This window comes from Pocillopora damicornis, chromosome 2 (assembly GCF_964200805.1).
Source record: "Pocillopora damicornis chromosome 2, jaPocDami1.2, whole genome shotgun sequence".
Lineage (NCBI taxonomy): Eukaryota > Metazoa > Cnidaria > Anthozoa > Scleractinia > Pocilloporidae > Pocillopora > Pocillopora damicornis.
In genome coordinates this window covers 21,048,495-21,118,396 of record NC_142671.1, presented here as the reverse complement: position 1 = coordinate 21,118,396, position 69,902 = coordinate 21,048,495, and the positions used below count along the sequence as shown (strand labels likewise).

The following is a 69,902-nucleotide window of genomic DNA, read 5'->3' as shown; positions in this document are numbered from 1 at the left end:
TCTGAGTAACATATCGTTTTGATTGTTCCAAGATTACCTTTTATACTCTGATTGAGAATATCATGAGAGCATTCGTTTACCTTGTAACATTAAGAACAACAAGTTAAAAAAACTTAAAATGTTATTATTTAGGTTGAATGTACATTGTAATTATGATAAATTGTTTTGTTTTAAAATAATTTTTAGTCGGTGTCAAGGCAAAGAGGAAGCTGTACACCTGCAGGTAATTGCTTCGTTAAAACGAAAGAAAAACCAATTTAGTGGTCTTAACACGTATTACTTGCCCTTATTGAAAATGTAATAAAAGCGTTTTTTTTTTTTTTTTTTTTTTTTACTGGCCTCTTTGAGTTTTGGGAGAACACAGGAAAACTTTGTAAATTACGAAGCGAGGGCGAGTGACTTACAAAGTTAGCGAGTCACAAAAAAAAAAACTAATTCTGCGAGTGACTTGTCAGTCTGGTAAACAAATAACGAGAAGCGTATTCTTTTTTAAACAAAAAAACAAAGGGTTATCTCTCAAATAAACAATAGGCTCATAGCGCGTATGATATTTCGGTTCTAAATTTTTAAGAATTTTTTTTCCAAAAAAATCACTTAGCATGGACTAAACATGTAACAAAGACTCTATCATTGTTCTACGGCAGTTTATTCCCATCTCTACTGAAATAAAAGTTGAAAACCCACAAGAAATATGACTAACTTGAGGTGTTTATTTTTATTAGTTACTTGGTGCGGTCTATACTTCAAAGCGTTTTTAAAGAAGGAACTATATCTGTAGTGCAGCCTAGGCTCTGATTCACAGAAGTTTTTAAAACGTGACCTGGTGGACTTTGTTGTGAATCCAGTGTGTTAAACAAAGACCTCAAAATACCGGGTCGGTGGCGAGCCTGCAGCATTCACGAGGAAGAGACATATGGATGAATAGGCGAACTTGGAGAAACTCAATAGAAGTCGTTTTCGACGGGTTCAAACTAGATAGATGATCTCACTGGGCACTGTCGGTAACGACACAGACACCTGCCTGATCTCGAACTCAGGTGTGGGAGAGAAGATCATGTGCCTCCAACCAGAAACTATCTCAAATTGCCAGCTTATGTGTACGAACACAAACAAGCACAGTTTTTGGGAAGTCGTTTTAATAGAGTACCACAACTGAGCGCGGCGATCAGCTTATGTGTATGACGGGATGATTACTTTTACTCTCTTTCGTGGATAATTCATATCTGTCTTTGTCTCCCTTTGCATCGGCTCATCTTTGTCTATTGAACTAAAATACATTTTCATCTTTTATTCGTAGTTGCTTTGACCAATAAATAACTAGTGATCCCAGTTAACTTTAGTATCTTTAATATCTATAAAATCAATAATCAAAATTACAGTAGGAGAGCATTTTATCGCGCAAACATTTTGCACCAGCCTGAATCGAAAAATTGAATGAAGTCTTCATTAAGAATATTAAACAACTAAAATAACAAAATGAGCACGACAATTTAATGTGTAATGAAAGTAAATGTACATGTATTCTGTCAGTATATTATAAACAAGAGATTTTAAACTGAGCTCAGTTTATATTCTCTTGATTCTGTTAGTTTGATGATTGCCCTTTCCAGACCATTACAAATACTTTTTACTATGAGATGAATTAAAGGCAGTAGCTGGTTTGTCGATAAAATCATTTGGTCTTACTTGATAGTTTCTCTTTCTCCATTCTTAATTGGGAGGGTGGTAGTTTATGGTTAATTGAACCAGGGAGTTAAATTTCGTGACAATGTGTCGATAAGTGCGCGGCTTCTACACAAGCACAGTAGCTACTGACACGAGCATGTAAGTCTCGGCCGCAAGCAAGACGTCAGATGTCCTCCATAATAGCCGTAAAGTAAAGGATCTAATCCAGAATTGAGGAAAATTAAAAGCTGAGACATTTTCCATGCAAAGTCAGGCGACGCTAAGCTAAAGTATATAAGTGTTCGAATAACCATAAACGGAGACCAGCAGATTACAAACGCTATCGTTAGCGCGGAAAGTGTCTTTGCAATCTTCCGCTGCCTTTGCTTTGAGTGCGTAATGAAGGCCGTGGTTGGAATGGACGCTACTCGTAGGGTTCGAAAAATGCAGCTTTGTGTATAAATCATATACACCAGTGGAGCTACAAAGAAAATTGTTGTATGTACACTGTAGAAGATTTGTGGGAAAAAATTCTTCCTCTTTCTAGCAAGGCACATAACACTATTTTGTTGCGTTTCCACCCGGTAAATGAACAACAAAGGCAAACAAATGAGTAGGCTGCAACTCCAAATTATGATAAGTTTAAAGTACTGTTTCTCTGGCCATCTTTTTACTAGAGCGTTGATTGGATTCGAAGTAACCTTCAGTCTTTCGTAGCTTATAGTCAAAAGCGTGATGATTGTACTTGTGTAACTTGCTTCAATTAAGAATCCTTGTAGTTTGCAAGTGATGTTACCACCAACCCATTGCCACAGAAATGCGATACTGTTGAATATGGTTAAGATTGTGAAGCAGAGATCGGCAGAAGCTAGATTTGCCAATAGCCACATAAAAGGGGAGTGTCTTTGTTTCAAAGTCTTGTAGCAGGTTACCAGGACCCAGATGTTTCCAACTGTTGATAAAATAAAAACAAAACTGTAGAAACCACTGAACAGAACCACAAGGATTGAAGAAAAAGAATCACTCCTCTCCATGTATGGTAGTTTGGTCGGCTGATTTCGGTGAAACCGTAGGTTTCATGTAACGTTTAAGGACAAATCTCACTTTGTGGTCTATATAAATTTTGTTCGAATATTCGAGGATCAAAGAGATAATTCAACCTTGTTTTACTTGGAGTTCTGTGTCCTGTTTTCAGTGTATTCAAAAGCAACCTGAGGCGATGAGACTTTCCTATTTATCCTGATCAATCAGCTTGATAAAAATTAAAAGCCCTCGATCATTTTCCAATAAAGTTGTTTTTTTGAGCAAATAACTACTTTAGAGCTGACGTTTTGAGAGGCTTTTCGTGCTGCGGTTTTAAAATTAAATTGACAGTCCCTCTCGAATTTGCATTTTTATTAATATACCGTGCCAAACTGAAAATAAGTGACATTATTGTTCACTTAGAAACATATCCCGTACTGGTCCCGCTGGCGACTAAGCTTCCGTTGAATGTGGCTTTAGGGAGAACCCTTTTAGAGATTGTTTCAAACAGAGTAATCTCTCACTGACGCGATTTTAGAACATCCATGCGTCTATAATTGACGCTTTGAAAACTATGTCAGAGTGGGTTGCCCTTTGTTAATTTAAATGATAAGGTTTTGCTTCCACCAGGGCATAAAATTCAACACCATATTGGATCAGATAATCACAAAATAATTACTTCGATTGAACGTGCTGAAACTCTTTTGATTCCACGGGAATAATTTTGTTTTTTTCTCATATTTCATCAAATCTTTACCTCCTATGACGAGGAACAAATTACCCAAATTACCCATTATTTCAGTGGGCGATAGCCTTTTTATCCTTAAAATTGATTTTCATAAACCCCTTTTTCATGAAATATGCAAGAACGATACTAAGTCTACTGCAATTTTTTTTCTAAAAGATCAATGAACGTTTCAAGAGGTATGGTAAATCACTGTTTTCTTATTTCCCTTTCGTGCATGATCAATCTAATCAAGTTTGGGCGGTATTCGGAGGAAACTCTGATGTTTCTTTCGAGATAATTAATAGGTGTACTGCAGAAATAACAAAATAATAGTAATGTTTATCCCAGCAATTCTCTAGTACATCACCTGCCACAAGATTCAACGGAAGATTTCATTCAAATCACGAAAAAATCATCAAGTAAATAACTTTGCTTAAATATCATGGATAGATAGCAGTCAATATCGAAACCTAATTAATTTCGCTTACATAGTTTATTCTACTAATTTTCCTTTAACGTGCAACAATTAAAAGGTGATTTTGTTGAACTTTCGCCGTTACTTAATAACTTCCGAAATGAAATGCTCAATATTCAAACGAGCTATGTACTTATTGATTCAATCGGCGAGCCGGAAGGGAAAATATTTGGCTCGAGGCCATGACATACGGACTGAGCGCAGCGAGAAGTATTATTTTCCTGTTCAATCCAGCCAAATTCGGTAATTAAGCAGTTTATCACATCACCAAATTATGTTTCAACTTTGATAGGACGCAAAAGAGGGGCACACGCAGGACAATCACAAAAAAGATTCTACAAGAAAAACTCTTCCCTAATTTTTTTCGAGGCAGGATGACTCCGAGAAACTTGTTTTCGTAGTTTCTGTTTTCCTTTGGTTTCAAATCCACAATTATAATACACGTTTTCACAAAAAAATTGAAAAATAAAGACAGCTATACGAGTGCAGAGCCAGATGGCTTTTTCCAGAACGACTCAGGTTACACCCCACGCATATAAGCCCTTATTCTGGTTTTCATGCCGGCACTGGGTAAGCGGGGCGCGGGGCCGGACAGGTATTTATTACCTCATTATTTACCGTTTGTGAGGTAGCGGGAAGTTCATGGAATTTCTAAATCAGCTGAGGTAGATCTTCTTCTTACATAGTGGGTGAAATTAACTCCGCCAACTCACTCGTTTTCATGGATTGATAAACACCGCCTTCAAACACAACTCTCTTGTGCAACAAGAAACGGTGCGGTTGACTTATACTGTAAAAGCCCCCCCCCTAACAGGAACAGTGTATTGTCTGTAAGGGTTTGTACATACACTAGCTAACAGCCTCAAACTGCGCCGCCTAATTCCTCGAGATGTTATGAATGAAATTGGTTCCGAGAAATTGTAATATCTTTTGCTTCTATGTTCACGATTTAAGCCTTGCAACTAACTTATTCAGGCTCTCTCTCATTACTGAGTAAGTGTGTTTTAATTCTTCCTTTTCGTGAAAGATTATTGAAACTGTTCGTGTCGTTAAATTCTCTTTATTATTCAATGTTCTAACACTTGACATAAGCTAATAATCCCTTGATTAAAGGCGTCAGTTATTTTAAATTTATAAGAGAAAATCGGTGAGTATTCTTTGAATTTTACTCTCTGGCTCTGTATTCATAAATGGGAGTGATATACTTACTATGAAGTTCAATAACCCACTGACCCCCAGAAATGTTTAAAACGTAACCACTCCTTGAAATGTCAATACGTTATCCAGCTTGCAGGTGTTGAGAATATTCGAAATTATCAGGTCTTGCGCATAATTTTCGTAACTAATTTACAAGGAAATGTGTCGTAGCTAAGAGGGAGAATTAACAATCAGATCTTGGAGGTTTAAGGGTCAATGGAGTCATTTTGGGCTCTTGAACACTCTGAAAGTTAAAATCTCACCATGAACTGGGTTTTCAGTCAAATACTTTATCGTGAAAATTACGAAAAAATAAATCTTAACTTAACCTTAAGATTTTAATTATGCCTTGCAACGGGTTAAGCGGTGTCAAGCCATTACCACTCTATTGAAATTGCTCAATCATTCTCATTTGACAGTTTCCTTCCTTTGAGAAGCTCTCGATTTGGATAATAGTTTAAGCCAATAAGTTTAAAGTTTTGATATTGTTGTGATAATTGTGCACCTTCCAATTTTAAGTAACTAATTACGTAAAAGTCTCGCTTGTAAGGAAGACTTCAGATGCCCTCCATAATAACCGCACAATAAAGGATCTAATATTATTGAGGAAGATTAAAAGCTGAGACATTTTCCAAGCGTAGCCAGACGATGTTAAGCTAAAGTACATTTGTGTTCGTATGACCATAAAAGGAGACCAATAGAGTACAAACGCTATCGTCAGAGTAAAGAGTGGCATGTCTTTGCAATCTTCCGTTGCCTTTGCATTGAGTGCAAAATAAAGGCAATGTTAAGAATGGGCGCTACCCGCAGGACACGAAAAATGTGGCTATGTGTGCAAATCATGCACAGCAGTAGAGCCACAAAGAATATTGTTGCTTGTACACTACAGAAGATTTGTGGGAAAACAGGAAAAAAAACACTTCATGTATTTCCTTAGCCATTAGATATTAGCCTTTTCGTTAAGTGTCATTTTAAGAGCGGCTTCCTCAAGATGTCACTCATCATATGGTTCCTCCTTCCTACAAGTTAAGCCTTACCATCAAAGTTACTAAAAATAAATGACGTTACTTTTCTCAAAATGCAACAAAGCAAAAAATTAAACACTTTATGTACTTCCTTGTTCATTGAATGATGGCTTTCCCATTAAGTATAATTTTAGAACTGATATCCTAGTGATGTGACAAGTCATATAGTTCCCCTTATACTATACTTGACTAAAGATAAATCAAGTTTTTGTTTAACGAGCAAATACGCAGAGGCCATACTGTTTCCCATAGATTTGAGAATTTCCTTTCCATCGAGTGTCATTCAAACGAGTGGCCTCTTGATGAGGTCCTCAAACGTGAGCAACATAAATGTTTTGTTCAACATCTTCAAGAACACTTGTACATTTAGATTTTGCAATATACCGACAATTAACAATTAGAAATAATGAGTTTTAGTAGGTACCACGCAGATAAATGATGCTTTTGCGCCCGCTGAATGGCTAATTCGGAGATGATTAGAAAGTAGTTTTTACCCCCGGGTAGCCAAAGAGACAATGATTCGAACCCGTGGTCGAAGGTGAAGAATTAGAAGACCAGGCGTCGACACAGGAAAACAGAAGAGTTTAATGTTTACACTTTACATTGACAAAAAGTCAAAAATTCTGGTGCGCCCTTTTTCTGGTAATGTTCCCGTTGATTACACAATGATCCCTAGTTACGCACTAAAGGGCGTATATAAATGTGTCTGAATCCTCTCGGGATTAGTCCCAGTCCTCGCATAAATAAATTGTTAATTGGGCAAATCAGACAAATTCGAGTCAAGAGTTGCATTTCCAACCATTTTTCACTGCATTGATACAAACAGCTATTTTTTTTTTTTGGCGGCCTAGTAAATATAAGCCACTTTCCCCGACGCTGAGGTGAATAATTTCAAATATTTGGAACTCAAATACTAATTTGACACCAAATTTAACACGTGGATGGTTTTATTTTTCATGAGTAAACGTCTTCAAATGGGTAAACTATCTGTCGTCAGGTTCACCAATGAACTTTTTCCTCATCGAGAGTAACCAGAATTTTTCTTAATTTGTAAAAGAAAGGATTTAAAGCAAAATTGTCCTTTTACTTTCTTTAGGGATATTCGAAGCTCAGAAAGTTAAAATCTTGCTTAAAACTGGCTTTTGATTGAATTTTTTCAAATACATGGAAAAATCTATAAACTAAGTCATGAGATCGTGAATGGTGGTAATGATGTCTTGAAAAACCATTGGAAATCCCAAAGAGAAAAGAGATACACTTTGTTATTATATGAGCCTTTTTCCTTTCTTTTATTTCTTGGGGGAAAATTTAGCCTTGATTCAAAAGCGATAATCGATGAAATTTCCCATGTCAGTCAAATGCTTGCCGTCCTCCGAACGTGTTTCAATGGGGGTCCACTTTCCTCCTAATCAATTATGTGTTTTCGTAAGGTTTGCTCCTGAGCTTTAAGAAAATCTACAGTGTTCTAAATGACCTCCCGAAAGCGTAAGGGCATAAGGCTGGTTTTCACTTACGAAGAAGTCGGAGTCGTAATCAGATGTACTAAGTGATACGATCTGATGGAAATCAAACCTGACGGTATCGAAAGAAAACTACTGATGCCACTTACCACTCCATCAGATATACAATCCAGTGAAAACTAGATGGTCATAGTCACAAGTGTAAGCCCAAGAATAAATTGATCAAAATATCTCAATGATTGATTCGTTCTTCCACTCCTGACTGCGACTCTAACAGTCTAGTTTTTACTGGATCATAAAAGTCGCAGTCTTCAGCGAAATCGGAAAAAAATGAGAATGATTCTTCTGATTCCGATTCTGTTTCGTTAAGCTTATGACTCCACTTACGCACCTGGTCGGATGCGCACTCTTACGACTCTGACTCCGTTGCGGGTGAAAAACTGCAGCCTTAGGATGGTGCACTCGGGTGACGTTTTTGGGGATATATTTCTGAACAATTCATTATATAATAACCTAGAGAAAAGTTCGATTTGTCTGAAATTGCTTTGTTTTTGTTTTACTTAAAAATTAAATTCTCGTCTTTGTTGGTTTAAGATACTCGCACCGCATTCAAAGCGAACATTTTCAAAACGGAAACCAATAGCAAATCGATTAAACACGTTTTCCATCGCTTAAATTAGCCAGTTTGATGTTATTACTTTCAATTCCGTTTGGCAGGTGTCAAAGTTATGTATATGTCGATGTTATCGTATCGAAAAGAAAATTGCGGCCGGGCAAAAAGACTCTCCTTATTATCCTGACCAATTACCTTAGTAAAATTTCCATTCGACTCAATTGCTGTTGTACAGTTTAACTGATCAGGGGTTTTTTTCGGAATAAACATTTTGATTATACTATACCCAACTGATCTGTATGGCTGACATATGCTATACAAATCCTTTCATTGAATGGCGTTTCCACTGAGTGTCACTTCATTTGGCCCCTTTTTATGTAGTGCATTAACTAGATGGTTTTTTGTGCTTTGAAGAGACTTTAGCATGTAGACGTTAAATTTTCTGTCTGAAGTGATCAGATAATCGTGAAATAGCGACTGCCACCGACCGTGCTGGAATATCTTTTATTATAAATACATATTTATATCTGTATTTTATTATTTTTTTTTTTTTTGATGAAATTTTTCACCTCGTGAGAGGGCAGACAAGCTGCCCATGTCATCTTCTATTTTAGACTGTGAAAGACTTAATGAAATATCCCGGCAGACAGAGGATTCAATTCATGTGAATGTCTGTCTCTCTCTCTCTTTTTAGTTTTTTTTTTTTTTTCTGGTTGGTTTGCCTCGTAAACATTTTTTCCACCTTTCCTAGTTTTATTCCACTTAAAGTTATTCTCCATGACGTCGACGCTAAAATATGTTCAGAATATCGCGACGTACCAGTTCTAAAACCACCCAAACCTGTCTCCAGCTGAGTGCGCTTATTTGAAAAGGAAAAAACTAGACAACAAGGAAACTGACCGGTTAGTTCAATACTGTGCCAGCTGAAAAAGAATCATTCACATACTCGCATCAGTTATGCTGGCTTCGCATCTAAGTTGAAACATGCACATTGCGGTGATGAAACACACGCATCAAAGGAGACTTATTATTTAGGTTCTATTAATTTGTTTAATCAGCTGATTCTGCAGTGGAAATAATGCTAATCGTTATTTTGTGACGATGACTTCAATTCTATCGATCGCAGTTTAAGAATGGTGCTGTAAAGTTACTGTAAGAGTCACCCTTCAAAAAAAGAAGGCGAGAATTTTCATTTATAGTTCAAAATTGTATATCAGTTGTGAAAAGGGCTTGGCAAATGATTGAAGAGTCATAGAGACTGTGGTGTTTTCTCGAGGTTTACTGATACTTATTAGCCCAAAAATCCAGGAAACAGTGAAGACAAGATCAAGATGGCGGTTTTACATTCTAAAAACTTCAACCTCGTGTAAAATCAAAATTGATTGTTCATACTAAGACTTGATTTAGATACTACGCGGTCTGTGATTGCTCCTTCCCAAAATTTATTAAAGAACAAGCCTAATACTTACGTCATCTAAAAATGGTTATCTCTCTTTGGTTCAAAATGCTGTACAATTTCAAAAATGGTCGTGATATTATTCAGGATCGCCCATGTAAAGGTGCCGATAATGTAGGTAAGCCTGCAGCCATTTTTGAGCTAAAAAAAGGCGGTTATAAGGCCAGAACTTAAACAATGTATCTGAAGAAGTTTAAATACTTTTGGTAACTTTCATTGTAACTTTGTGATCAATGTCTAAAATGCTCGTTTCCTAAGGTTACTCCTGAAATATTTTGGAGGCCCGCAAATAACCTCTCTACAAAATTAGCTAAAAAACATGTCTTTTAAATAGTTTCCGTGATTCCTGTTTCCATAGATTTATGTAGTAACAAATCGTAGAAAACGCCAAAACTTGGAAAGAACACAGATGATGCACACGCCTGCGGCTCATGTGCCACTGCTTGGTTTAATTCGGCGTAGGACTGACTTCTATTCATATAATTCTATTACCAGACCTGGCCGTGGGTAACAGTTTTTCTCATTGTTAGTTGCCATTTGGCTTTGAGTGGACCGACTGAGTTCTTCCAGAGCACGGGTTTGACATTTGGCACATGGAATAAAACGTTTTAAAATTGCTTTGAAGTTCTCACGTTCCCCATAGATACCGTAAAGAATTGGATCTAACATCGTGTTCAAGAAAATTAAAAGCTGGGATGCTCTCCAGATATAACCTTCATCTGCGAGATGAATGTAAATGAGCCCTCGAACACAGATGAAGGGCGACCAGCAGGCAGCAAATGCCATTGTTAGAACAAGTAGTGGCTTCGCCGCCTTGAGATGCCGTTTAGAGCGCACTGTTGTAAAACTGTTTTGCTTTGAGAACACCTTGGTGCTCGAGCGTAAAGATATGAAGATTTTTCTTTGGACATAAATCATGTAGACTAGAGGGACGAAGAAAAAGAAAATCGTATGAATGCCATAATAGACTTGTCTTCCCAAATCTCCTAATTTGTTGTTGGTGCAGGAAACCTTCCCGTTGGCATCGGTTTGGGTTTGGTAGGCATAAAGTAATGGCGAGGCTATAACCACACTCATGCTCCAGGTGGCGATAAGCTTTCCATAAATACGCGCTGGAGTAATCGTTATTGTATGAAGTGGCTCGACCACTGCCTTGAGTCGTTCAAAGCTTATAGTAGACAGAGTTGTTATGGATACTGTGTAGCAAGCCTCGATGAAAAAACTTTGCAGTTTGCAAGAGATCTGACCTCCAACCCATGTGCGTGATAAATAACTAACGAGGTCCAGTATAGACAGGAACACAAACGTCAGGTCAGCAACAGCTAAATTAGCGATAAACCATTTTAATGAACCCACCTTTCTTTTTATTGATCGGTAACAAACTGAGAGGACAATAAAATTTCCCAAAACTGACAGCAAGAAAACTATAGAGTAAAAGGTTACACCGAATGGAACAAGTATTGCATGTAACTCTCCACTTGTCATTATTCGTGTTAATTCGTGTCGTGCTCACAATAGCGTACGCTTCAACCAACCACTGTTGACTCGCTTTGTCAGCTCTTATCGCTTGACTATTTAAATGCATATACCCAATGTTCCATTCTTCTCAATCATACTTCGAGGTGAACCTGGCAATGAAACGACGATGATTAAAGCAGATTCTTTCCAAGACATCATTTTTTTAAAGTGCCATAATTGACATATAAATTCTGACGCAGCAGGCACCTTTTTGTTGTGATTAATATCATTATTCTTAAAATATAAAAAGTAAAAACCCCTTTAATCTCCCATAGGAAAGACCCCCTTAACCTTTTTAGGGAAGAAGAAGGGAGGAACAAAAAGCAATTTCTGAATTTGTAGATTTTGATAACAACTTGTAATGAAATAAATTTGAATAATTGATCAAGTACAACAAAATCTACAATTCAAGCAAAGAAATGATCCTCCGGAGGTGTAATCCATTTTTAACAACTGCAGAAAGGAAACCTGAAGCAGCTTAGGCCCCTTTCGAAGCCTGATTTTTTTCTTTTCTGCGATTGCTGAAAGTCGCAGTTTATCTGTCTGGATCCTTTCTTTACGCGATTTGTAAATTTTGTTGTTCTAGATATACAAACATTGAGCCTTATTGCTTACAAAATGAATAGTGCCTTCTTCTGTCTTCTGTCGCATACGCAAACTTCATATGCATGGAATCATGGAAAGAAATTTGATAATGTGAAACCTCTTCCAGTTTGCAATCACAATCGTCCTTAATGTTTTTGCTCTCGCTGCCATGACTCATTAACACTGTTCAATGAAACGAGTCGCATGCACACGCGCTTATTTAACAATGACTCAGGATGAGGGAAGCTGAATTTTGGTAATAGGAGAACTTACCTTTGGCTTCGGGGTGAAAACATGATCCTTGGTTCTCAAATTTTTCTTTATAATTTAGCTTTATCCAGGAAAAATCTCTAGCCGGAGGGATTCGTCATTTCGAAATGCAGTTTCTTTAATTGTTTCCGTCTCTTTATTTACTTCTAGTTTACGAACATTTATTTTAAGGGACATTTCTTGGCAGCATTTCATTGTGAGTCAAGTTAACTGAAAACATTTTTGAATTCGGTCCATGACAATGTCATTCAGTTTCTTTAATTGTTTCCCTCTTTTTATTTACTTTTGATTTACGAACGTTTATTTAAGGGACATTTCTTGACAGCATTTCATTGTGAGCCAATGAAAACATTTTTTAATTTGGTCCATTACAATGTCTATCTCCAATGCAAATTAGACAGGCGCCTGACTTTTAATCGTTTCCCATGGTGGAAATACTTCCTTTGATTTGCTCTATCTTAAGGCCAACCTAAGAGGGTACAATCCTAGGGTTTAGGGTAACACATAAGAACCTCCCATGATCCATAATCTAATTTATCAGCAGTAAGAAGTTGAAAATTGCTATTGAGACGCCACGAATTTGCTTTACTTGACATTTTGTGTCAAGCTGGGCTTCCAGCGTAAATAGATCCGGTTCAACTTGTGAACAGTGAGGAAGTTTACCGCTTGAAACTGGTACTATTCACCAGTTATAAACAAGACTGGACAGGTGTCCTATCACTTGAGAGGTCGATAATTTTCGATGATTGTCCCAACCTCTCGAGTCATTACATTAGGCTATGAAAACACGGAAAAAACATACTTTGCTTCGACAAAGAACGTCTCAAAAGGAAGCGCGAACTTAAAACGTCACAATCTAGTTGACGTACTCTTTCAGTTCTATGTACACCCAACGACCACGGAGAGAGCAGTTAGTAAATGGGACATTCTAGAATTAGTGACTACTATCTTTACATAAATACAGGATTTCTCTAAACATAAATGAATTGGACTCCATTCAGTCCCATCACCATAACAAATAAAGATAAGATGATTTAACTCAAAATGTGTCATTCAGAAGTGGAAATGCGAATCTTACATTCAACCTGAAGGAGACCAGCAAAAGTGACCGAAACGTCGTTAAGAGACTATATTTCTAGCCCCCCCAAAAAAATGGAAGAACAAAGAAAAATGCTTAAAAGAAAGAAATTAGGAATCATGGTAGCAAGTTATGTTGAGATAAACAAATCAAGGAAGACTTTCGCGCACTTTCCTAATTTAATGGCTCTAGCTTTTGTCGATTCCAGAGAAACATACAATGACAGCGACAAGTTCCAGCTCAATTTTGCAGTCCAATAATCGAACTATAAAACTACATAAAATTCAATTTATAATTTGCTATGTAAATAAGGAGCTTCTGGAAATTTTCTAGAGAGCTTAGATATTCTGATATAATACTCTGGAACTTTCTAGAACATTCTAGTAATTGATGCAAGAATGATTTAATGTTACAAAAAGTGTTTATTTTTAAGCTTCTGGAACCTTCTAGAGTGCTTTATATACTAACATAAGCAGTTGGTGACTCAGTAATTTTAGTAGTTCTGGCCGGCAAACCGACTGTTTAAAAAGGCTTTATAGCGCTTTTATGGTTTATTGTAAAAGCTTTCCCACAATATAGAGTTTCGATGACGTTCAAAGATATCGAGATGTTCAGGAGGGCATGGGCCAGGTTAAATATATTGTAAATGGTGTGGTTAGTTAGGAGACGCTCCTTTGTAATTTATATAAAGTATGGTTAAAAAAATTATTTGGTTCTTTAAAATAGTTCAACTAGGGTTTTTTTTTGTTGTTAAAGCTATAACAAAACAAATTCAGTCTATGACATTAAAGACCGGTCGAACCAGGAGAACGTCAAAAAATTAACAGATAATGAACTCCTCGATCACACGTCGGTTTTCCTTTAGGAATCAGGAGTCTTTTCCTCAATGAGTAAATTACTCATGATGTATCTAAGCTGCTATTTAATCGTTAAGGCGAATAAAAACAGACTATAGAATGATTCAAAGAGAATTTCGTACTGTGTTTCGTCGATCAGTATTGTCATACGGCTTCCTTGACGCTAGATCATAATATCTGTGGTGCCTCTAGAATTGACAACAGGCCCAACCTTTGCTCTAAAACTAATCATTTCACCAAGAAAGTTTTTTCTCTCTGCTGGCAGGTGGCATCTAATCTCTCGTTCGTTTCAGTTTCATAATTAATGCGCGTTATTTTCCGCACACCTGAAGATGAAAATATGAGGATTTCTGGTGCGAAAACCAAAAAAAAAATACTCTAACTTTACACTTGACGTCGTAAGGATGCAAATTCTATATCCTATTGAAGTTTCTATCGTTAAAATGTTAATTGGTGACGGTACGAGTACAATTCCTTGTCGATTTGAATGAGAATGATGAAAAAGAAGTCATTCATTTCTCATACTTAACGATAATAACACGCCTACATACAAACAAAGATTAAAAAATTTTAACATAACATTGTGTACAGAGATATGTGAATGTCAATCCAGAACTTAAAATCTCGGAAGGAACTTTTTAGAATTCCCGAAATTCATTTAAATTCGACAGTACCATCTATCACTCAAGTAATAATTCATTTTCGCAAAATATATGCGACAATTATCCAATATTTTTGTACATGAAAATTAATCTATTTGAAACAAGGGACACCCATAGAGTCAGCCCGTAATTATCAATGACTAGTTGAAAGTGCCATAATGAGTGCTAAGTCGTTCGCCATTTGTAAACAAATTTATAACCCAAATTCAGCTCATTCAGAGTTTGTGTCCATCTACGGTTTACAGTGCGGCTTCTCAGTCTCGAAACTCCTTCAGAGAACATCATGTCTGACATTGACAAATTCCCCGTAGGTTTAGTGATAGCATTTGTCATCTTTTACTTCGTTGTGTATGTTTTGTCAGTGGTTGGTAACTGTTGGGTTATGGTGACCTGCTACAAAACCCTCAAGAGAAAAGGGTCTTCTTTGATGTGGTTCGTCCTCAACTTAGCAACAGCAGATCTCATTTTCACGTTCCTTACAATCTTCAACGGCATTGGATTTTTGTATCGTTGGGTCGGAGGGGAAATTGTTTGCAAGTTTCACGGGTTTCTGGTCGAGACATGCTACAGTGTTTCCATTAGCACTCTTGTGGTGATCAGTTACGAGAGACTGACAGCCATTACTGACCCCTTAAATGCAAGAGCAAGAAATTTCACGAACAGAGGCTATCGCAGGCTTTTGATAATTTGGGGGGTTTGCCTGATTGGATGTGTTCCCTTAGCAATCCTTTATCAGATGGTTCGCGAAGAAAACGGAGAACTCGTTTGCAATAATACGACGTGGGGAGACGTAGGTCGACAGATTTTCTACAGCCTGCATGCTTTCTTTTTCTTTATCTTCCCACTGTCCTATATGATATTTTCGCAAAGTAAAATATTTCTTGCGCTTCGCTCAAGAAGAACAGTCCCTTCACAACGAGATGCGGAGAGATCTAACAGACGACACCAGAAAATTGCCAAGATACTTTTTGCTCTTACGGTTGCCTTTGCGATTTGTTGGTCTCCATTTATGATCACCCGAACTTTGATGTATTTTCACATCGCCGAGCCAGGTGCATTATGGAGGATGTCCCAACTGCTCATCTGTCTCAACGCTGTGTTGGATCCCATAATGTATGGTATTTATGGTGGAAATCTCAAAGCAACTTTGCGACAGAAGTGTTGCTTCAGATCTCCTCGTAATAGACTTGAAAGATCAGTTAGCCTAGAAATGTCCCAGACTGCAGTAACATGTGCAGTGCAACCAAATGCAGTGAAAAAGTTATCTTGTGAGGTCGAAGAAATGAACACAGGTTGATACTGAATTTGCCTTTCCGGCATCAATTAACAAACTCCCACTAAAAGCAACAAAAACTCCGCGAGAAAAATACCCTCGAATCGCCTCTCCAGCTTGATCATGTTAATAGCTTTTCAGAATAAGATTATAATTTTTTATACTCTTTCAAATTTTTTTCCTTTTTTTTTCATTTCGAGCAGTTTCTTCTTCTTTCCTTTTTTTTCATTTGTAACCTTTTTTCTTTCATAATGATCACGTCATTAATAATGTTTCGTTCCTAAGGGAAATCGGAAGCAATTTCACATAACCTACTTAAACTGTGCGGAACGGTGTAAAAAGTTGCTGATTTTATATTTGTTCTGATGTCGCCATCGGTGCAATTCTTTAAGTTGACAATTCTAAATCCACTGTGCGAGGGCTTTTTGTCGCAAGTCCCAGAGGGATACCTTCAAACTGATCGTTGCAACGTAAGAAACGAACGTGTTACAATCTTTAAATGGAGTACTGTCGTTAGAAAGAACAATTTCGTGCCATTCTTGGAGAATCCGCCGATTAATTGTAAATGCAATTTGGCACAGTTGTTTCAGAACGACGGCAAATCCTATCATTAGTCCATGATGATGGGTGGTGAGGGAGAGTATCTCTTAACCCCTTACACGCTAGCATAAGTATCCATGTTCTCCACACTGCTCTATTTACATTCCTTTCAATATGACAAGGAGAATTTATTGAAATATTTTTATTTTTAATTACGGTTTGTACTTGCATTATACACCACAAGAGCTCAAAAACTGAACTATATCAAATACCTCTGTATATCTCCGGTTACATGATATGAAATGTTGCTGGACTGGCAATAACCGCGTATTTTTTGTTTATATATATCGTGCAACAAACATACTCTATTCCTCCTTGTTGTTGATTCTTACTTCCGCCTGCATAATTGAATAATAATAAAAGTTACTTGCTCGAGGTACATGCGCGTCTGGGACCAAAACAAAATGCGAAAGCTTGAAGCTGGTTTACATTTCTATCTGGCCTTCTCAATGCTGAAACCGGCATAACTATTGGTAAGTTGTTCTCCGTTTTAATAGGTAAGCTTACGTTAGTTATCTGAAGACTATATTCTGTTGCTTTATCACGCTAACCCGTTCGAATCGTAAAAGCAAGAAGATGCAACTTTCCGAATGAAATTAGTAGAATTTATGTGCTCTGAGTTTGATCGCCTGTCTAGCCAAGTAATGTTATCAATGAAATAATCGCAAAAATATATTATGAGGGGCTTAGTTTTACTGTGAAACTGAGTTCGGTAGATTTAATCCATCGAGAAGACATTATTGTCGTCATGAACATTGAGATTTACATACTGTAAAAAGTCAACGCGAATGCATATTTTAAAATTAAATTTTAGCGTGATTTTGTCACGCTCAGTCATTATTACTTAGCGCCCTCGCCTTGGAAACACGTTGTCTTGCATGAAGTTGATGACGTTACCTGCAGGACGATATCGACCCACCACAAATGTAAGTCTACCATCACCTGTTTTCGCTCGACCCATTCCTAACTCTTTACTGTCTTTCCACACTACTTGAGTAAAGTGTCCAGTTCCTCCCTGCCATCCACCACGGCGGAAATCATAATCCTTGTACTCGTCGTACCTATTAGAGGAGTTAATTGAATTTACTATCTGACGTCATTTCCATTGGTCCTTTCGATAAAGTTTTGTGAAGTCAAACCGTCTTGAAAACAGTAATATAATATATCAGAAAAAGGAATATATAATGTAATTTTTTTGACGATAAAGCAGATTCGTGCAAAAAAGTCTGGATGTCGTAAAACGCTTGCGAGCTTTCACAAAGCAAAGCCAAGCGAAATTATGCAATCTTTAATTACTTTCGACACTTAGTCGAAACGTTTTACAGATGTGAGGTTTGTCATTTTTTTTTTTTAAATGATACAGTTTAATTGTCGAGGCAATCAATTGATAAGCCAGGAAATGTGTTTCTTGTAAAATAAAATTCGTTGATGAATGATCTTTTTATTTTTATTTTCAACACCCTCAATGGCCCTTCTGGAATAATTGTTATTAATATCAAAGCCAATATCCTCAGTTAAAAGTCATTGCAATTTTTGTCAGTTGAGCAAAATTCGTCCTTTCCCATAAAGCTTGTATTTAATTTCCCTTCTTCTTTGTTTGCCGTCGCTAGTTTGAAATGATATTTGCTCTTTTCCAAAGTTTTTACTCACCACATAGTGGTAGCTTCTTCTCCTGCAGAATCAAACTTTCCCGTAAACATTGCTAGGTTCTCTCCAGCATTCTTTCTCTCGCTCTTACTCGAATGCTGCAATGTACGTGCACGTGCCAACTTCTCGGCCCAAGCCTGTGCTTCCCTAGCGAGGTCATCCGCCCACTTCATGCCCGGCACACCATGCATAGCTCGGTATTTGTTATGACTGTCTATGGACTGTTTTGCAAAGGATCCTGAAGGAGATGATGTAGCTGAAGCGGAAGGAGTAGGTCTCTCGGCTAAAAGAAATAAAGCTAGCTGAATTTACTATGCGATATGTATTGGTTAGCCAATGTATTGAACAAGTACATGTTGCACCAACTTGTTGCTCGATTGATACTTCCAGATCAATTTTGGAATCGCGCATGATAGTGCGTTCTTCGCGTTTCAGGAGGGCGTCAAAATAAATTCCAACCCTTAGTTGAGCAAGCATGATAGCTATTTTTGTCAGGTGCATGAACTCAATTATTACGCCATAGGGTCTAATGTTCCATTTACTATTTGGAACAACGAATTACAAGATCGCCTACAAACGTACTTGTTAGCACAGAATTCTTTCCCTGTCTTATGCACATACGGGGTGTCGCAAAACAAAAAGGATGACACAATTTTAATCAATATTTTTCGTCGATTTTGAACTTGTTCCGCGAAAAAAAAGATTTATACTAGAAAACGTACTCAAGTTGGTGAGTTCTACGAGGTCCCTGCTGATGGTTAGCAAGCTTTAAAAAAATTGGACATTGCAAATTTCAACCTGAAATAACGGTTAAAAAAATAGATTAAGGAATTACCTGGTTTTGTTTCCTTCGGTTTTTGACTGCTCCATGAAGGTGAATAAGACGTTGGCTGAGCTAAATGAACAATTGAACAATTTAACAATTAATAATTTCCGTAACTTGAACTGATAAACGAAAATTGTGAAACCAGGGGTACATGGTACAGAATTATCAACCTGACTGTGTGTATGGCAGATGTTATCCGACTACTTTATCAAAAGGTGCTTTGGGACTTCTTCTTGTCACTCAAAGTAATCAATAATTGCAAAAACGTATTTCTGTCAAAGCTATTTCTCCACTCATCCTTTCCAGTAACTGCTATTCCTTCCTCATAGATTGACTTGTAGAAATTTTTTTTTCTTCTTCTTTTTTCAAGACATTATACCCTTCAGTCATGCAAAAATGTTTATTTTCTCTCCCGCGTGTCCTTCCTATCCTTGAAAGGGTCTGTTTTTGTGAAGAGTACAACCATTTGAGATGTGTGAATTAAAACGTAAACAAGTGCGACATTAGTTAAACGAAAATATTCACCATTTGGTCAAGAAGCAGTCACTAAGCCTAACACATGTTTTTTTAAGGAGTCGGTATCATTTCAATCGATGGTACTTTGATATAATGATATAATTTTCAGGCTCTCGATACAGGCAAAAAGGGTCACAGGTTATCCGTTTAAACTCTGCATAGTCCTTTTTTTTACGTTCTTAAAACCTAGCCTTGTTACTCAGTGTAGATTCGAGATAACCCTGTTTGATTTTAACGAGGCCTTAAAATAGGAGCATATTTGTTTACCTCTGCACGAGGAATTTTTCCCTTACGCACTCGGTTTGGAATTGGTCTATATGAATTTGGAGCGAGGCCCCTAGCTCTTTCATAGATTTAACTATGCGGGGCCTCTCAGATCTACAAGTTTGTAGGCTGCAAACTAGTAGATCTGTTTCCTCAGTAATTTCTTCTCTTAATCTTCTTTGAAAACTTCTAATGAGACATCTATGAAATTACCGTTTCGCTCCCATCTCTCCTTTCTATATTTGAAAGGATCTGTAGAGAAAAATAAGTCTGAGTTGATCATAGTAGAAATGAGAAAGAGGGCAATCTGATGACATAGGTAACAAAAAACAAGAGGGCACAAAAAATACTAGCTATAGGCATTCGAAAATCGCACGCAATTTGTGCCCCAGGATAGTTGACTTGGGTGAAATGATATACTAACGATATAATAAAAAGGGATTAAGATAAAAAAAAGACTCAAAGAATCTTACCGTCGTCAAATGCTCTTCTCATATCTCTTGGAAATCTATCAAATGGGTCTGTAAAGAAATAGTCGTAAGGACGTGATTTTTTTTTTTGGGGGGGGGGAGGGAACTTGAGAACAGAACATAAACAATTTAGATAACTAAATAATAGATAAGCACTTGATTTAAAATAATTAAATGTCAGCGCAGATGCTCGATCACATGCAGAAATTTTGTTTCATAGTTATCAGTGGCGGATCCAGACCTTGAGCTAAATGGCGGGCGCCGCCCCAGGCCCCTCCCCTAGATCTGCCACTGGTTGTCTCCCTGCTATATTACTAAATTTCCTGTCCTCAATTCAAACACATGGCGCCGTGGATCAACTTTTTTTTATCTAAATGGGCAGAAACTTGTGCATATTTTTTCACTTTTTTTAGTGATCAACTGACCTCCCCTTCCTCCATCTGTTATGATTGTCTTTGTTACTGTGGTTTTGACCCCGTCTCGATCATAAGTAACCTGAAAATAAAAGGCCAGACTGCTATATTCAAAGAGCACTGAAATATTTAAGGCTTGGAATTCACAGAAACCCCCCCCCCCCCTCCACCTCAACCTTTTTTTCTTTAGTTCAAAGAACATTGAAATTGCTGGGTGAAAAAGCCATGGTTTGAAATTCCCACTAAAGCCTACTCCCTTTCCCACCCCTGTCTTTGTTTTGTTTTTGTTTTTGTTTTAAATGCACCTTGGTCACTTGACCTTAAGCAAGACGATGCCTAATTGAATTTCGTACTCAATTGGAAATCGTTCATCGAGCAAATGTGGTGAAAACTTAATTGCCCTTCCTCCCTCTTGCTAACTTTCTTGATATCATCGTCATCAGGTTTTTTACACTCTCATTTGTTACGCAGACAGACGCTGAGCGAGTTAAATCTTTAACTCTATCCTCCTCTTGCTTCTTTGTGTATTGTAGTGAGCCTTATTCTGTTTTCTTTCCTCTTGTTGAAGTTATCGATGCTTTTGTTTGCATACTTTAACAACTTATTAACCAGGGAGGTCAAGTCTCTTACTCCCTTATCATTTTCACATAACTTACATCCTACTTTAAATTTCACCCCTTAAATCCAATATTCTTTCCAGTACTCCCTCAACCATTTTTAACTTCGTTATTTATCCCTAATTCATCCCCTTATCCCTTACTGTTTCAGTTTTTTCTTGCCGAGAGGGAGATCTTCTCGAGTCATCAAAATCTCGTCTTGGTTCCAGCCGTGTAGAATAATCTCTCGAATCCCTCTCCCTAGAACTGCTATTGACTACGCTGCCCAGCTGCATAGAACAAAGATAACTAAATTAACTCAATATTATTTATGCTGCATTGCTTGAGACATTTATGCGTTTATAAAAAAATAACGCTAATGCTCTTGACTCAAAGGAAGAACGAAAAATATTTTTACATTTAAGTGACATTACCTTTGGCTTAACATTGTTTTGAAAGTGATTAATGACATTTCCTGGTGGTCGATATCGAGCCACGACAATAATTTTCCCGTTGCTACCCTTGGCCTTGCCTACTCCCAGTTCTGTTGACTCCTGCCACACAATCTGTGTGAAGTGGCCCGTGCCACTTTTGAATCCTGGGCTTCTAAAATCATAGCTGTTAAAGAAAGACGAGATATTCATGGCTTAGAAATAAATTGATTGCAGTGACTTGTGATCAAAAGTAGCCAAGTTCAATTTAATTAATACAAAGCCGTATCTTAGATAGCGGTTAGGATTCCAACACGAAAGATTTCGGCGAGTCACGACCTCAGTTAGATTATAATATCATTATACGTTTTTAGTGTGTCATTGTCCCCGAAACGATCATCATACACGTAACAGTCAACGAGCTTAGCCCCCCTCCTTTCCCATGATCCTTGTGAGGTCTTAATTACTAATATTCTAATCGCATTATGTTAATCGCATTTAAGAACAACTTGAATTAATGTCGAACGGAAATATTAATTAATATGTCCTTACTTGTCGACTTCTGCGTACCACCGATCCACGATTTCTCCTCCGGTGACATCACTCTTGCCGGATACGGAATACAAGTTCTCTCCATCATCAGTATCTTCGTGTCTTAGCCTCCCGTCTTTAGCCAACTCTTTAGCCCACTTTTCCGCGTCCTTTTCTAGAGATCTTGACCACTTCAGCGGAGGAGCCTGATGGAGAGACCGGTATCTGTTGTGAGCTTCAAGCGCTTCTTTACCAAATTTGTCAGGCATCTTTTACCCTGTACCGTCAGGATGTAAACATTCTAGCTTAGGCAATAGTTATGAAATATAAGACATATAAATAATATTGAAATGTAAACACCCTACCCCCCGTTGGGCAGGTCTCTGCTGAGGAATATTTACTAGGATATCGCGATAGCATCAAGCTGGGTCACCTGTCGCTGGATCACCGCACTTTGATTTACTTTGGAAGAATTTAAAATTTTCATTGCCCAGCGTAGCAGCAGAATTTTGTAAGTATTCAATTTTTGTTTTGCATGCATGGATAGTAATTACTTCCACGTTTACGGGGGGCTCTTAGAGAGATTGGCCATGGAAGGGAGAGTGAGGGGTTCTTTTGTCAAAGTTTTGGTTTCTTTAAACGTGCTTATTCTTAAGATAAGGTAATTCAAGAATGATAATATTTTTGGTGAAGTTGATGAATTTATTTAAAATAGCACTTAGTTAACAGTTTGTGAGTTGAGTCGTCAGATTGCTGCAAGCTATGACAATAACTTGGGAGCAATTAGTCATTTTTTTTAGGTATCATCATGTAGTGACCAGCATTTAACTTCTCCTCACAGTAATACTGCTGAATAATTCGTTACGATTATGAGAATAAGGGACACGATCGCCAACCTTAGAAGCTTTTATTGTTTAACAAATTCTCCTCTTGAAAAGAATTGTACGGAGGACGATATGGAGAGTTTGAGTACCGAGGTTACGGCGTGACAGGTTAAAGTGAGCAACGTGTGGTGATCTTTTTGTTTGAGTACCGAGGTTACGGCCTGACAGGTTAAAGCGAGCAACGTGTGGTGATCTTTTTTTCAATTTGAAGCAAGAGTATGGCTTTTCTTATCAAAATAGTAGTGTGAATAAGTTTTATCCTCATAGTGTCGCTCAAAGAAAAATTCCAGTCTAATGCTAAAAGCACGAGGGCTTCAAAGTATAGTAAAAATATCGTGAAGATTTTGATGTTCAACCAAAATGGTTGCAAGAAGGACGACTCTTGCTTTGAAGCATCGGGAGTTTTGTGCTTCAATAATCTTTTTTCTATTGGTTCCTGAATCAATTAGCTTTGTGCTTTTCAAGTATTCGACTTCTCGATTAAAACATAACTACTTAAAACTTATATTGGTCCGCATGATTTTCACTATCTTTTGATCTTCTCAGTGCAGTTCTTGTTGAAAGGTATTTTAAAAACAATACCTCTAACCACAATTAAGGTAAACCAAACTACTTATTTACTTACTTGATGGCCTCTGACGGCGTCCACTCTCAGTAGGGAAAATGGTCTATTAATTGAAAAATCAATTGGTCAACTTCATTCGAGCTAATTACTGATTCTTCAAAACTAATGAATACCACTCTCAATTCAAGATGTGTCTCACAGCTTCGGTCGTGATCAGCGTAAATTATGTTTCTTTGTATCATGTAAATGTCACGAGACGTAATAAGGATGGAGCGGGTCGAAACGAAACATTTAATCTCCTCTTTTGTTAATCCTTATCAGTAATTACGCAGAAAAATCGGGTGTCGTATATTAGTATATTTACATCATTCGAGAATACTAAAGATTTCCTTCCTGCATAACGAGTCAGCGTTGTTATCACGTTTCGCTGTCTTGTTCATACCCTTGTGATGAGGTGAATTTTTTCAAGTGAGCTTATCTTACCAACGTGATTTCCGCAATGTCAGATTTGGAAAAGCTTGTAATATGTCTTAGACGCCCAATACTAAGTAAACATAAAATGCATTTTGTATAGAGCGTCTGATAACGCGTCCTGCACATATGAAACTTTCAGGTTTTTTAATATCTCAAATTAAATTTACTGAAGAAGAAAAAGTTTTAACGTCTTTGTTTTCACATCAAAATCTATTAATGAGCCTTCATTTAACTAATATTGGTCAAATGCTTATATTTTAGTTCTTTACCTTTTCTTTGGCTATTGTCCGTTTGGTTTCCAAACTTTCTATCGCTTCTTTCTGTCAAACTGAGCCCTATTAGTGCGACCTTCTAAGTAACAATGGAATGAAATGGCGCGCTGTTAAGTGCTCGCCTCTAGCCTCGTCATTCCATTTACCTAACGTGAATGCAAATCAACAATACATAACAAAGTGCCAATCACGTACCAAGACTGCTCAAGCGAAAAGTATAAATGCGTGATAATAGACTTACAGCGAGAACGAGCTGCGCTAATAGAGATTTTTTTCAAAGGAGATGTGACACAGCTGTGTCGATGTTTCTTGTGTCTTAATAAGTTTTAAAGTCACGCAAAGTAGTTTGCGAATTACTGAGTTGCCTGGGCGAGCTGTTCTGTTTGTTTTCCGCATTCAAGGTTAAATATATTAGCATCAGGCTAGGGTTAATTACCGTCAAGTAACTTCGTATTAGTTTTAGAACTCAACGAATGAAAAATTTAATACAAAGAGTTTGAACGGAAACTAAAACGTGACCTCACAAATACGTTTTTCTGTCCTTTCACTTATAATTAAGTTGTAAAGGAATCCACGTTTATCCGGAATTCTTTTGAAACACTAGAGGATCTTGTAAATAACTGACGTCAGCCCATTGACTTCTTTATTCAGTTCGGCTTCAATGGAAGAAAAACAACCCTCTTAGAAACGCATAAACACTTTCAATGTTTTTGTCTGTGGATGCGTGGGCCTCATTGTGATTTTTATTTTTCTTTCTCCTTTCTACAATAACATATTGTTGGTTGGCTTTTTGTCGAGGCCGCAAGCGTTGATGAGCTTAAGTTAATTTAGCAGAAAGCACTTATTGATAAATTCGCGCCCCATGTATGTCAATAGAAAACATTTAAAGATATTTTTAACCGCCGAAGTCAATACCGTCAATCGTCGTCAAAACTTTACCTACAGTAAGTTGTGTAATTGATTTCTCCGTCCAGTTTCATTAAATATACGGGGGAAAGGCGACGAAATTAGACAAATATATCAGCATAGGAGTGCAACATTGATATAACGCCACATTCTCTTGACCAATTCAAAAGGAAATACAAAATAGATCCAAGTGAGAATTGCTATTTAGAGCTTGGGAATTATATGGACGGCTAAGAGATTGGACCTCTTCAATTGAGGTAACTTCAGGACACACTTACTTATTTTGATGTATCTACCTTATCCATCAAACGGGTCATTAGAGTCAATGCAGTCCTTTCTACGCAAAGCAAGCCAAGATTACAGAGATTAGAGCAGGGTACTGAAGCACTTATAAAACAAGGCTTAATAAAAAGCCGCTTCTTTTCTTGTTTAATCCTTCAATCCCTTAGAGTGACTCGCATCTAAATTTCACCTTACAGTATCCCAGGTCGTGAGAACAGAGAGAAAGATCGCCATCTAAGGAAGCTCTTGACTGTTAAACAAATTCTCTCAGTCACTTTCATAGGAAATGCATAGAACAGTGAGGAGAAAATGCATGATGATATTAGGGTGTAAGAGGGTCTCATTTCAACTTGTAAAGCTTAATAGGAGGGTGAAGATGGTTGTTCTCAAAAATTCTCGTCGGCTGTATTTAAAAAAATAGCACTCTGTTTCGAAAAATTCACACAAATGATGATGTTCAAACTCGTACAAATTTCAGTCTGCAGTTTATTTTCTCCTTCACTCCAGTACAAAAGTAAACTAACTCCCTGAGTATTTTATTGATTAAATCTGTCATTATTTCAAAAGTTATCCTATAGGTATAACTTATGGCTAATGCCATAACACAGCCACAAAGATTTTAAATGAATTTTTGGTCCTTAATGAAATCCGGTAAAGCTCATGTTCTTCCCAAGAAAGTGTATTTGCCCTTAATTCATTTCCTCGCATTTTCACCCCTTTTGGCATTATTACTGATTAAAACATATAACATATATAACTTCATATTATCGTTTATATGAATGAGCCATGATAAACTGATTGAGCTTAAGGGTAGAAAATCTATTTTTTAAGAGTTATACCTCCATTATTCGAGGATTTTTCATTTTATTATTATGGAAAGACTATACCTTTTCAGATTAATTTAAATTGTGGCCACTATTATGTTCTTAATTCCCACATTACAATGATTAAGTAAAAACCCATTTCTTGTTAAAATGATAGCTTCATAATATCATTTTAATTATCCCAATATCTATTATCAACATACAGAGAATAAACACCAAGTTGGTGGTTTTGTCTAAAATTTATCTTTCTATTTATCCTTTATAGCTACTCTTGCTCCTCTTTGCTTGATCGTTTTGTTGTTTTTTTTTTATTACTTTTACCCCGATGATCGGCAATGATGATCTACAAATGCTATGCACTTTAAAATTAAATTTTCCTCTTCTCATCCCTTAAAAACATTTTCTTGGAAATGATTGAGCAAATTTCCTGCAGGATTGTACCTTGCCACCACGTACGTAAGCTTCCCGTCAGCGGTCTGGGCCCTACCCATTCCCAACTCATTACTCTTCTTCCACACCACTTGCGTGAAATGCCCAGTGTTGCCTTGGAAACCAGGTTTATCGAATCTGTAGTCTTTGACTTCACTGTACCACATATTTGTCGCTTCATCAGCAGCTGTTTCAAACCTGCCAGAGAACATGGCGATGTTCTCACCATATCCTTTACGTTCCTTTTGCGTAGCGTGCTGCAGTTTACGTGCACGTGCCAATTTCTCGGCCCAGGCCTGTGCTTCCTTTGCAATCTCGTCCGACCATGTCAGTGGTGACACTTTATGCTTGGTGCGGTATTTGTTGTGAGCATCAAGGGCCTGTTTTGCAAAACCCGTTTGTGACACAGAGCTGGGGGCTTTCGGTCCTCCTTAAAGAAAGAAGATAAGACTAAGACGTGCTCTCAATTTATAAACATACAAACCGAGTTTTCATGGCAAAGATTGGAATGAACAAAATTAAGTAGAGTGTCTTTATGGCTAACGGTTTAAATTTTGGCTATTTTCCCTCTTTTCTGTTACATTTAAACGAAAAACCTTTTCAATTTTTTCGCCTAACGGCCAAATTTTTTGCTTTTTTACGGCCAATGGTTTACCTCACTGAGACCCTCTAAGTAAGACTCTCATTCCGCACCACAGAGGATTATGGTTTACCCAAGGAGTGATTCATCTGTACAATTTTTCTCAAAAATAAACACCTTTGGTGAGTCCACGGTTTAAGCCGGATACACTACTCCTTTTCATCAGAAGTGAATAATTTTTTATTGAGATATGTTTCCTTGAGTAAATTGGGTAAAAAAACTAGTTACACTCAGCATAAAGGAAAATGATATCGGAATAATTTACACTGTACAGATTTGCGTCAGAAATAACACAATTAAATGTCTTTACCTGCAGTTGAACAACTCTTAGAAGGCTTTGGATCTTGAGTAGGCGGAGAATCTACATGAAAACGCAAAGATATGTATTCATTTGCAACCGCACTCCAAGCTCAACTTAGGGTAATAGAACAATTAGTGGGTGATTGGATGAGTGAGTCAGTAAGCGAGTGAGCGAGTGATTGGATGAGAGAGTGAATAAGGAAGTAGGTGTGCGAGTGAATGGGGTAGGTGAGTGAGTGAGTGAGTGAGTGAGTGAGTGGGTGGGGTGGGTGAGTGAGTGAGTGAATGAATGAGTGAGCAAGGGAGTGAGTGAACTAGTGAATGGGTGAGGTGGGTGAGTGAGTAAGAGAGTAGGTTGGTGGGTGGGGTGGGTGAGTGAATGAATGAGTGAGTGAGGGAGTGAGTGAATAAGTGATTGAATGAGTGAGTGAGTGAGTTTGGAAGTGAGTGAGTAAGCGAGTGAGTGGGAGGGGTGGGTGAGTGAGTGAGCGGATGGGTGAATGGGTGAGTGAGTGAATGAGTGAACGTGTGAATTAGTAAGAGACTGAGTCAGTAAATGAATGAATTAATAAATAACTGAGTCAATGGTTGCGTAAAACGATCTGTGATCTTAAAGACGCATGATTCATTTTCGCCATTTGCTTTTGATAAAGAAACTCAAAATAGAGTTACAACCTTGAGGAAGTGCTGTTCTCATGTCTCGAGCAAACTTGTCTTGTTTTCTGGTCTCTGCGATTTGTTACGAGAAGAAAGAAAAATATTTTATAATTGTTTATGTATGAATGATTGGGAAACCGGATTTGTATCTGGACTTTCTTTTTATGTGTTTCTCATGTGTGTGCGTGCAGCTCTAAATCACAAGCTTCAGGTGGCAACAGCTGCGAATAAGTAAGTGATCCGTTAAAGTGGAAGAGCCAAGTTTTTTTACATGTCAAGCATTCTTGTGGTCTGAAATCTTTTGCTCAGCCATTTATATCTTTTTCCCACGGGCAATTAATCTTTTTTTCACAAACACTTCACTTTCCTCTGCTCCAGTCAAGTTTGTAATATTACGATGTAGTATGACTAAGAAAAGACTTTTGATGAAAGTCATTGAATGGTGTAAGTTTCATGAATATTGTATCGTGGATTTGTCCATGATAGGTTTCGTTCAAGATAGTGCAAGTCGATTCCACCTATTTTGTAAAAAAGGTATTAATAGTAGACGCAGCGTGTGGTGAGTACTTGTAGCTTGCTTCAGGCGTTCGTGACTTAATAAGAAAGCAGCGTTTCTAGGATTAGCGATAGGTAAAATAAACATGCAAGCAGAAGCCAAGTTCGCTCTTCTTTCTTGTTAATGATTACTTTGGGAAAGACAATTGTCCAATATGAAAATCTTATGCACTATCTTTTAATGTTTAATTAGCCCCCTAGTTCTGCATTTCAGCTACTTCATCTAATGATCTTGAAGAATTAATTAGTTTCTGAACTCCTCACCCGATACTGTTGTCACGGTTTCCTCAGAATAGCCACCTCGATCTTAACAAGAAAAAAAAAATTAGCCACAAAATAGCCACTATATGCAATGTCATTTGAAAAAGATGACATTGACATAGATCTCCACATAGATCTTCTGTGATCCTTGAGGCAAGAAAAACATGTCGCAGAAACCCAAGAGCTAAATCCATAGTTTTAGTGATTCACTCTTACCATTTCCTTTTAAGGTCACAGTTACGGTGGACACAACAGTCTTCTTTGTACCATCTGGGAGCGTAATGGTCTGTGATAAAAAATGCGTCCAAAAACAGTCAACTACTGGAAAAGCTTTCTTGAGCCATGTGTGGCTTATTTATTTGTGTATTTTTTGACAAGGATGTCTTTTTTCAAATCATTCTATTGTAATTTGATAATTCGTGTAGATTCTAAGAGTACTTTTATCCAAATGTCTTTGATTTTAGAGTACTGGCGTGAATGAAATTCAACTTGTAATGGTAAGGAAAGATAACTACCTTGAAATCTGAAAATTTCAAAATCAAGAATTTATATAGCGAATAACAAAACTCATGTATGTATATGGTATTAAATTCTATGTTAAATTTAGATCAAAATTTATTGCATTACTTTTTCCTCTGTCCGCGTCTCCACTCCTCTCGGTGGTCTTTCCTCATGTTTCTGCCGCTGGTACACAGGCACAGAACCCTTTTTAGATGCTGATTCCCTCTCAGGAATTGTGACAGGCCCATCCTGCAACAACAACACATATTATTCGGCACAACGTACAATTGGCGTTCGGCGAAAAGCAACAATATACAGCACTCTCTCACGAGACCCTTAACAAAGAGATGCGCCACCATGTCAGTGCGCTAAAAGAGGGAACGCCTGATTAAAGACTACTTAATGCAATATCAAAAAACTTGAAACAAAGCAGCAAAGCAAAAAATTTCTGAATCAAACGCTCGAAGCACTCATAAGTGTCACGTACTTTGGACGGGAAAACATTCTCCGCGAAGGCCCTCATCATGTTTCCTGTTGGCCTGTAACGACCGACGACAAACTCTTTACCATCGACACTCTTAGCTCTACCAATGCCCAGCTCTTTACTGCCCTTCCACACAACCTGCGTAAAGTGACCGGTGTTTGACTGAAACCCAGGTTTACTAAAGTCATAATCCTTGACTTCGCTGTACCAACTGTTTACAGCATCTGTGCCGTCAATTTCGCGTCCAAACACCATAAATACATTTTCTCCGTCTTTTGTGTCGTCGTGTTCAAGGCGACCTTTTTTTGCGATTTTCTTTGCCCAAACCTCAGCATCTCGCGCCAAGGTGGTAGACCATGTCAGCGGTGGCACTTGGTGAGCTGCGCGAAATTTATTATGAGCTTCCAAAGCTTCTTTTCCGAAAGAATCCATATCACTGTTTTACACTGAAACTGAAAATATCAATAAGCTAGTCGAATTGAAAATGAATCGCTTGACTGTGTCGCGTCGAAAAATTTGCAAACTGTCAAGTGATTAGCACATGATGGTTTTAACCTTCAATACGACATATAATATAGAAAGATCAGCACGCAATGCCCGCAATAGCCATCATGCATGTCTACGTCAAAATAACCAAGAGTGGTGTTGTTTATTGCGAAAGTATTCCTGAAGCATTTGCATCAAAAAAATACTCACTTTAAAAAAAATTGAGAGACTGGTATGGAATCGGGAAAAATGTAACTCAAAGTAAAAGAAACTTCGAGAGGGTGAATTTTTAGCAAATGACGTAGTCTTTCATAGGGAACTATCGAGTGACTTGTCAGTGGAGCAGTTTTAAAGTGCTCGAGGGCTGCAAATAAGCAGATGAAAACGAAATTCAGATTAATTCGGATACATAAATTACAATGCAATGATGAAAGAATCACTCTAAATTTTCCTTTATTAGAATACTCTACGAACGAGTAAAAGACAGCTAAATGAAATGGTCTTAATACGTGTTTCGGAAATTATTTCAACATTTACAAATCGTCTTTCTAATATTTGAACGCCAGTTTGGTTGATTCACACTTGAAGTTTTCCAATATAGATTTTTAAAATGAAAAATTACGAGGAACGAGCAAAAGAATAAATACATCAATTTATTTTAGAATCGTTGACCCCGACGAGGTCGCCAATAATGGATTACAAACGAAAGACGGACTCCGTAGAAACTAAATCCTTTCATTGGAATATCAGCCAAAAACTTGTAGAAAATTAATTCAAACACGCTGTTTATTTACTTTTATCTTCTTTTTAGTTTTCATTATGCGTATTGGTTTTACCGACGACTTTGTGTGTGATTGGCACGTGTCTTTATAAAAAGACCAGGTTTTATAAAAAGACCAGGTGAAAAATTGTCCCTTCAGGTAATTATTTTTAAGACGATCGACATTTTGCTAACGGGTCCCATTAAAGTCGGCCGTCATCACGTAATGGTAGAGCCGTGAGAAAAGCATATTAAAAATTGCTTAACATATTTCTGCCGTGAAGAGCAGAGTATTTTGTTTAATTTTGTGGACGTACACTTAAGTCATTATTTATCCATATCAGACACTACATGCATATTACATTTTCCGTTCAAGGCTTACCCGTTTATAAAGATCTTTATCATAACGTTCCCTGTCCGACAGTATTGACGTATTTTAGTTTAATGTTTTTTTTCCTAAGTGCTCTGCAAGGGCAAGGTCAAAATTGAGGCTCTTACAGGGACAAAGTTTTTTCCTTTAGACTGTGGGGAGACAATATGCAAATTTGATGGATGAAGTATATTTTTAGGAGTTTTCGCTTTCTAAAACCGACGTCTACTATTTTATTTAGAAAACTATAACATTTTGTCTGGGTAACTGATCGAAATTTTGTCACATTTTTGAAAACGTCAGACCACTTTTTTTCTTTTGCGATAGCAGTTGCAAGTTTTTATTTTCTAGCCGCTTTATGCATGCATATGGACGACGTTTACAATTTAAGAATCGAATCTGGGCGATCATACAACCTAGAGCTCTAGGTAATATCAATTTAAGATTCCGAAGACGAACAAAAAAATACAATTTGACGAATGTCTTGCGGTTTTCCTGTCTGCAACTGAATCGAGAGTAGTCAAAGAAAATTCATTGTGACGACGTACTATCAAGCGTTGATTGTTTTGAAGACATGTGGCTGATAAACAAAATAAACTCTATACGGCCTACCTCAACCAAAAGGATCTCCTATATACCAAGAGACTGATTGGAAAAATTTCAACGAGAGTAGATAAGAACAAAGCAGTTTAGATACCTCTTAGAATGTTTCTTTTTTTCCAACTGGCCGTGAAACTGTAGACTTCCTCGTGTCCGAACAAGTGCTGTATTCAGACTGGTCCTCAGGAGTACAATGACTAGCTACTTATAATAACCAAAGCAGGTTGAATTTGCATAAATTAGTTAACATGTATTCTGGGCCCCTGTTCAAGACCACATGGTCTTTTAATCCATGTTTCAAATGCCCTGGGCCTTACTTTGTGGTTAACCTCTGCAGAAGGAAAAAATTCACAGGAACTTCCACCCGTGGAGTACTCCTCAAATTTATTTTCCACATTTGTTACCACCACGTAACTTTAGTTACCAAGGAAAGTACAGAAAATACTTGCACCAAAATCTATAGTTACCGCTCGACTTAAATAATATTTACTTATTGACTGAGACGAAGGGCCGGACGGGAAATCTTTGGTGCGAGGTCTACTGGACTGAGCGCAAGGAGGTACCTACGTCACGGAAGGAAGCCATATTTTTTCCTGTTCGGCCCGACCGCAGTGATCAATAAGCAATTAATCAAATGAATACTAGGTGCTAAAAATTTAGAAAATTTCGTTTCAACCTAATAGAGCAAATACTAGCATATTAAAGAAGGGCGTATATTGGAGAAGTACTAAAATGATTATCAGAAAAAAACTTTTCCTTTTTCTCCTTCGTCATAATTTCCCATTTATTTTTGGTTGGAGTCCGCGATTTCAATTCACGTTCTCGGAATAGTCAAAAGAGCCGTTTGAGTGCAATGTGAATGGTTTTCTTTCGAACCGGCTCACGTCATCCCGTCCTGCACTGCACACGTCAGCTTTCACTGCGGAATTGCGCGCGGAGATCCGGACATACGGGTCATTTGACATGTTTGATAGCTTATTTATAAGAATACGACTGAATTACGACAGCTATTTCTACCAAGGGTAAGGATGCGTTATGGTTTTCCGTGACCCGTGCCCTCCCACATAATCTATCACACAAGAATGTTCCTTTAAGGTTCCAGTTAAGCACTGTGACAACAACAATGGGAATGAAAGAACTAGAGAGTCAGCGGGCCCCTTTGCCGAAAAACATTTCTGTAATCCAGCCTTAGAGGCACATAGCGTTTAAGTAACAATAGACCAGGGTTCTGAATAAGGCCAAGAATATATAAACTATAATTTAAAAATACTCTTTTAACAGCAATACTCTTTTAACAGCAAAGTCAAAGTTGTAAATTAAACTCATTCCAAAAGAAGAGGCGAAGAAAATCAGACGAGTGACCTGGATTTCAATTAATCAAGAGGCCAGGCCAAGAGAAGCAGCTTATCTATTGCTGTTTATTTTTTCCTCTGGAAGCGTTCCTAGAAGAAATTCTTTCTGTCCTCAAGCTGTAAAAATAAAAAAAATAAAAAACCTCAAGTAACACAGTACAAGATAATGTGTTTCTGCTCATTTTTGCCTATTGTTTACAATTACACCTATATACCCACTGAGATTTACACACCGTAAAGGCGCAAAATAAATTTTCATCCCCAAGCTGATCGAAAAAGCCGAGAGCCAATCGGATGGTGCCCATTTTTCACGAGTGCGGAAAACGATACGTCACTCGTCGGTTTGTATCGGAAATCTCACCCTTCATCGCCCTTCAGTCGTCATTTCGTCCTTCAGTCGTCATTTCGCCTTTCAGTCGTCTTTATCACTTCACCCCCAATTAAATAAAAGAAACGTGATAATAGCTATGCTTCCACCATGAGTTCCACAAAACCCTTTTATTCCCAAAATTGATGGGCGTAAAAATTTTCCTCTCATTAAAATATTTGATTCATCCCACGATCATATAACTTAAGGGCAAGCTGATGCGTAAAGTTTTTACTTAAATTATAAACATAAAGAAATAAATGAAATAAATGTAGGCACGCAATGCGTACGCAAATGAGTCCCATCTTCTGTACAACTATAATTTCCACGGCAAAAGCAAAAGGCAATGTTCAAGATTAATTCGCTTATTTTAATTCTTATACTTGCGTAGATGTAAGAGAAGTTTGGAACAGCTAAATAACAGAAGAGAAATTCTTCTGCTTCTTTTTTCTCTTTGGCTTCCATTTAAGAATGAAATGTGACAGTCACCCTGTCACCATCTCCCTCTCATTTTCTCACGGTTATGTTATAAGGGGCGTCTTGTTCTTTCCACTTCAAGGTTGAGAAACAGGTCGATAATAATGTTGAGATAAAGTCAGAAAATAAAAGTTGAATCAGTCTTTAAGTCAGCTTAATTCACCTTCCCTGCGTTTCTCTGTGTTTTCCGTTTGTTCACTTTTCATGTCATCTACCAAGGAACCTGTTTAATTTTAAAGAGGTCACATCTAGCTTCTGATGGTGAGCCTTAGCTATAAAATGTTCTTTAAAAAAATATGTAAAAAACGGCATGAGGTCGGGTAGTGTAGTGGATTTAACTTGCGAACGCTAAGAGCTCGAACAGAGTTCGGCGCCGCGCTAAATTCCAGTACGTGTCCTAAATTTTCTTTTGGATTTTTTTACCAAATCGTCTTCTTTCTCCTTATGAGAAAGAAAAAAGCTCACTGTTTATAGGTATGGTGACAAAGAGAAAAGGAGAAGGGAGCAAATTTTCTAGAACCTTTTCATTGAAGTATTTGGACTGTGATCATACAAAAATCGTCTGGGTTCGAGTAAACATTTCTAAAATTACAATTTAAGAATGGTTGCACCTCCCTATTGGACTTCACTAGGATAAAATTCAGGCTTCAGCATGAAATCCTTTTTCCTTTTCGGTGGAACGAGACTAACCGAGGAGCTTAGAGTCGATTATTATGAATCCGCCGTTTAAAGCAGAAAACTAATTTGAATTACAAATATTGTAAAATTAATATTCATATTTTCGCTCAGTCTTGCACGTGGAAGAAGCTTACGAGCTGCAAGAAATTTCAGCGTCTTTTCCTGCTTTTATGGATTCAAGAGACCCATTTTTTACCTTATTACCTTGGATATCGTCAGTTCTGTCAAGGTCAGCGAGTGTTTCATTTGCTGAATCGCGGGGTTAACATTTGATCGTCGTCGAGGATTCATGACTTTTTTATTTTGTCCAGACTTTTCTTCAGGTAAATAACCTACGTACAGATATATTTTGATGGAATTGCAGTGCTCGTGTTTTTCGTTGTTTCTAGAGTAAAATTCATTAACTTATTCGAATGTAAGAAGGGAGGGCAAGATCACATAGCACAGGATAAGACAAATACTCAATGTCAGTCGCCATGACAGTTCCTTGCTCGTGTCTTTCATGGGATGCCGAGAAATTCGTTCGTTATTCTTTTCGCACTTATCACTTGTTTCCTTATTGTCCATTTCATTTCTGTATTTATTTGTCAAACTATACACAATTTTTATGCTTCTAGTGTTATAACATTAAGTTTGTTTTAAACGCGCTTGTTATTTCCCTTTAATCAATATTTATCAATCCCTTTAATCAATATTTAGTCTGTAGTGACTTTCTGTGATGTTTTTTAGTGTACATTATTAACAAGTAATATCATGATTTCTCTCGCAATTTGGTGTACTAAGCATTTGTAAATTTTCCAAAGACTTCATATTGCACTTGCCTTATAGGTTCGTCCAATTTTGTTGTCTTTGAAAAATTTACTCGTTAACACTAAATTGCTCTCGAAGTCATGTTATTGCCTATACTTATTTGTACTATCAGAGGAACCTGTCTTAATACTTTGGAGTAGCCCGATATGTATTGGCATATTGTGGGTTCTTATTCTCCTGGCCATTTCATCTGAACGAATCGATCTCATATGCAAAGACAGATGTTTATCTAGAATCTCTTTTTAAACCAGTCCTTGTGATGCTTAACATAACGGCACCTCATTACTTTAGACTCGTAGATTGTATGATAATTTTTTTTTTCGAGCAGAAAACTGGTTTTCTCCCTTAATTCTGCATTAAATATGAGGGTTCCACGTATTTATATACACTAGTTTAGCTTAGTTTTTATGAACAAAGAGCTCACCTTCCGAAAGGTTTACATGTATTCTTATGGTATTCACTTTTTTAGCATCAAACATAGGATGAAAAAGTATCGAAATCAAGAAGATCAAGGGATAACATCGGACAAGGTTGGTTTTTAAGTTTTATAATTATTTTACTCATCTCATCTTGTAAATCTTTACAATAATGACAAGCTACTAAAGCTGAAAAATAGAGAAACAACAAAAGAAAATCAAAGCTGGCCATTTTATTCAATTTCTGAACTCTTTGATGTTCGTCTTATCAAGGTAACTTGCCGTAGTTTACATTGCTATTGCTCAGCTCATGAACTAAAGCTCCTGCTCTCAGTGTGTCTTTTGGTAGTGAAACACTGGTACTATAAATGAAATAAATCTGTTGTCCCCCAAAATGGTTTTTAAACCAATCGTCTGTCATCAAAAACTCATCATAGGACTGCTTAGGCCTCTAAAAATGTTTTGTAACGATAGTTAACAATGTAAACCCTTTTTTTTCCAAGAAAAACTGCAAGAAAGAAATGGGAACCCATCGAAATGAAGAAATTCAAGGGAGGAAAGAAAAATTAGACGGATTCTAACAAGGTTAGTTATTTGGCTTTTTATAGAAAATTAGGTATTTGAGCCTATTAGTCTATGTTGAACGATCTAACCTGGATTTAGCGAATATTTGTAATTAAAAAAATTACATGTATCAATAAGGAAGAGAAACTGCAAACGAAGAAATGAATCTGGTTTTGTTTTCTGATTTCTAAGACCTGTCTCTGATTAAGATGGCTTTCAGTTGTTTACAGCACTGCTCGTTTATCGAATCAACACCACCATGAATACTTTTTTTATCTGTTTTTATGAAACATTGGTATCAAATGAATTCCTATCTGATATATTTTGCATCTAATGACCAGCCATCTGACCTATCGTGCTACCATAGCAACGGTTTAGTCTGCAAAATTATCTCTGAGTTTTAATATCAGAAAATAATGGTCACAAGAATCTCGATAGTCCCATTTTTTTGCCTGCTATCTTGCAAAGTGTAAACATTTGACCAGGTATAATATCATGATTGTGGCAAGCCACGCATGAGGTCAGACATACTAACGTACGCTTCTTATCTGCCAGGAGGTACTTCTTCTACCTGAAGTCTACCTCGTCAAAAATTGCTTGTGAATTCTTAATTAAACGATGAGTTAAAAAATCGTTACAAAGGAGAAGAATATTTAATTATTAATTACGGAAGTTTAACACTGAAAACTCTGTTTGAAGTCAGTTTATTCTAAATGGATATAATGGGGCAACAAGAGGGACATTGTTTTTTAACATTATTCCCTGGCGGGTACGTGCTTTACCGAGATAACCACCTTCTTAAAATCATATTGAAAGCAATGGTATTCAAAGTTTCACTAAAATAAAAACGAACGATAAAGCACGACGTTTCGACCAAAATTCGTTCATTTTCAAGTGAATAGTAAGAATGTCTCGATGAATATATATATATATGTATATATATATATATATATATATATATATATGCGTGAAAGGAGTGTAAAAGTTTTTGGAAGTGTAAATTTGGACTCAACTCGTGAAAAGGTTTTTAATTAGCTTCTAATTATTCTCCTCTTTGTAGGTTCTTATTGCCCGTTTGCACTTCAAAGAATTTTACACTTCTTTCACGCATATATATAGATATTCATCAAGATATACTTACTATTCACTTGAAAATGAACGAAGTTTGGTCGAAACGTCGTGCTTTATCGTTCGTTTTTATTGTCAAAAGTTTTACTATATCGCTATTGACATAATTAATTATGAATACTGGGACAAGAGCAAACCTCATTTACACTGCACAACTCAACACTGTCTTTTGAAAGGGTCATTGATGATTTCTTTGTTTCTTTCCAAGGTAGAAAGATATTCTCCCGCGGCTTTTGGAAGTGCAGCTGATTTCATGAGATAAGTATTGACCTAGGATATAAAATAAACGAATACAGATGTTGTTCAGTCTAAGTAAAACACTTAAAATATACACAAAGACTTAGTCCTACATTAAAGAGGAAAGAAAAATTTGTTTTGGACTCTGGAGTGTCTTTTTACAAGAGATGGGAGACTTAAGGCTGACACACCATGGGGCATTGTCACCGTACAACCTCTTCCCTAGTCTTGATCTGTGATGCAAAGACTTGATCCTCAAAAAATGGGGTAAGACTGTTTCGGACACTGGACAGTCTTTATGTGCTGATCGGATATTTGACTTTGTACAAGAGATGGGAGACTTAAACCTGGCCCTTTAAAGGGTTGGTGTCACCCAAAAAGTCTCTTCCTTAGTCTTGGTCTGTGATGAAAAGACTTCGTCCCCAGAAAAGAGGATAAAACTGTTTCGGACACTGGACAGTCTTTATGCGCTGATTGGATGTTTGACTTTGTACAAGAGATGGGAGACTTAAACCTGGCCCTTTAAAGGGTTGGTGTCACCCAAAAAGTCTCTTCCTTAGTCTTGGTCTGTGATGAAAAGACTTCGTCCCCAGAAAAGAGGATAAAACCGTTTCGGACACTGGACTGTCTTTATGCGCTGATTGGATGTTTGACTTTGTACAAGAGATGGGAGACTTAAAGCTGGCCCCTTAGGGGGTCGGTGTCACCCAAAAAGTCTCTTCCTTAGCCTTGATCTGTGATGCAAAGACTTGGTCCCCAAAAAAGAAGATAAAACTGTTTCGGACACTGGACTGTCTTTATGCGCTAATTGGATGTTTGACTTTGTACAAGAGATGGAAGACTTAAACCTGGCCCTTTAAGGAGTTGGTGTCACCCAAAAAATCTCTTTCTTGGTCTTGATCTGTGATGCAAAGACTTGGTCCCCAAAAAAAAAGGATAAAACTGTTTCGGACACTAAACTGTCTTTACGTGCTGATCGGATGTTTGACTTTTTACAAGAGATGGGAGACTTAAAGCTGGCCCCTTGGAGTTGGTGTCACCCAAAAAATCTCTTTCTTGGTCTTGATCTATGATGCAAAGACTTGGTCCCCAAAAAAGAGGATAAAACTGTTTCGGATTCTGGACTGTCTTTACGTGCTGATCGGATGTTTGACTTTGTACAGGAGATGGGTGATTAAAAAAATCTAAGGAAAGATTGAAAGATAGCTCATTTTAGGTAATATTTCATACATTAAAACTTAAAAACAAGGAGGAAGAAAAAAATTAAGATTGTTTTTGGATATTTTTATTCAAATACAGAATTCAAGGAAGAGTGGGAAATTCGATGTATATTTACGTCTTGCATTTCAGTGGGATTGAGACGGCCTCTATGAGATGTGCAATGCAAGTGGTTTGTTATCATTAGGAAGCTGGAGTCTTTTTTTTTCCAACTAATTCCATTAATGGATTGCATGTGCTTTAATATAAATCAAGGAGCATCGCCATCGTGTTTTTGAATCGTGTTTTCGCGGCACAAAATTTCAATTAATCTGAACGAAACTACAGAATTTAAATGAGAAAGGGTAAATAGACACCAAACATTCTGATTTGAAGAGATAGCCACAAACTAATTAAGAACAACAATGGCTAAGGAGAGTTTCGTACAGTATTATTTCATTAGTTATATACAATTTTCCTCTTTCAGATACCGGGAAGGTAACAAGTTCAGAAATAATGCAATGGTAGACGAGTGGTAAGTGTAATTACAGTTAAAAGAAAACTTTTTTTAAAGCAGACTCCTTCATGGAAATAGTTTTCGAAGTATTTGGATTGAATCCCTGTATCCCTCGTTTTTTTCTTCTTCCTAAGCAATTTCTCCAAGACACTTCAAATGAGGCCAAAATATTTCCTACTGTTAATTGGCGCGATAAAGATGGAGGTGTGTTGAATCTCAAGCGGTGGTCTAGCAATTAGCTTCTTTTGTGTCACATAGAAGAAAAAAAAAATATTCAACCAGAACTATGTCTTAAATTGCTATCATTTCGTTTTTTTTGTTTGTTTAGTTACGGAAAGATAATTTTAAGATAAAATGTGGACTTAGATTGCGGTGATTTACCTGTTGTGACATAGTTGAACGGAAGCCTCTGTCATTCTTCATAATGGTCCATAAATTGTCTGTGAACTGTAAACTACTAGAACTGCCTATTTGTTAATAGATAATAACCACGTGCCTTTCTTTTTCAGTCACCGTGGTGTAAAAAAGAAGCTCAACGAGACGTGAATCCATGTTATACTCTTAAACGAAGTGCAGTCTTTATAAAAGTATTTTACCTTATGTTAATAACATCCATTTTAAACGCATACGTTTCGTGTGACCAAACGTCATGCCGTTTTTTTCAAGGTTGATCTTTTCTCTGGTGGGAGGACTTGTCAGTGATAGTGGCTGTGTGTACCATAACAAGTACTGTCAAAGAATTTTCGTCCTTCGTTTCTACATAGGTTAGACCACCTCAATAAAGAAACCGAAGACAAATATCATCCTTGGTGAGGTGAATAGCAGACAGTGTTCTAAACTATTCGTAAGAGTTGTCTGCCTTACGGTACCAACATCTTTTAATTACACATATGTATTATGGCAGAGGTTTGGTGAGAAGGGGTTTTAAATCCTGTAAAGTAAAATATTTGCAAAAGCTGTCTTCCTTGTGGTAATAACATCGTGTCGTGCGCATGTGTGTTAAGACAGACATTTGGTTGCACAAAACGCATATGTTTGAAATTAAATGTTACTACCACAAGGTAGACAACTTTTGCAGAAGTAAGAAAACTGTTTGCAAGAGGTGGGTGTGGTGGGGGAGGTTGGATGGAGAAAAAAAACAACTGTCTCAAATTACTGTAATATTACTGTATTAAAAGATTGTAAGAAAGAGATTGTAAGAAAGAGATGGTAATATTACTACTGTAATATATATACACATATATATAATATATATTATTATATATATATATATATTACTACTGTAATATATATTAAAAGATTGTATTGTAATACTGTGCTGTAATATTAATTAAGTGTATTAAAAGATGCGTGAATCACAGGGTGGATGACTTCTCAAGAGCTAAGATTTTTTTTGGTTTCCTTTCAAGGTTAACTTAAGTACCGTCTAATAGGGGCGGGTGTGGTGGGGGATGGCTGACGGATTGAACCCCACTTTTTCACTTTATTATCTGAATTGGGGGTCGATTCGGTTCCTTAGTATTCAGATTTCTAAAATTGATATTTGGCTCTGGTCCTATGTTTAAGGTGATCGTGTTCCTTGCTATCCAGCTTTGGATGGTCGAACAAAACTGCAAAACAGGAAAATGAAATAATCAAGACCAAGAATTCAAGTCATAAAAATGTTAACTCCAAATTTTTTGCCTTCCTTTCCATGGTCTTTTGTATTTAAAATAAAATTGAAGATTAATAATGTCGAAGCTATCAGATTAAAAGTTCAAGATTTCCAAGAGAGATTAAAAATACTATTTACAATTACAGTCTTTTTCCTTATCTGGCAATCTGAAGTAAACTACATAACAATTGTATTTAATCAACAGAGGACCAAGAGACGTCAATCTTCAAATTGGCTTCTCTGTCGAGCAAACCTTACTCCATAGTGTAGAATGAACTTTTTCTTGATGTTATTACTATAGAAGCTTTTCTTCTTATAACAAACTGCAAGCTAATGCTCTCTTAGGTCCAATCTTTGTCATTTGCTTCATCCAGCAATCTGCAGTAAGGTTTAAGATTACAAAGGTAAACTGTGCTCTCATGTGAACGGGCAGGAAATAAACATAATATCCTTAAATACGAAACCAGGTTCAGTGCACTGTTTAAGTCTTTGAGTCGAAAAAACCATAAGTACAAATTTATTAGAATGAAGAACGCATCGTTTATGAAATAAGTAAACAGCGATAGAAAGAACAAACAGAGAAGGGCGAAACTGTAAGCGGAGAGCTCTCAAATCACTGGAGTAGAGTGAATTCTGCTTTAGGCAAGGAATTGCATATTACAACTTGCGTTTTACACGTAGCTTTCTGAAATGCCTCCGCAATTCTAGCTGCAGTAAAGCAAATATTTCTGTAATTATTGATAACACGAAAAACAATTTTGGCGAATTTTAGGCCATGGAGATCCACTTTCGGAGTTGTATGACGTGAATTTGACTGATTCGATTTCATTTTATTCATTTTTTTGGACACTAAAATGGATATTGGTTGATTTTCTAATTACTAGAATTACATGTTGAGGATTAAACAAAACTAATTGAAATTAGCGTATTCTCTATAATTTGGGTTTGACTACAAATTTCAAGAAGTTCACCTAAGCCAAACCTTGCAGTTATTTTGGACCTTTATGCAGTTCAGTTTTACTATGCCCTTAGACGGTTAAATCCTAATAATGTCATTGAGATCTAACCAAAAGACTGCTTATGCAAGCAGTTTCAAGTAGTGACAATGATAAACGATCAAAAGTAAGTAGATAGTATCCCACTGTCAAACTGAACGTCTAAATTGGTTTCTGTAAAAGATAACCATGGACTCAGTAAAATGAAGAACTTTTTAACCTGTAATCAGTATACCATCATATCATCTTGTAACCTTCAATTCCAGTAGACATCATTGACCATTCTTCCATAACTGCAATCTTCAAATAAACCATTGTCCACTTGAAAGAGACAATTTCAGCAAAATTTATCTGCGGATGAAAACTAGTAAAATATTAAGTACTATACATCTAAGGTGAAAAAAAACTTACACTAGGAAATAAAGCAGAGTCGAAGTAAACACCATTTCACTGCCAAAGTAAACTCCATGTCGCCAGTTTCCCCACCACCCCTCTAAAGAGGAGAGAATTCGCGTAATTCTATTCCAACCGAAAAGTATTGCTGATTATTCTGGCCCAAAAAATGATGATTATATATCACGAACACAGCACAATCATATGGGCATTACGTCACAAGGATAACTTTCCCAATGGCAAAGCAAGTAATGCAACACTTCCTTACCACACAGCTACAGGCCTTTACGACACATTTGATTCGTAAGAGCGAATAGGAACACAAAAACTGCTTAACTGTGGGATTCGTTTTGGTAAAAGATATTGCCGTTAACAGACTTGACTTCCCCGAAAGGCAGCTAACCTGTCTTCTATCTCAGTGCCCCCTCACCCCCTCCTCCGGAATAAACCATCAACAACTGAGTCCAGGAAAACAAACTTCCTTTGAGATAGATCTTCAAAACCCCTGAGCAAATCTACGTGCGACGTTCAACGGGGGCGGGGGCAATCAGGTTCCTACTACAATATTTATCAATCTAACCATGGTTTCTCTCCATGGAAGCGAGACAAACAACGGTTATCTTTGAAGACTTCTGAAGTTGAGAGGCAATCAGGATTAATACCTTCCCCCAATAGAGAAATAAAATGATAAAAACCCATGTTCACCCTTCAATCTATTTTTCCACCACGATACTTATTTCCTTTAATATGTTTTACGACTTATTCATGAGTTTGAAAAATATTGATCAAAAGAAATCGAGACAACCTCTTTTATTTTTCTCTCAATGCGTCAGCGGGTGGTACCCGACAAATCCTGCGATATGATTGGTTCCAAGAGCGAGAGGTATTCTCCCATAGCGGAAGGTATACATTGCGTGATGAGTCGACGAGAACATCCATCGTCTCGTTGCAATTCTCATAGATGAACTCGCTGGTTACAGAAATTTTGCAATTTAGAACCCCCGTTGCGAAAAAGAACAGCACATTATTCCAACTAAGTTGCCCATCTTTACACTTCGTGTATGCAGAGGGAATCAAAACGTGACATAAAAAAGCGTGAATAAAGACAACGATATCGGAGCAGACAATTCTCCTGCTTGTCAAAAAGTTAGCCAGCCAGCCAGCCAGCCAGCCAGCCAGCCAGCCAGCCAGCCAGCCAGCCAATCAGTCAGTCAGTCAGTCAGTCATTATATTGTAGCACATGATGAAACTAAATGACTTACATGAGTTCCAAGGAGACAGGCCCTATGCCAATTTGCATCTTGACTCAGTTTATCCATGCATGTGCAAGGACAGGCACACAACAAAAATCACTCATCAATATGAACAGCTACTAGCCACATAGCAAATTAGAGGTTTGATCTCCTCATGTAAAAGTCCTATCATACATGAATAGTAAAAATTAATATTTAGTGAGTGTAAATATAATATTTGAATCTATGAGCCTCTCAATTAGTAATAAAAATTTAAGACCTGTAAACAGTAAAAATAAAAAAAAAGTGAAGCCTCAAAATACTAAAAAGATGTTTAACTTATGACCCTGAATAGAAGAAAACCCAAAGAAGCCTTGGACTTAAAATTATAGTAAAACCCTGAATCTGTCCACCTGGGAAAACCAAAAAGACTTAAACATAAATTTAAAAATCTTCAAGTGAAAAAGTAAATACATTAAATAAGTTCTGTTAAAGCACTTGTTGGAACAATTTAATGTGGTCCACTCAATTTAACAGTACTATAGTAAAAACAAACAAACAAACAAAAAAACTCCAGTCATACCTCCCAAATTAAAAGGGTTGTGAGCCAACAGCTTGGTGAAAGAACTCCTTGCATATCCACTAGCATCTAGGATGACAACATAGAGCCAACTTCAACCACATCCATATATTTAAAATTTTATAGAAAACCATGAAACTGAAAAATAAGTCACCTTTCATTTACTCAACTCAACTCAATTTTTCCTTTAAATTCGTTCTTCTGCGACAAGCATAGCCTTTGCTTGGTGCTGTCGCGATTAAGGCTTGTGTAGACTTTAGGCTACCTTTGCCTTCCAGAAGCCACAATATTATGCAACCTTTGACAACTGTAAAATAAGAAAGCAGGGGTTGGTAAGTGACAATTGCTGGTGTATTCTGGTGCCATTGCCTTGCAGTCAATGATCAAGAAAAGGCTAACATCTAGACAACCTACTTGGATCAAGAACGAAGATAAAAGAATGTTAAAACGCACTTTCCATTCAAGTGAAATCAAATTAAATTTCATTCACGACGGTAACTACAGCAAGATTTCAAATAGAAATCATTGTTGTTGTCAGTCATTATCAATCTCCTAATACTCTTCACTGTCATTTCTTGGCTCAACATGTTCTACTGTCATCCTTTTATGGTGAATCTTAAATAAATACACTCTATTAAATTACAACATGCAACACTCTTTAATGGGAACAAATTGCATTCTATCAGTGTCACAGTAGCTTACTTTGACCTTATTTATTTGCCTCTCTAAGTACAATGTAAGTAGCCCATGCAGCCAAAGCTCTTCCAAAAGCTTTACAAAAACAATACATTAACCCTAGCTAGGTCTTGAGGCCTTCATTTTTCATTTATAGTCCAGTTGGCTGGCCAACTACTTGTACTGGTAGTCCAGTATTTCATAACAGTTACTGGTATATTGCACTGCCCCATTTGTTTGAAGGTTGGACAAAACTATCCACCAGACAAACTGCTAATTAATTTTCTGGATAATAACATCTGGGATATTGCCCCATCTAGCCTTCTAAAACCTCAGATCTGATCTAACACTTGATTTAGGGCTTCGCATCAAAGTACAACAGGAAAGACAGATCCTTAAAGGAAACAGTCCACAATTTCTTCAATGAATACTTGTTGTGAGTGACTATTTGAGTAGACATGTCCCTCCATAACAAGTAGTTGTATTGACTGAAAAGAAAATTAAGGAAAGGCTCAAATTAATAAACCTTATTCCCTGGTTTAATATATAATAGGCTCTTATTTTTTAAGCAATGAGCAAAATGTCTGGTTGAATTATATGTTAAACCATCATCATGATCAGCAGTTCATCGTAGGCGATGTTAACTGAGAAATGGTCAAGTGCTGCAGGAGTGTTGATGCACTAGATCAAAGTACATCATGTGCATATGTAGTGCATATGTTACACCATCAAATAAGTGATTATTAATCCACTACAGATTCACTTTTTTCAGTTTTGCAGTATTGCATCAATCACATTACACAAGCAAAACCATTTAAGTGTTTTTTTATGACTGACACAAAAATTTGAAGCCCTTTCAAATCTGTTGCTCTAAAAGTCAAGCAAAAAAATGTAATAAAACAAGTTTGGATTGATCAGTGCAGCCTTTTTGTTGCTATCCTTTCATCTGCATTTTACCATAGTCTACTGTGAAGTACAGTATGACCTTGTGCTTAGAAAAACGTGTTTCTAAAAAGAAAGAAACTTAACCCTTATGGAGTATCCAGTGATTAAAAGTGTCACATCCATGTGCAGCAAGACTCATTCTGTCACAATTTTACTAGAGTGCCATCAGTCTAAGGGATTCTTCAATAAAACTTTGCAGAGCCTTAACAACAAAAGTGCCACCTTCCCCAAACTATTAGTTTAGTTTAAAAAAAGTAATTTTCACAATGGTCTCTAAAATGAGTGGAAACAACCATATTCTTGTCAAGTCCTTAAGAAACCTAACTAACACTAAGTTCTTTGCAAATTATTGCCTCCATCTTCAGAAATAAAACCAGAAAAATGCAAATTGAAATGAATTCAAGTTTATGCTTATCCTGAAATACTTAAAAGAATTCAAAATTTGTGGACTTAATGAACTCCAGAAACTAAACAACTGGATAAGAGCATCATACCCACTCTTGCCTTGCTAAATGAATAGTTAATTATCAATGAAATATCACTGTTTTTGATTACAAACAAAATATGAATCTTAATCTGACTGCATAGAAATGTCCAGTAGCTTAGAAATATAATTAAGATTAAATTTTTTTCCAAGAACCAGGTAACCCTTTAAACCAGTAAAATGTAACCCTTATCAAAAGATCACCTTACAGTTTGTACAAAAACACAATCTTCACAATATCTATAGACCCCTCATGACACCTTATCTACAGTCACATGCTTCTTACTCTACAGTGAGTACTTCGCTGATTCATCTACTTTTGTGACTCCACCTATCTATGCACACAATCTCCTTATTTACTACTGCAAAGTTTGATATTTTACCATGAAAATTCTCTTGTTATGAATGTTTACCTAATTTGATGTGATAGCATGATACCTACACCCTGGTAATGGTATTCAAAAATTTTTAACACTTGTCCACCACTCTCATTCCTGTAATACAATCTCCTCAGCAATAAACATTCTCTGCACTAAATGTACCAGATTGTATGGAATGGAAAGCTACTACAGCTGAGATACATAAAAAAAGTCAGTTAAAGGAAAATCATAATCATTTAGTCATAACCAGAATAATCTATTGTGTGATTGATCAATCATTCAATTAATCACCAATCATATCATCAATTTCACGTACTTGTATCTGCATCCCTTTTTATAAAATAAATGATAATGTAAAACTTTCTATACACAGTGTTAAAGAGACGAGTCTTTACACACACAACACTGTGAAAATAATGTACCCTAGATTTTCGAGTCAGTCTTTTGAAATTTTTAAAGATACTTCTAGAGGGCATTGGGATGGACCAATAGATGACTAATATATGCAAATGCAAGATAATTCAATCCCTTGTGTGTAAGCGAAAATAATTTGCTGCTCCACAGGGGTGCCAGTGTAAGTACATTTAAATCAGACTTGTAAGCTGAGAGCCCTAAACTGTTTAGTAACAAGGCACACAATGCAGTTTTTCAAATGTACTGAAGCAAAGCAAGTTACAGTTGTTTAAATGACAGGTAATTCTTTGAACATCACCAAAGTAAGATCAAATATAAGTTCAATCAGTAGATATGATGTCCATACCATTATAGCTGAAATTATAGCTAAGGATTCCAGGTACTTTGGGTGTAACTTTGATAAAGCAACTGATATACAGCAACTTTCTCAAGACTGCTCTAAGCTTTCATTTGATTTCTTTCAAAACTTTCTTTCCCAAAATTTGAGTTACCAAACTTGGGGTGCCACTCATCTTTGAGTGCAGCTTACTTGCCAGTGTTTACAATACCTGTCTTATTCCTATCAATATCTGAAATGACATAATTATACTCTCTGACTGAAGCAGTCTTGGTACTACAAAATTTCCTATATGCTGAGGGAAAGATTTCACCTAGAAAAGCTGTTGCAATTGTCAGTGATCAATCAATTGTGAAGCTACCACTTTTCAGTAAGTTGAGACATAAGCATGAAGTTGGAGATGAGATGGAAGTTAGCACAATGTTTTAACCTTACTGATTTGCGCGATGTGCTGATTTGAGGCTGTTCTAAGGCAATAGAAGGTATAACAACTGAAAAGAGCACAGCCTTTCATTGGGATCACCAGGGAGGGGACATTGCGTGACGCTAAACCAAAAGGATCCACTGAGGGATCTACAGTGAGTTTCTGCCCCATACGAGAAAACTACATCGACTGTCACGCCTAAAAGAGCTCCTATCACAACAACAACATCACGTGTCCAGAGGTACCCAGATTTAAATTTTCAAATTTGCGGCAATACTCCTTCACAAAATATCGGAATAGTTCACCACTCTTAAGCCAACTAAGCCAATAATATCAAATATTACACTGATAAAATTAATTTAAAAACTGTAGTTTTTTTAAGTTTCTTTACCTACCTTTTGCTGTCAATTGACATCTGGCATGCACTTGGGCAACATGGTCTTCATATCTGTTTTGCGGCATCCTTCCATTTTATATTTAAATATCAGTAAGTAGAGGAAATTTGCGCAGAAGCTGAGGGGCTCTTTAGTTCCGGGCCTTGTGCCAAAGCAAGCTGCCATTTCCCTGCAGACTTCTCACAATATCTACCGCCATGTCCCGCCATGATGAAGTGAACCAGTCTTTTCCCCAGCTCTCCTCCCTAACGAGGAAACGCGCACGTTTCACGAACAACAATGTGCGAAAACGCGGTAAATTGCGGATACTGCGCGGAAACACGTAAGCTTTTTCGGACTTTCGAGGAAAGGGCTCCTCATAGTCATGTAGGGAGAATTTCCATCATTTTCCTTACTACTTCTAACATAAGAATATTTACTTTGGAAAGGTAAGGAATAAGGTTCAACGTTTACTAAGTTTCCAAGTCAGGAATATCCGCCGTTTTATCTTTCAGACTTCAGAGATGAAAAAGTGTGTATAATAATCATGATTTTTCATATTACTTTCATTTTGAAATCACTGGTGATCCTTGTGATCTGAATGGCTGTCATTGGTGCAATTTATTCAAGAATGGCACCTTTTTTGTTTTGAGTCGCATCTTTTTCCCAGCCAAAAAGGAAGCTTTATTAAAAGACAACCAATTGTTGGTTTAAAAAAACCAATCAATTTGCCTAAAAATGAAAACAACTTTTGCAACTTTCTACAAACTAGCTCACTAATTGATTAACAAAACATTTGTACAGACTTAAAACTCTTGAATCTGAGCGAATTAAAAAATGGATAAAATAAAGTGGTAAATTCATTGATAAATTCCTTGGATTAAAACCACATAGAACACACAAACATTGCAAAACATCACAAAATAGATTTTCCACCGGCATTTCATGTAGCACAGGAAAAGGAAAAGGACACAAGTAAGATTTTAAGAAGTGAACAAGGATTTCTGATTAGACAGCTAAAGACCAAATTTAACTTCCAAAATTTTCTTGACGTAACAAAAGCTGATAAGACATTGAACCACGCAAATACGTTGTTACAAATTATCCTACTAAAGAACGTGGCAGCTTGTTCTTGTCTTCGACCGAATTTACAAAGAGAAATTCAGAGCAAATCGGTCCAAATTTTCCCGCCAAAGTCTATACGAAAAAATTTTCTATAGCTTTTTTTAATTAGAAACAAGACAACATTTCCTGTGTGTATTTGCATTTGTCAACAAAATTGTAACAAAAATGCCTCAAAATGATAAAAATGGTATTCTAAAGGTGGTTGTAGGTGGTTTCAGGTGGTTTCAGGTGGTTTTGGTGGTTCAGGTGGTTGAAGGTGGTCGTAGGTGGTTGTAGGTGGTTTTAGTTGGTTCAGGTGGTTTTAGGTGGTTGTAGTTGGTTTTTGGTGGGTTTGGGTCATTCCATGTTTTTGCAGCTACCCGCGTTTTGTACCCGTTGGAGAGAACACATCAGCGCTCGATCACATCGCAACCTTCCTCGTCCAGGCTGGTCTCTCAAGGTGGCCCTGTCGACTCACTGATGGCTTCATTTCAAGAGGACCCCGAAGGTAATATGTTTTGTGTGGAGAGTAATTTCAAATGTTGAATTAGGGCTCTTACGATGGCAGCGACTTTGCCTGAATGTATTACATGTTTGTTCTAAATCGCCAAGCAAGAAGGTGGCTTAGCGGCTAACCATTTCTGGAAGTTTGGGTGTACTTCATATGAATTCGCCTTATTCTTGACATTTTAAATATTTTGTTGCTCGACTCACGGCCACGGTTTCACAAAGACTAAATGCCTGGCAATCTGAGATTTTTATCTACCTGGGTAGCGTTTGAACACATTCTATCTTTTCGAATTGTCTAACAATTACAAAACAATCAATAGTCATATACAGTTCAGCTGGTATTTGAAAATCGTATCAAGAAATGGTCCATTCCTATGCCTCAACTTTTCTATCAGCTTTTCCGATGAGCGTTACACAATAGTCCTTTTGTCCTCCTGGATAACGCTGAGGGAATCTAGCCGAAGCTAAACGGAAAAGTTCGCAACTTATCGGAATTCATGTCGGCAATAACAATTAAGCTGCACTGTGGAATTAGGTAAGGTAAATTTGCACTCGTCGGTGTTGCCATCGAATTGATGATAATGCGCTCAGTAATTTTTTGAGTTTGCCATAAGCGAGCGCGAAGGTGCGACTTTTTTCCTTAAGAATAACAGATATCGCACCCGTAATTCTTTTTCCCAAAACCTGTCATAGTTTCGAAATGAATTGTTCTTAGCATTTCAAGACTTAACAATTCACTATTTGAATCCAAACGAACGCTCTTATCGTTTTTCCCTGGCACTGGCTCTGACTCTCTTGTGCTTCTTTATTGTCGACCGCGCGGCACTTTGTGTCACTTTTATTTCTTGAAGCAACAAGCGAAGTCTCTCGCGTGTAAATCTCGAGTGAAGCCTGTCATAAAGAAAGAAACAGACTCGTGATTTAATAACACTTTGAATGTAGCCTGCATCGTAATCTAACCCCGACAAGTAACTCAACAAGGGGTTTGGTTTAGTTTGGTTCCCTCTAAAATTGTCGAAGATAGATGGACTGCGAACGCAACAGTTTATGATTGCAACGGCAAGTGCTTTGCTTCCCGGGACAAGCAATCCGATTCCAAACAGAAGATTTGCGACACAGGTGATCAACAGAAACATGGACCTGACATGAATACAACGCTCCCCCAAAAAACCTTTCATCAGTTACTTGCACTAACCTCTCGGCAGCATTCCACTTACTATCAGTAATTACTAGAAAATAAGAGTATTCAGTCAAGTGGACAATTAAGAAAATTAATCTCAATATACTGCCTGGTCAGGACATCCAGTTTTAAACTTCCTGACGTTTGCTCTCGTATCCAAGTTTATGGACATCCTGAATGCTAAAAAGATGATCGTAAGAGGAGGAGGCATGGGGGTGGGGGGCTGAGTTAGGTGCGGAATTACGTAAAATTGATTCAGTGCTTGAAAGAACGAGGCTTGTAACATATGCGCTGTTTTATTATTCTTTTGTTATTTTATCAGATGTAAATGAGCAGTAGGTGGCTTTCTGAAATCTTAATGATACGACCCCACTCCCCCCCTAGAGAGTGGGGTAGAGGGTTGCGTTGTTCGCTGACTGTTGACTTTTTCTTGGAACTACACTATTGCTTACTGAAATATTCATAAATTGATTTTGCTTTTGCCAAACACATTATTAGTGCCCGCACTCAATGTTCTGAACCTAGCTGAATTATTCTGATTCCCCTTTCCCAATTTTACTGAACATGTAGTTTGATTTTCAGCAATTGTATCTATATCCATGCCTTCTTCTGATGAAGATGAAGCTGGTAAGTAATTATGGCAAATGTCACTTCCGCTTCTTGGATCTTCAGCAGAGGATATGAGAAGGAGAACAAATGGGGGCTGCTTAATTGGCAAAACTGGGCTTCTAATTTGATAGAAAAAAGAGACAAATAATTCTGATTTCCACATAATTGTAGCGATTAAGCAGGGAATCTAAGAAAGTTCCAGTGGGGTAATGGCAGGAAAACTAGCACGTCCGCATAAGTTTATGAAATTTAGCAATTTTTTTAACCTTATGATCTTTTCCTTTTAGACTTTGTTGGATATCTTCCAAGTAAAGCTCTTAAGGTATGTATATCTTCATTTAAATATTGCAGGGTATGTGGACTGCTACACTTTTTAGCCAGTAATTGATATATCAGCAAAAACTGCCAGGATCACTCACTAGAAGGTTAACATTTTACGGGTTTTGTGAGGTGGGGCCACTTCAGTGCATGAGTTTACGACTTAAATGTTCATTTTATTAACGCTAACTCTTACTTTTCTTGATTTAGTTAGAAGAACCCACAAATTCAGAGAAAAATAATTTTACACAGAGGAACAGTCAAGTCAGGTACCCACGTGTTTTATAAAATAGTAGGTTATTTGGTTATTTCATAAACAACCAGTTCATTGTCTTAAATGACCTGTTGGTAACCTTACTTTACTAGGCACTGCCATCGCTGATATAATTCTATTCTCGCAGAAACCACTAAATCTGTTACAACATCGTAAAAGATTTGCCCTGAAATCTCAAAGTTGTTTTTCAAAGACTTGTTGCCGACATGGAAATATCTTAATTCAGTGTACTGCTAATAAAAAAAATGGAAGGAAGAAAATCACTGGTAAAAAACTCTTTTTCAACAAGTCTTGAAGGCTATAGAATCGTCGAAACTTTTGGCTCGGATTGGCTAGCTAGATGTTGCCGCGAACGGTGACCAACCATTTGCAATATGAAACTTTTAATCCACGAAGGCTTTGAGTTAACTCGCAAAAAATTTTACCTCATTAGCTTAACACTAAGACCAAAAAATCGGGAAACTAAACGTGATAGTGAGGTTTCAACTCGGTAGCCTCGTGGCACCGTTCGAGGATGCCCACCACCGCGCATGCACACAAAAAAACTGAAATGTTCCGTATGGGTACCCAGGCAATGGCTGGGCGTCGACCAGCTGCTACACTAGCAGCTCATTCTCATTCCCTCATTGACCCTCATTATATGATGTCCTATTACATTTCAGGGAAGAACAATTGCTGGGGGAAACTGATCACGAAACAATTCTTAACACCCTTCTTCAAAACCCCATAGAACTGAACTTAAAAGAGAAGCCTTCAGCTATAAGGGAAAACAAACTTTTCACCCTAGACATGAGGGAAATCCCCATATCCTCAGTGGAAGCAGAAGATAATGGTGCATATATATCAAAAGGTAATGCCAAGAGACTATTCCAGTACAATAGCGAAGGTTCCCGCACTGTTCACAAAAATGAGAACGGAGCATTTTATGCAAACGTCAAAACCTCTAAAGGCTACAGAAAGGAGTATATCCCTGAAAGTGAAGTTTATGAACTGACGAGGTATTACAAGACCAGCAAGTTCAATCCCCAGTTTTCACGTACAATTGCCACCGTCAAGGCCATAACAGATAAGGAACTCAAACCCTTTTACCTTGTTCTGTACAAATGGGCAAGAGGAGAAAGTAAAGAATTCTTTCTTTCGCGCCATGGGAACGCCAAAAAGCCGACTTCATCAGCATATTTTCGCAAAGACCCTTGCACATCTACAGCCATAGATAACTTGTTGGATGAGGGTATGCCTACAGATACAGTTTATAATACGTTGATCAAGGAAAAGACAACCACCGTCAGCGAGACAATACCAGGCCCAAAGATGTTTAAGAATAGAAAATACAAGAATATGAAGGCCACATCAACCAAGACCACACTGAAGCGTAATGAAGCGGAAACACTGATAACAAGTTTGCACACTCTGCCTCTCAACAGCAGTGTTACCTTCACAAAAGAACAATATATCTCAGTCAACTCGTCTCCCAACATGCTGAATGACATATATCGATTCTGCGTTCTTGGAAACAGTATTCTGAGAATCGATACCAATTTTGAGTTGGTCGATGGCCTATGGCTAACAGATACTACATACACGAACGAGTCCTTAATCGACCAGAGCAACAAGCATCCTGAATTCCCCGGTCCAAGCTTCTGGCATTTCAAGAAGAGTCGAGAGAGTTATCGAAGATTCGCTGGTGAACTCATCATTGCTAAACCAGAATTGTTAGGAATAAAGAAGATTGGCCATGATCTTGACAAAGCTATTGCTGGTGGTATGACTGACATCTTGAAGGATGCAGACAATGTTTGGTGTACGCAGCATAGTCAGGAACGTGACGCCCTCAAACTTAAATCCCTTGGCGCGAATGAAAGACCAAGGAACAGAATCATGACTGACATCTATGGGTCCCAGGATGATGTCCTACTACACAATGGCTTGGCAGACGCAGATGACCCAGAGGACTTCCAAATTATATTGGCACGTTTGGAGACTGTCTGGGAGAGCTTGGTGCCGGGGTTCCACCGATGGTTTACAAAGCATAGGTCGGAACAATTCAAGACTTGTCTTGTCCTATCTGCCCGTCAGAATCTGGGTATAACTGGTAGGTTCTACACCAATGGTTTAGAACTCAAACACCGACTTCAGAAAAAACGTCTTCGAGAAGATGAGATTCCAGAGGAGGTCGCCAATGTTACATCAATGCTGGAGAAGTGGACAACGGAATTCTACCTTGAGGAAGAAAGGGCTGTTTGTGGTTTGGGAAAGTATAGGCTTTCTCTTGGGTACGAACAGTTTCAAGTCGATCCAGTGAAGTGGAACAGGTGGAGCCTAGAAAGGCAAGCTCAACACCTATCAGCATTGCGTAACTTCACACCGAAGTCATATGACATGTATAAGAAACCCATGGTTACTGGAATTAAGTCATCTCCACAGAGTAAAAGAAGGAGAGTCCACTTGCCAGAACCAGAAATCTTCACCGACAGAGTTGAAGTTGGTGATGACACACCTCAAGCAGTCATCCCTATTCGAATCACAAAGAGTGATGACAAGACAAAGTGGCAGGTGAGAGGAACTCTGACTGCATTTGTTTATATCTATAAATGTGGCAAGCAGACTTAGAGAGGGGATGTTGGGACTAAAATGTACTGGGTTAATGGTGCAAACTCAAAGACCAACACAAAACTTGGTGGGAGTCACGTTGGTCATACAAGTGAAGAATGCCAGAGTTTAGCTCATACTATATAGCGAGCAATTCACAATCCTGGGATCCACTAGCCAAAAAATAGGCATTGTTATAAGATCTGGGATTTCTACAAGGGTAATTTTTCTCTGCTACAAACAAACAGATACATACGCAGACTGAGGTTTAGGTTTGTTACTCATCAGGTTCAATTTAATTTCATAGGTAGAGAAAAGTACAAATGCAGCTACTGAAGCAATGAACTTCCTTGACCCTGACAGGATATCGGGAAATCAGTACGAGCTTGTAAGCAGAGATGATTGCCCCAAAAGCGTCCAACGCTGTGAGCAATGCAGGGTGGCTTTTCATCAAGCGGATAAGGTTGTCGTCAAAAGTGTTAGAGTGCGGGAACGCACTGATAAGTCAGGAAAGACAGTCAAATATACCGGTAATCTTTACCTGCATTTTCTAACCAAATGCCTCTCTGAATATGACCAGAAATTCGCCTTTTCTGCTATAACGGTCCCCACACGCACCCTTACATTTCTACCTGAAGGAGGCAGGGCAATACTAGAGGCCAAGGGGTTGTATGTGGAGAAGTAACTCGCGTGTGAACCTTAAGCATTTTTCAGTAAGAAATTATTTACAAATCATTTCATTAAGCTGTTTCAGTTAAACATTTTGTAAAAGAAAATACAATGTTATTACCCTTAACATTGGGACAAGCTACGTGGCATTATCAATTTTATCTTCTTCATATTCGGGGGTTCGCTAGAGAAAAAAAGAGTTTACGGTATTTGTTTAAGAAAGACATTGAATTACTACAAGGATGTGTTAGTAAGTTTTGTTCAATTTTTGCAGCCACACAATGTCGTAATCTTGACATGAAATGAAATAAATGTGAAAAACACCAAATTTTCCCTTTAGAGTTGTTGCTATTTTCTAAAAGTTTTTAACAAATGAGTACATATATAGTGAAACTTAGAATGAAGCAACGGTTCCATGCCAATCATGCTCGGGGTATTTAGGTTGATGAAGATATTTACTTGTTAACGGTTTTCAGATGTTTTGTTATGTTCTGTGAATTAAAGAATGCGTTGCTACGCTGTAAACTTAAAGTTTTATTTCTTTGTTGCATTTGCTGTCTACTGATAAAATCAAATCTAACCATTCCAGGGTTATCGGTGCAATTAGAGGACTAAAAGGCCCTAACCATACAAACAATATTGATTCCATTTCCGAGAGCGCATGTCAGCGAAGAGTAGACACAGCTATTTACTTTGTGGACCTCTGAATAGGCAAACAGCACCCTTCACCCGATCCCATGGAAACTTCCTCATTTCGGTAGAATATTTTAAACAATATATAGATTTAGCCAAGCTTAAAACCGGAACTGCACAATTTCTGCTTGTTTTTAGTAATTTTGAAAATACTTGAGCGATCAGCGGCCATCATCCAAATTACGTGGGCTCTATGAGTTCTATGCGATGTAAGTTGACGTTAACCTTTATAATCCAAAATTGATTGGCCTTGATTTAAAATTAAAGGTTCAGGTTAGCGTCAACTTACATTATTTATGGTCAATTGACAGCGGTCAAAACAAGGTAGCCGCTAACCACCGAGGTCATGTGATTTTTAGAAGGTGGCCGCTGATCAGTCATTAATGTTGTTAATGTTTCAAATGGATCGCAGGCTCAAGTATTTTCAGAAATTATTTAAACGTTAACAAGCAGAAAATTTGGAGCTCCGCTTTTAGGCTTGTCTTAATCTTTATATTAGTTCTCTAATACCTAACAATACAAAAACAAAATTCTAAGTGGCCATGGAATTTAATGTTTCTGAAGGTAGTTGTAGGTGGTCTCAGGTGGTTTTAGGTGGTTGTACACGTGGTTTTAGGTGGTTATAGGTGGTTTTGGTGGTTGTAGGTCATTCCATGTTTTAGTGTTTCAGCAAAGTTCAGACGACTGCCAGGGAACTTGCCAGTCACACGTACCCAGTTTGATTAGAAAATGCTGTTTCGCATTTGTCGTCGGCCAATAAGGCAAATAATCTCAACTATCCCGTCTGTTTGGAAAAAAATAGACTTCAGAATGATAAAAAACACTTGCTATCATGCAATATTGAACTGATTGAGGCGTTCTATTTTTGTTCAATATACTCTCGCGTAACTGTTATTTGCATATCTAAGCTGTCACTCCTTTATTCAGAGCACGTGGTCGATAGAAAGGTAACTTTACCAACTATTATTTAGAGAACAAAAAGTCGTTAATTGTAAACCTTCTTAAGAGAGTCTAAATTGAAGACGTGGCTCTTACAGTAAACATCTTGAACAGAAATTTTGGCAAGTTCACGGTTAATATTACACTCTAGCTTTATCTTTTTGATACCGGTACCGCACGTACTGTTAACACTTTTAAAAAAGAATTAGAACTAGTTGCAATCGTTTTTAAAGATAACAAATAAAATCCTTATCAAGGTTTCAGTCATATCCTTTCAGTATGAATACAAACTAGGTTATTATCGGAGTGATCTGACAAAAGGAATTCTATCGAGTCATCAGTTACTGTAAGGATAGGCCAAATCGGAGTGAGCGAGTAACACAAACCCCCGCTATGCGTGAACAAAATCAGAAAAAGGTAAACATGGTCACTTTTCGTTTCCTCTTATTTGGGCTCTGATCTTTTTGTTCCCAAAAAAAATCAATATCTAGCTTCTCCTTGCAATATCCAATTTCTTTATTTTCTTTCCTTCTTCAACCCATGTCAACACTCCACAAAATCTTCTATATGGATGAAAATGAGAATCAAGACTGTATGCGCAAACTGTATTTTCAAGTCATTACGATCAGTAGAATTCAGTGTCACGTATTTCATAAAAGATCTATCGGTATGTGTCGAAGTACTCATTTATTCTACTTCTTTATTGCTGGTTACGACTATTATGGTTGAGTCATTTTCTATAGTCTTTTAATTCAGGCAGTAACTCAAAGGAATGACTGTATTACTGGGAAACACTTATATGAAGAGGTTGTGATGCCTGCACAGCAATCTTTTTAAAGCAAAATTTCCTGCGAACATTTTCAACTTTAACCACTTTTTAAAGGGAACATCGATGGTTTCGTGTTACGCTATATGAGGACATTTAGCCAGGTCTGTTAAGTTACATCATCAATGTACAAGTTCATGGTAAAGCAGTAGGTAAGAACCTTTTTAACTCGTGGACGTGCGTAAATTAAACCGATATGAATTTATACTAGAAACAATAACAACTTGATTAAATGTCGCTACAGGAAGTCTGTTTAAAGTCCAGTAATAAATCTGCAAATATAGAATATTTCTGATTCTTGTGTGATTTAGCAGAATTGAGCCGAATGATAAAAACAGGCAACAGCAGAAAAAAATATTCATCTGCTAAGGTGTCAGTTGACTTAGAAAAGCGTTCAATTTGATGTTTTTGACGAAGGGTCGATGTAATGTCTGTGGACGGCCTCCTTTTTTCGGCATTAATTCCTGAATGGAAAAAGCTGGGTTTAAGTGTGTGAGATATGTGAGTTCAACTTTTGATATAACACAAGACGAGGATCTGCAGGAGAGAAAGGACCCCTCCCTTAGCTAATTTGACAATACTGAAAGAACAAGGAATCAAGTCTAATGAAAAAGGGTAGAGGCGACAACGAGAAAAAAAAAGTTTATTATATTAAAGATACGAAGAAGAACATTAGTTGTCATGTTGCACAATTGTTTGTATTGTGGTAAGAGACTATAACATGGATGCAACTATCTATATCCGGCCGAAACACACCAAAGGTCGGTTACCACTAACAACTAAAACAAGTGGCAATATTACATACTTCATAGAGTTATGATGGAGGGTATAAACGTAGTACTGCACTACACTCTTAACACAAGTTCCACTATTATCTACAGCTTTTAACTACGAGTAAAATAGTCTTCATTATTCATATTTGTTCATTGATTTATTCTATATTATATCTTTTACCAATGTATTTATTTTGTTAGTTCATTTACTTATTTCTCCACTTAATGCTATTCAATCCCCTCAGAGGTTCGTTTTATTTGAATAATTTTTTTATCGAACAGAAATTTAATATCGTATTGTTTTGCATTGCTTGCTTTTATTTTAAGTACTTTCGTTATGTAGGGAGCTCAATCTTGTCACCATCATGCGCACTCCTTTACATTTACTTATTTAATTACATATTTATTTAATCATTTGTTTATTTATCTACCAACTATTTCACTTAATTACATATTTCTAACCACCCTCACAGTTTTTTTGTTTACTATGGTTTCAATTTGTTGTTATTCCATGAATGGATTGAGATTAGTTTTATAGTCTGGAGAATCAACGGGCATTTTAAGAGTTACACCATGTAACACTAAATGTTCACAATTCTCAGAGTGTGCAAAACACTAGTAAAATTATAGAACTTCAGAAAACTTTAGATACTAACGAAAAAATAAACTAAAGAGAATCGTACGAATACACAGGATACTAACGAAACAATTAGAATTTAAATTTAGGCAGGGTGCTGGACTTACAAACGAAATAATCGAGCTAAAGAGAACACTCGCAGTGCGCTAGATACTAACAAATCAGCAGAACTAAAATGAATTCTAAGAGTGCACGAGATATTAACGAAACAATAAATTTGAAAAGCATCTTTACAGTGTGCAAGAGATTATTGAAACACTTAAACAAAAAGAAATCTTCAGCGCGCACGAGAAACTAACAAAACAATAGAACGATAGAGACTACTTAAAGTACGCAATATCCTAACAAAATAAACGAAAAAAGGAATCATCAGAGTGCGTAAGGCACTACCGCAACAGTCAAACTAAGGAGAATCCTTAGAGGGTGCGAGACACTAATGCAACAGTCAAACTAAAGAGAATCCTTAGCGTGCAAGAAATACTAACGCAACAATCAAACTAAAGAGAATCTTTAGAGTGTGCGAGACACTGACGCAACAATCAAACTAAAGAGAATCCTTAGCGTGCACGAGACACAAACTTAACAATCAAACAAAAGAGAATCCTTAGAGTGGGCAAGACACTAAAGCAACAATAAAACTTAAGAGAATCCTTAGTGTGCACAAGATAAACACAACAGTCAAACTAAAGAGAATCTTTAGAGTGTGCGAGACACTAACGCAACAATCAAACTTAAGAGAATCCTTAGAGTGCGTGAGACTCTAACGCAACAATCAAACTAAAGAGAATCCTTAGAGTGCGCGAGAAAATAAGGTAACAATAAAACTAAAGAGGACCCTTCGAGTGCGCGAGATACTAACGCAACAGTTAAACTTAAAAGAATCGTTACTTTGCGCAAGATACTAATGCAACAGTTAAACCAAAGAAAATCCTTAGAGTGCGCGAGATACTAACGCAACAATCAAACTAGAGAGAATCCTTAGAGTGCGCGAGACACTAACACAACGGTCAAACTAAAGAGAATCCTTAGAGTGCGCAAGATACTAAGGCAACCATCAAATTAAAGAGAATCCCCAGAGTTTGCGAGATACTAACGCCACAATCAAAATAAAGAGAATCCTTAGAGCGTGCGAGACACTAACGCAACAATCAAACCAAAGAAAATTCTTAGAGCGCACGAGACACAAACGCAACAATACTAAACTAAAGAAAATCCTTAGAGTGCGCGAGACACTAACGCAACAATCAAACTAAAGAGAACCCTCAGAGAGCGCCATTATAAATCAAGCTGGTGATAACCGATCACGTTCGAGAATTTTGTTATAGTTTTCATTAACTCAACAATCTCACTTGAGAGTGTCCTCAGATTGCGCGAGACACTGACGCAACAATCAAACTGAAGAGAATCCTTGGAGAGGGCGAGATATAACTCGAAAATCAAACTAGAGAGAATCCTTTGGGTGCTCGAGGTACGAACGAAACAGTCAAACCAAAGAGAATCCTTAGCGCGCACGAGACACAAACGCAACAATACTAAACTAAATAAAATCCCTAGAGTGCGCAAGACACTAACGCAACAATCAACTAAATAGAACCCTCGGAGAACGCCAGATAATAACTCGAAAATCAAACTAAAGAGAATCTTCAGAGTGCGCAGGACACTGACGCAACAATCAAACTAAAGGGAATCCTTAGAGTGCGCGAGACACTAACGCAACAATATAATTAAAGAGAATCTTCAGAGTGCGCGAGACACTAACGCAACAATCAAACTAAAGAGAATCCCCGGAGAGCGCCAGATACTAACTCGAAAATCAAATTAAAAAGAATCCTCAGAAGAGGACGCGTACACTGTCCTATTAGTGCTCAAATCGGGCAGGTGATAACCAATCACGTTCGAGAATTTTGTTATAGTTTTGATAAGAGTAATAATAGGACAGTACACGCGTCATGCTTGTGATTGGACAGTGTAATAGGACAGTTCACGCGTCATGCTCGTAATTGGACAGCGTAATAAGACAGTTTACGGGTCATGCCTGCAATTGGACAGTGTAATAGGACAGTTAAAGGGACAGTTCACACGTCATGCCTGTGTAAGTGGACAGAACGCGTCACGTGCGCGCGCTAATGTCTCGCATTTCGCCGAGTTAACTGATTTTTTTTTTTTTTTTTTATGAAAACGTATAGCCGATGCTTAGTTTCTTTCTCAAATTTTGTCATAGTTTTGATTAACTGGTAACAGGACTGAGTGGAGTCCAATTCGGTCTGTAATCATACTCGTGATTAACAAATCAGACTCCCACTTCGCGCTTGTCCGATTTTGTTAATCACTCGTATGATTACAGACCGAATTGGACTCCATACGGTCCTGTTACTATTTATGAATAAAGTTAAGAGAATCCCCAGTGTGCGAGACACTACCGTAATAATCGAGCTAAAGAAAATACTTAGAGTGCCCGTGGAAGTAACGTAACTATTGAGCTGAACAAACTCCTGAGTGCGCAAAACACTAAAGCAATAATCAACGAAAGACATTAGCACAGTGCACAAGACACTAACGCAACAATCGAACTAAAAAGAATCCTTTTAGTGTGCAAGATGCTAACGAAACAATCAAACTAAGGAAAATTTTCAAAGTGTACAAAATACTTGCAACATAAAAATTATTCGAACAAAAGAGAATCCTTAGAGTGCGCGAGACACAAACGAAACAGTCAAACTAAAGAGATTTTCAGAGTGCGCGAGACACTAATGAAAAAATGAACTAAAGAGAATCCTTTGAGTGCGCGAGACAAATAAGAAACAATCAAAATACTATAATCAATAAGCGTAAAGACGTTGTGTGAAATGAACATTCTCTTATCGCTGGTTCTTAAGCTACGTTACTTATGTCCCTTACCTGGAGGAATGTTCTTTTTGGGCACAATGGAATAAGAACGTCATGTAGAAAAGCGTTAGAAAAAGACATAACGATGTCGGAATAGACAATTCTCCTGCCTGTCAAACAGCCAGCCAGTCAGGCAGCCAGCCAATCAGCCTGCAAGCTTGTCAGTAAACTAGCGAGGCAGCCAGCCACTCGGCTGGCCAGTCAGTCGGTCAGTCAGTCAGTCTAGCTGTCAGTCAAACAGCCAGCCAGTCGATCCTTCAGTCAGTCTGTCATTGTATTAGAAACTAAATGACTTAGATGAGCTCCAAGAAGACAGGCCTTGTGCCAATTCACATCTTGACTCAGTTTATTCATGTGCGGGGACAGGCACACAGGCACACACCAACCATCACCCTCAATAAGAATAGCTATAAGCCACATGGCCAATTGGAGGTTTGAGCCCTTCATATAAAGTCCTATCATACATAAATAGTAAACAGAGGATATTACATGGCCGCGTGGTGAAATTTCAAAAGAACTGGCCGCGCACCTGAGCAGGAAGCTCTCTTGTCATTGGCTAATCATGTTAGTAACCATGGCGACACCAATGTCCTCACCCGTGAAAGATAAAAATAGTATCTTCACTGCCGCAATGAAGGTATGATTTTTTAGTAAGAGGAAAAATTCTGGTATTTCATCAGTATCTATATAATAAAAATTAATATTTAATGTGTAAATATATTATCTGAATCTACAAGCCTCTCAATTAGTACTAAAATGATACTGTGAGGGGAAGGGAGGAGACAAAGGTATCAGCAATACTCTAGACACTTTTTCAAATACATGTTATGATGAGCATCAAATGGCTCAAGTTGACAGCCCAACGCTATTTTGATAAAGTTCCAAAGGACATGAAATGCATAAAATCCAATACATAAAATCCTGCAGCTCAGCAAGAACTATAAAGACCCAGACAACTAGGTCTAGAAACATGCAAAACCCACAAAAGCAAGGGCCCCCAAAACTTAAACTTCAAAAATACCCACAAACCGAAAAAAAAATTAAGACCCATAAAAATCAAAAATCTGAAAAACATGAAGCCTCAAAATACCAGAGAGATTCTTAACTTGTGACCCTAAATAAAAAACAACCCAAAAGTGACTTGGACTTAAAATAGTAAAACCCTGAATTCCTCCACCTGGGAAAATAAATGTAATAATGAGCATAGATTGGCTCAAGTTGGCAACCAACCTCTAATGAGATAAAGGCACAAAGAATATGAAATGCATAAAATGCAATTCAAATGTGATGGCATGATGCCCACACCAGTAATGGTACTTAAAAATTTTTAACACAGGTCAACCACCATCATCCTTTAATACAATCTCCTCAGTAATAAATATCCTCTGCACCAAATGTTCCAGACTGCATAAAATGCAAAGCCACTACAGCTAAGATACATAAAAAAGGTCGGTTTAAAGGAAAATCACAATCATTTAAACATGATCAAAATAATTTATCATTTATTTTATAAAACGGGATAGAGATTCAAGTAAGTGAAATTGATTTGATCATTGGTAATTAATTAAATGATTGATTAATCATATGATAAATTATGTCAAATTTCCATACTCAGTGCTAGTAGAGATGAGTTTTTACACACACACAACACTGTAAAAGTGATTTAATAGAAGACACTGACTGATGGAATAGTCAAAATATCTAGAAGTAAATTATTCCATAGCTTTGGTGCAGCAACAGACAAGGCCCTCTTACCCTGGGTTTTCAAGTTAGTCTTTTGAAATTCTAAAAGATACTTCTTTTAGAGAGCATGGGAGGGACCAATAGATGACTAATATATGCAAGCACAAGATAATTTAATCCCTTGTGCATAAGCAATAAACTTTGATAATAGTTTGCTACTCCACAAGGAGCCAGTGTAAGTACATAAAAATTGCACCTAAACTCTTTGGTAACAAAGCACACAATGCAGTTTTTTCTACTGCGCTGAAGCAAAATGAGTTACAGTTGTTTAAATGAAAGGCAATTCTTTAAACAATGTAAGAGTAAGATCAACTATAAGTCAAATCAGTAGATATGATGTCCGTACTATTACAGCTACAGTTATAGCTAAGGATTCTCCCTTTTCAATGTTAGTGAGTTTCCACAGGTCTAACTTTTATGGCACAACCAATATACAGCAATTTTCTCAAGACTACTCTTGAGCTTTTATTCGATTTCTTTCAAAACTTCTTTCTTAAAATTTGAGGTGCCCAAACTTGGGTGCCATGCATCTTTGAATGCAGCTTATCTGCCAGTGTTTACAATAACTGTCTTATTCCTATCAATATCTGAAATGACATAATTACATTCTCTGACTAAAGCAGTCTCAGTACTATAAAAATTTCCTTTATGCTAATGGAAAGATTTCACCTAGACAAGCTACTGAAATTGTCAGTGATCAATCAATTGTGAAGCTACCACTTTTCAGTAACTTGAGACATAAGCATGAAGTTGGAGATGAGATGGAAGTTAGCACAATGTTTTAATTACTGATTTGGATGATCTTTTAATATGTGAATATTTACCAAGGACAGGCAAGGAATAAGGTTCAACATTAACTAAGTTTCCAAGTCAAGAATATTCCTTGTTTTTATCTTTCAGACTTCAGAGGTTAAAAAGCATGTATTTTTTTATATTATTATTTCTTCATACTACATCCGTTTTGAAATCACTGGTGATCCTTGTAATCTGAACAGCTTTCATTGGTGCAATATCCTCACAAATGGCACCATTTCTTGTTTTGAGTTGCATCTTTTTCCCAGTCAAAAGAGAGGCTTTACTAAAAAAAACAATTGATTGTTTAAAAAAACCAATCAATTTGCAAGAAAATGAAAAACAACTTCTGCAACTTCCTACCAACTAGCTCGCTTATGGATTAACAAAACATTTGTACAGACTTAAAACTCCTGAATCTGAGCAATTTCAAAATGGATATAGTAAAGTGGTTCTGAACTTCATATTGTGCAATTTTGGTGAGAAATCATACCTGTGATTTCAAATCACACATTTGATTCCAGATCAAATTGCACTCCACTCAGTTTACATTACCATTATAAATCCTGATTGTAACAACTGGGTATCACAGTAGGATATGGAATTCGTGTGTTTGTTCATGGAACACACACTTAGTTTCCTTGCTAGAAATCTCAAAGATGTGAAAATATTGAGGGACCACAGCCAGTATAAGACATGGTAAAAATTTTAAGAACAATCTCTGACAAAAAAAAATTGAAACATTATGAACTTTTTACTGCCTGAACTACAGTCTTAGACAAGCGAAATGTGAGGGACAAAGGCAGAAAAAAATTAGAATAAAAAAGCGTGAAATTGTGAAAGAATACAATGTTTGTTAAAAAATGTTATGCTCTACTCACTCTGAAATGAATATTAAATACTTTGTAATAAATCTTAAGTAAACAGAACAAACAGCTCCAGATGCAAGCATCTCATTTATTGAAGTTGGTGAGCATTTAATGGTTACAATAAAACACTGAGAAGATAAATACTCCTACAGTTCACATCAAAGTTCATATGCAGAAAGAAAAAAAGTGGGTGTAAGAGATGCCTTTGAATGGTGCTGAATAACTTTCAATATCTTTAAAATAGCAAAATGCATCCCACAAGACTTCCTACAGCTTAATCATTACCAGAGCATTCATGCATAAATTCCTTATATACATACACATAAAACACACTTGTTAATCATTCTGAAACATTACAAAATACATTTTCCACTAGCATTTCATGTAACACAGGAAAAAGAAAAAACAGAAATAAGGTTAATTTTTAAGAAGTGAACAAGGCTTTCTGATTAAACAGATGAAGACCAAATTTAACTTCCAAAATTTTCTTGATGCAACCAAAAGCCGATAAGTCATCAAACCAAGCAAATTACATTGTTACTAATTATTAAATGGCATCAACTCAAAACATTCCTCAAGTTGTTTCTTTCAAGGTCATAACTGACAATCCTCAAGTAACACGTTTCATACATGCTCTTAGCCTTATCTTTTTTCCCTTCAAAGAATAATTATTTTTTAGCTTTCCAGTGTAGGTCACGAAGCTAGTTCAAGAGCTAAAGACCATTGCACCTCTTTACCTGGTCCCTGAATTGAAAACAATACCCTGTTCTCAGAATGTGTGCACACTCATTTCCCTGATTATCTGATTTTTTTATGCCTACTACAGAATGCACGATGCAAAACTGAGGAATCACTTTAAACAGATAATTGGATAACCCTGTTCCAATTGCCTATGTACCAGAGGGATTAAGCGAATTGCCACCCACTGATTCAAGTGTTTTTATGAGGGGACAACAGTTTAATAAAGTGGTATAACTTCATCAAAATAAACTTAATAAAAACTAGCAGTTTTTGCACAGTATGACTTGAAGCATTAAAAACACTTTGGGGAGAGTTTGGCCTTATCCTGTAGTTGTGACCTAAAGGTATTGCATGCAGGTTAGTTTTGGATAACACTAAAATAAATTTCCACAGGCCAAAAATTTTATTGCATTAATTTGAAGTGCCAAGTACTGATTTTTGCCTATGAAGTTGGCTATGTATTTTTTTCCCCTGAAAGCAGTAAAAAAAAGTGAATTAACAATTCTTTCAAAATTTTTTTTTACAGTACAATTGGACAATTTGTCATTTAATCATTCAGTTAACCTGTACTCTTTCTTCCTATATCATCGTTGATCAATTTTTTTTCTTTTTGAGTATTATTTCATTCTAAACTTTTGAGCAGTTTCATGCTGGCTAAAGTATAAAGAAGACAAAAGATCAAGCTATCAGTTATATGGATATACATGTAAGAAGCTCAGTACATAATGGCATAGAAGAGTATACTGAGAAGATAACGAAGCAGAATCTTGCCTGTTTATTCATCTTCAGCACCATTTTTATCAGACATTGTGGAAACTTTTTGATGCGGCAAACTGTGGGAAAAGAAGTCATTAACAAAAGGAGTGCACCAAAAGGAGTAAATGATATTTAAAGTGGGCATAAAAATTCCACAAAGGTGTATGATTACTGCTCTATAGTGTGTCAAATGTAAATTTTTGTTTATGGTAGTTCCTTTTTTTGTCTAAATGTAGTTGTGATTAAATTTAATTGTAACTACATGAATTGAAACTTACTCTTTTACAATCACCTCCAACATGTAGTCAACTAAGACTTTGGTATGCTGTGAGTTCCATGAAATATAGGAGATAATTTGTCACTAAAATGATGTGATTCACCTTCTTAAATACCTGTAGTTGACAAGACCTAGAGAGGAAAGTTGTTTTTTAGATTTAGTTTGTAATGTCAATGTATAAGCTTTTAGAAAATGATCAAATGAATACACATTTAACCCTTTAACTCCCATGAGTGACCAGGACAGAATTTTTTCTTACAATATCAATACAATATCAACCAGATAAGTGATGAGAAAAACATCAATTTGGGGATAATCAGTTGATCCAATACTAAATTCTCAGAACTAACATTGTATGAATTGTATGGTTGACGGTAAGGAGGATTACAAATTTGATCTGGGAGTTAAAGGGTAAAGGTTTTAAACTACCCTGAATTAGGTTTTTCACTATACCAAAAGTTCACTTTAGATTTTAAAGAATATTGTCAAGTTCTGTAATCTCATTGATTGGAACATTTTGATTTGATGTATTTGATTGAGTATCAATACACGTATAGTGTTACAAGTGTGATGAGGTTCTAAGGTCTAGATAAATGCTATGACAGTGATAAGGAAGCAGTATGCATTGTATTTTCTATTTGAAATATTTGAAAAGTGTTACCATTATTTAGCTTTATTGGTAATGTTAAATTCTAGGAATCAATTTAAAAAAATTTCACTTACCATGGCTGGTGATTTATGTAATAGATTGCCAATCCAATCCTGTCACATCTTGATGGTGAATAAATTCTGAATCATGACAAGCAACGATTCTTTGATTTCTTGGAATTGACCTGGCAATGAATTGAAAGAATTTGATAACATTTGCATATCTCAACATCTATAGGATGCAATGGCTGCCGTTTCGATGAAATGTTGAAATGACTTGTCATGATTCCACCAGTAATTCATAAAAAATGTTTTTGAAAGTTATTAAGATGTGAATAATTAACTTGATTCTGGCCTGAGATCGTGACAACTCTGTCTTAAGAATTTTAAATCAATAAGAGAGATGCCACTCAATCAAGGAGGTGGCTATATCAACTGGTAACCCTACATCTTGTTTACTGGTACTTTTATTTGGCACCAAAATATTTTTCAGTTTTTGTTTAAAAAATTTAATTGTTTCCTATAGTTCATTAAGTGTTTAAGTGTCTTCAGTTTTGCACAAGATTTTTGTGTCACAGAAAACTTAAATGTGCAAATCGACCCAGTTATTGAATGAGTGACTTGTTAAAGACCTTATCTCCAGGTCACTGTTTCTCTTTGATTATTTGTTCTTTAATGTTATGTCTTTAATGTATGTTTAGGTTAAAGCTGTCAAGGTAAAAAAAAGATCATGGACTTGTCTAAATATTACACTGATCAAGTATATGTGAACGCAGATAAGTGTCTAGGGCCTATTGACAGTCATGCCAAAGTAGCTCACATTCAGATGGGGGTGTCAGAAAACACTGGAAAAAAAGCTCATTACTCTTATTTATTTCTTTGGCATCCAATGGCTTCTTGTTTGCTACTCCACATACATTGCAGCCTTGGAGCTCAGATAGCTCAAACATATGCCATACCAGTTGAACAGCCAAAGTTCTTTGCCAACATTGCCTTAGACCAGAGTGTCAG

At 37.0% G+C, this 69,902-nt stretch overlaps 6 protein-coding genes and 3 long non-coding RNA genes across 25 annotated transcripts in view; 3 read left to right on the top strand and 6 right to left on the bottom strand.

Moving 5' to 3' along the window:
• Window positions 1-1,329: 1,329 nt before the first annotated feature.
• On the bottom strand, window positions 1,330-2,993 carry LOC113683995 (galanin receptor 2b). Its single transcript, XM_027201286.2, has one exon. It carries the CDS (start codon window positions 2,697-2,699, stop codon window positions 1,809-1,811), a length of 891 nt encoding a protein of 296 aa, XP_027057087.2. The 5' UTR covers window positions 2,700-2,993; the 3' UTR covers window positions 1,330-1,808.
• A 6,981-nt stretch (window positions 2,994-9,974) lies between these two features.
• LOC113684001 (galanin receptor type 1) lies at window positions 9,975-11,263 on the bottom strand. Its single transcript, XM_089196915.1, has one exon. It carries the CDS (start codon window positions 11,124-11,126, stop codon window positions 10,113-10,115), a length of 1,014 nt encoding a protein of 337 aa, XP_089053041.1. The 5' UTR covers window positions 11,127-11,263; the 3' UTR covers window positions 9,975-10,112.
• A 3,625-nt stretch (window positions 11,264-14,888) lies between these two features.
• LOC113683962 (neuropeptide Y receptor type 1) lies at window positions 14,889-15,973 on the top strand. The gene has a single exon (XM_027201249.2). The coding sequence runs from the start codon at window positions 14,895-14,897 to the stop codon at window positions 15,906-15,908; it is 1,014 nt and encodes a 337-aa protein (XP_027057050.2). The 5' UTR covers window positions 14,889-14,894; the 3' UTR covers window positions 15,909-15,973.
• A 638-nt stretch (window positions 15,974-16,611) lies between these two features.
• Window positions 16,612-24,862, bottom strand: LOC113683957 (uncharacterized). 2 transcript variants are annotated; one of them, XM_089196907.1, is made up of 12 exons: window positions 24,615-24,862; window positions 24,371-24,519; window positions 23,688-23,730; window positions 22,200-22,455; window positions 21,651-21,834; window positions 21,381-21,506; window positions 20,633-20,702; window positions 20,211-20,258; window positions 19,951-19,989; window positions 18,967-19,026; window positions 18,135-18,414; window positions 16,612-17,545 (listed from the first exon to the last, which is right to left on the bottom strand). In XM_089196907.1, exons 4-12 carry the CDS (start codon window positions 22,445-22,447, stop codon window positions 17,329-17,331), a joined length of 1,272 nt encoding a protein of 423 aa, XP_089053033.1. In that variant the 5' UTR covers window positions 22,448-22,455; window positions 23,688-23,730; window positions 24,371-24,519; window positions 24,615-24,862; the 3' UTR covers window positions 16,612-17,328. The 2 variants fall into 2 exon arrangements, with proteins under 2 accessions (XP_089053033.1, XP_089053034.1); XM_089196908.1 differs by lacking the exon at window positions 21,381-21,506 and having other exon boundaries at window positions 24,371-24,707.
• A 1,167-nt stretch (window positions 24,863-26,029) lies between these two features.
• Window positions 26,030-32,652, bottom strand: LOC113683989 (uncharacterized). 9 transcript variants are annotated; one of them, XM_027201272.2, is made up of 8 exons: window positions 32,526-32,652; window positions 30,216-30,664; window positions 29,855-29,977; window positions 29,444-29,513; window positions 29,231-29,272; window positions 28,430-28,483; window positions 27,765-27,815; window positions 26,030-27,244 (listed from the first exon to the last, which is right to left on the bottom strand). In XM_027201272.2, exons 2-8 carry the CDS (start codon window positions 30,642-30,644, stop codon window positions 26,769-26,771), a joined length of 1,245 nt encoding a protein of 414 aa, XP_027057073.2. In that variant the 5' UTR covers window positions 30,645-30,664; window positions 32,526-32,652; the 3' UTR covers window positions 26,030-26,768. The 9 variants fall into 9 exon arrangements, with proteins under 9 accessions (XP_027057073.2, XP_027057074.2, XP_089053035.1 ...); XM_027201273.2 differs by having other exon boundaries at window positions 26,030-27,241; XM_089196909.1 differs by lacking the exon at window positions 32,526-32,652 and adding an exon at window positions 30,768-30,911.
• Window positions 32,653-33,726: 1,074 nt separating this feature from the next.
• LOC113683982 (uncharacterized) lies at window positions 33,727-41,529 on the top strand. 2 transcript variants are annotated; one of them, XR_016183817.1, is made up of 4 exons: window positions 33,727-35,625; window positions 36,582-37,113; window positions 38,433-40,189; window positions 40,681-41,529. It is a non-coding gene; the product is annotated as an uncharacterized LOC113683982 (long non-coding RNA). The 2 variants fall into 2 exon arrangements; XR_016183816.1 differs by having other exon boundaries at window positions 38,429-40,189.
• Window positions 41,530-41,681: 152 nt separating this feature from the next.
• LOC113684002 (uncharacterized) lies at window positions 41,682-52,005 on the bottom strand. 3 transcript variants are annotated; one of them, XR_016183815.1, is made up of 5 exons: window positions 51,868-52,005; window positions 49,080-51,563; window positions 45,029-45,332; window positions 44,476-44,631; window positions 41,682-43,184 (listed from the first exon to the last, which is right to left on the bottom strand). It is a non-coding gene; the product is annotated as an uncharacterized LOC113684002 (long non-coding RNA). The 3 variants fall into 3 exon arrangements; XR_016183814.1 differs by lacking the exon at window positions 51,868-52,005 and having other exon boundaries at window positions 41,682-42,203; window positions 43,041-43,171; window positions 49,080-50,525; XR_016183813.1 differs by lacking the exon at window positions 51,868-52,005 and having other exon boundaries at window positions 41,682-44,183; window positions 45,029-45,094; window positions 45,196-45,332; window positions 49,080-50,525.
• On the top strand, window positions 50,544-56,639 carry LOC149050294 (uncharacterized). Of its 3 annotated transcripts, none has more exons than XM_089196904.1 (5): window positions 50,544-50,670; window positions 52,749-52,783; window positions 52,990-53,048; window positions 53,716-55,606; window positions 55,950-56,639. In XM_089196904.1, the coding sequence occupies exons 1-5, from the start codon at window positions 50,643-50,645 to the stop codon at window positions 56,325-56,327; spliced, it is 2,391 nt and encodes a 796-aa protein (XP_089053030.1). In that variant the 5' UTR covers window positions 50,544-50,642; the 3' UTR covers window positions 56,328-56,639. The 3 variants fall into 3 exon arrangements, with proteins under 3 accessions (XP_089053030.1, XP_089053031.1, XP_089053029.1); XM_089196905.1 differs by having other exon boundaries at window positions 50,622-50,670; window positions 52,994-53,048; XM_089196903.1 differs by lacking the exon at window positions 50,544-50,670 and adding an exon at window positions 52,076-52,479.
• Window positions 56,640-66,537: 9,898 nt separating this feature from the next.
• The window catches only part of LOC149050293 (uncharacterized), a 4,681-nt gene continuing 1,316 nt past the window's right edge, over window positions 66,538-69,902 (bottom strand). Inside the window, exons 1-4 of one of the 3 annotated variants that reach the window (XR_016183811.1) lie at window positions 69,757-69,902; window positions 68,967-69,076; window positions 68,245-68,374; window positions 66,538-67,681 (exon numbers count right to left, since the gene is read on the bottom strand). The exon at window positions 69,757-69,902 is cut by the window's right edge and continues 277 nt beyond it. This is a non-coding gene — a long non-coding RNA (uncharacterized LOC149050293). Of the gene's footprint in view, window positions 68,044-68,163; window positions 68,375-68,966; window positions 69,077-69,756 lie in introns of those variants that run through there. The other 2 variants (XR_016183812.1, XR_016183810.1) reach the window with 2 other exon arrangements.

Bases quoted from the DNA above. Each gene is read 5' to 3' on its own strand.
- LOC113683989 (XM_027201272.2), bottom strand. From the start codon at position 30,644: ATGGATTCTTTCGGAAAAGAAGCTTTGGAAGCTCATAATAAATTTCGC. The intron at 28,484-29,230 runs GTGAGGAGTTCA...AACAAATCGCAG, and splicing joins AACCGTGACAACAGTATCGG to AGACCAGAAAACAAGACAAG. The intron at 27,816-28,429 runs GTTGTAACTCTA...GTTTTCATGTAG, and splicing joins GAGAACAGCACTTCCTCAAG to ATTCTCCGCCTACTCAAGAT.
- LOC113683957 (XM_089196907.1), bottom strand. From the start codon at position 22,447: ATGCCTGACAAATTTGGTAAAGAAGCGCTTGAAGCTCACAACAGATAC. The intron at 21,507-21,650 runs GTAATGTCACTT...TGTTCTATGCAG, and splicing joins AAAACAATGTTAAGCCAAAG to CTGGGCAGCGTAGTCAATAG. The intron at 19,027-19,950 runs GTAATTTCATAG...TTGTTCATTTAG, and splicing joins GGAGAGATGGGAGCGAAACG to CTCAGCCAACGTCTTATTCA.
- LOC149050294 (XM_089196904.1), top strand. From the start codon at position 50,643: ATGGCTTCATTTCAAGAGGACCCCGAAG. The intron at 50,671-52,748 runs GTAATATGTTTT...TTTTCCTTTTAG, and splicing joins ATTTCAAGAGGACCCCGAAG to ACTTTGTTGGATATCTTCCA. The intron at 55,607-55,949 runs GTGAGAGGAACT...TTAATTTCATAG, and splicing joins ATGACAAGACAAAGTGGCAG to GTAGAGAAAAGTACAAATGC.
- LOC113683995 (XM_027201286.2), bottom strand. From the start codon at position 2,699: ATGGAGAGGAGTGATTCTTTTTCTTCAATCCTTGTGGTTCTGTTCAGT.
- LOC113684001 (XM_089196915.1), bottom strand. From the start codon at position 11,126: ATGACAAGTGGAGAGTTACATGCAATACTTGTTCCATTCGGTGTAACC.
- LOC113683962 (XM_027201249.2), top strand. From the start codon at position 14,895: ATGTCTGACATTGACAAATTCCCCGTAGGTTTAGTGATAGCATTTGTC.